At 41.9% G+C, this 72,089-nt stretch overlaps 1 non-coding gene and 1 pseudogene across 1 annotated transcript; one reads left to right on the top strand and one right to left on the bottom strand.

Moving 5' to 3' along the window:
* Positions 1 to 28,579: 28,579 nt before the first annotated feature.
* Positions 28,580 to 30,596, bottom strand: LOC131897965 (uncharacterized; annotated as a pseudogene).
* Positions 30,597 to 46,025: 15,429 nt separating this feature from the next.
* Positions 46,026 to 46,097, top strand: Trnah-gug (transfer RNA histidin (anticodon GUG)). Its single transcript has one exon. It is a non-coding gene; the product is annotated as a tRNA-His (tRNA).
* The last annotated feature ends 25,992 nt before the right edge of the window (positions 46,098 to 72,089 follow it).

Below are 72,089 nucleotides of genomic sequence, written 5' to 3' on the forward strand. Positions count from 1 at the left end.
ACCTTCTAATCAGATTCCATGGTTTGTTTGCATTCTGTCTTATGGGCATTTGATTAGGTTTTCCAAATGGTCTTATGTTTGAAAACCGTGGTGTAACTTTCTTCTTGTTCTGTTTCTTATTAACATTAAATGATACTACCTTGTCTATGTCCATTTCCCTGTAAGATTTAAAGAATTCCATGGCATCTGAGATGGTTTGACATGCTTGCAGGGGTCCAGCTAGGCTCATTTTAAGGTGTGCTGGAGCTCCTTTAATAATGATCTTTTTAAATTGTGGTGTAAAAGGTGCGGCTTGAGGTGTGGGTACCTGGTTGTATATGAAATATAATATACCTAATTTTCTACATTGTTTTATGGCTTGTGCGTATGTTGTCCACTATGCTGCTGATTCAAATTGAGTGAGGTCTAGTGTTAGAAATGCAAATCTCCAAGCTGCAGTAATCCAATCTAATAGTGGATGTGTATCACCTTTTGATGTCTCAATTACATGCTCTAGAGCTTCCGATACTGAGGGGTTCTCTACTATGTTTCTGATCTTTCTCATTTCTAGATCAGTTAACATGACTGTGTCAGCTCCTTTTTCCCACAGTCGGCACATATATTCTGCATCTTTCTGTCCATTTTGGGCATAATCTTTCCGTAATTCTGAGATCTCCTGAGGAGTATATGGCCTGATTTCCTCAAACTTCGTTCCCATTTCAAATTTGGGATAATTACTACCTCCTCCAGTGCTGAAGGGGTTCAGAGCTGATATAGTACTTCTAATAGGAGTTCTCTTACTTTGGGCAGAGACAGGAAATGATGGTACGGTGTTACGTCCGTTCCATCCAGGAGTAGCGCTACACTCCTGTTCCTTCCTCACTATGTTTAAGGCTAGCCTTTTGTCCATTAATCTGTCCTTATCAATATCCTGCACCGTTTTCATAAGCAGTGCGGTAGTTTGTGCCTTGCTACATCCCTCTAATTCTTGTTCTACCACATCCGGATTTGTTAATGTGTTAGTCACATTTACTGATTTCATGCCGGCCTTATTTTTAACCTTGGAGGCTACTTTCCCCCACTGTTCTTCAACCTCATCTTGATATTCTCTACCTGTCACCGGGGAGATGTTAGTCTTCTTAAATTTCTTAATTAATCTATTCATTGTAAGTGGTATACCAAGCCGTACAAAAATTTAATTAATTTTTTCCTACGGTACCACTCCCAGTCACTAATTCGTTTAGACTGATTTAAGGAATCAGTTATCAATTTTTCAAATTTTAAATCCGCAATCCTTTCTATCCTTTTGGCCAGCCAGTGCCTCATTTAGCTCTTTCCCAGCACCTTCCGCTCTTCCCCAGGGGTCTGGGTTGGCATCAAGGTGTCCAGTATTCTTTTGGTACTCCGCACCCTTAGGGAGGGTGGTGTTTCCCGTCTGCTTCTGATACTCTCTCTCCTACAAGTTCTTCCTCCTTGGACCTTCAGATTAGGTCTTCAGAGTTGACTTCGAGGAGTTGATTTCTCAGAGCGGCTTTGAGGTCGCTTGCTAGTTTATTTGGTTTCCTGTAATTTGTTACTCCACCAGAGTAATAGCCAATTCTTTTGTATTACTTATTTTACATTCCTCAGTGCTCAGTGGTCAAGGAGGCCTTAAGCCCAAAATCCTGCCGACTACGCCAACTGTAGCGAGCACATACCCCAGTTACGGGGGAGGAATAATCACTCTTGATTCAGACTTGGTATAACACTCATTTATTCACACAGTAAGATTACAAGCAATATTCATCCTGTCTTCCAAATGGAAGCAGGAGTACCTCTCCGGGTATACAGGTCTGGACTCGCCACGTCTGTTCCTCTGGATCTTGGGTCAGCCTTCCTCAGGTCAGCCACGTCTGCACTGGGGACAGGATCTCATGTCTCTGGCAGAGGAGAGTCGTCTCGCGCGAGGGCCTGATGAGCTCTGTTGGTCGGGTCTGAGGCTTCATCTTTTATATTCTTTCCTGGCTAGGTTTCTAGTCTTATCCCTACATCCACACATAGTCTATAGCTTATCACTACTCCATTTGTGGTTTACTTACATCATTCTATTGCTTATCACTCCTGACCAGGGTTGTTCACCCTAGGCCTTACATGTGTTCCTTACAGTTTCTCTGTGTAGCTTTGCGCCTTTCCTGGGACTCACTTGGTAGCCCAGGCTGGCCTCGAACTCACAGAGATCCGCCTGTCTCTGCCTCCCGAGTGCTGGGATTAAAGGCATGTGCCACCACCGCCCGGCCCAAAGTTAACTTTTAATAGTTGTTTCTACGTGACTTCTAGCATGCATCCCATGCTGGATGTTTGTATGGGACTCCTAGCATGCACCCCCTACCTGACACTATAAAAGAGGGCCAGTACCCAGCTCCATGGCCAAAGCACCAGAATTCCAACATTGGCTGTGGTCTCAGCTAGCTGATAAGATTTTGTACTCAATGGTGCTTTTTTTTTTTAATAATTTTTAATTTTTATTTTTCTGGAATAAAGTTTGCTTCTGGTTTAACAGACTTTGGTGGTCTGTTCCCCATTATTGTGAGACCCCACACCCAACATTGGTGCCAAAACCTGTAATCTCTCGAAATACTGGTTCTGGAGGGGCACCCCAAGTCTCTGGCAAACATATTCTACTGGTTTTGGCTGATCAGTAAGTTGCTGGTTCTGGTATCTGGTGTCTGGACAGACTGGAGGAGCTCAATAAGAGTAGGTGGATGCACCAATGACCTCTGAGCTGGAGGAGGTGGAGGATACTCAACCCCTCTTTTGACCTTTGGGTTGCTTATCTGCTGCCCTTTGGGGCTGTTTTGGGACTGGTTGGGATGCCGAGGTCCCTGTGTGCAGCACTCTTCTCTCCGAATGTGTGTCTATTCTGTTTGTTGTGTTACTTGTCAGTCTCTTTGTGATGACTGTCAGTAAACTAATGTTTACCCTGGGCCAAGGTCCTCCAGCCTCAGGCCCCTTTCAGGTTTTGTTTTCTCATTTCCAGGATTTCAGGAATGTAAAGTTAGTTTTTTGGAACCTTTGCTGCCCTTTGCCACTTCAGGAGTCCTGGCTTCCCAAGGCAGTGGAGCTCTCCAGTCTCTGGAGCAGCCTGCAGTGAAGGAGAGGACTGCCCCTCCCCCTGCAGATACTGGAGCCTCTGGCCAGAGCCCAGCACTGAACCCCAGGCAAGTGGCTCGGGAAATGTGGCCTACAGAAGACCCACTCCCCGACCCTGCTCGTGGGGGCCCACGTCCTTCTGACCGAGGCCCAGCCTGTGGACGATGTGAGGCCAGTAGAGGCGCCTGGTATGCTGGCCTGGGTCTTCCTGGAGTTAGGTTGCTTGGGAATGCAAATACCGGGATATGGTCACAAGTACCATAAGGGAAAGTTAGGAAGAACTTCAGAGAGAGTTCAAGAGAGTGTAAAATTGTTAGGAGGTAAACAGGTGGGGTTGGTGGGGGACGGGGAGGGTGGTCCCCTGCCGCACTGTGACAGAGCACTGCAACTGGCTTCTAGAGGGCAGATCTACCCACTGAGCTGTACCATCCCTCCCCAAGTGTTACAACCACCACCACCACCACCACCACCACCACCACCGCACCAGGGGTGGCCAAATCCTAGGTCCTCAGGAACTGCTCCATCAGGAAAGCAGGAACGGCCTTCCACTCCTCCCCCACCTAAAAATTCAGCTGCGGAAAGTAAGAAAGTTTTGTCTGGTTTGAATGCATGAAGGTGGCAACTAAATGCTTATTTCTGAATGTACAAGTCGAGTATGTTCAATATGTACTGGCTGCAGCCCTTATTTACTGCCCAAACTTAAAATTTACTTCTGGATGCTCTGGTCATTGTGCCTGAGATAATAAAGGTCAATAATAATATTAATAATGATATTTTAAATTTATACTATAAGCTCATATCTCAAGATTTATAAGTTGCTTATGAGATATGGTTTAAATCTGTATAATTTATAACAAAATTTGTCTTTCAGTTTATGTCAAAGAGCTTATAATTAAAGTTCCATACATGGGTGTGTATATAGATATGTATATGTACCATATACCATATATATGGTACATCTCCTGTTTAAGATCTATATATATCTATATATTTATATATGGCTTATGAGCTGTATTTAATTATGTGTGTATATGCTTATAATTTAGATCCAATTATTATTATTTAAAAAAAACTACTGCTAGTTTCAGATGCTTCACCTTGGTACAATGTTAATACAAATTTAGAATTAATGTTAATTCTTTTTTTTTTTTTTTGGTTTTTCGAGACAGGGTTTCTCTGGGTAGTTTTACCACTTGTCCTAGATGGATCTCGCTCTGTAGACAGGCTGGTCTTGAACTCACAGATATCAGCCTGGCTCTGCTTCCTGAGTGCTGGGATTAAAGGTATGTGCTACCACCACCTGGCTAGAGTTATTCTTGTTGTGGTATACTCATGTATTTTTATTCTTGTTTAAGATATTGTAACCATACAATATATTCTAGACTACTGAGGGAAACCACAAGAAAGATTTTGGTAAAAATTTCTATATTGTCTGGGAACAAAAAAAATAAAACATAAAAAAAAGAAGCCAGAGGGGATATAAACTGTGTTGGTTATGGTTTCTCATACCTACAAATACTGAATTTAAAATTTGAATGTATTATGTTAATTCTGGTTGATTTTCTTCATTTTAAAAATAGCTAATAATTCTTCACTGCAAAGTGTTTATGTTAAACATGGAGATATATACATATATATGTATATGGACACATATATGATTTGGATTTAACCCTATATGTATGAGTATAACTTGGATCCAACTGTGCATATATGTACAAGTAATTGTTGTGTAGAAGAACATGTTTTAAACAGAAGCTATCTTTCACTAAGGTTAATCTATTCAGATTAACAAAAGGTAATTTAGGGATTTACACCTGAGTACTTGTGTCTTTGCCAAGTGTTCAACAGAAAGCTTCTAGAGAATGTAAATAGAGGGCTATATGTGTTTAATAAATAAGATATTTGATAAATATTAAAGCTACACCTCAATGCTTTTATACACAAGAATGTACCTTGCTCTGGCAGCTAAACTTTGTAATTTAAGAGTCATCCAGATGATAAGATGATAATGGTTTTAAAAACATAAAGGATCGCCAGGCGGTGGTGGCTCACGCCTTTAATCCCAGCACTCGGGACGCAGAGGCAGGCGGTACTCTGTGAGTTCAAGGCCAGCCTGGGCTACAGAGTGAGTTCCAGGACAGGTTCCAAAGCTACACAAAGAAACTCTGTCTCGAAAAAAACAAAAAAACAAAAAAAAACAAAACAAGAAAAAAGGATCATAAAAAACAACTGAAGATTACAAATGTATGAAAGGGCTAGAGTTCCAAAGAGTCCAGTTGCAATGATGCATCTTAACAGTTTTAGAAATGGTAGGCCCAAAGAAATGATCTAAGCTCTAAATAAAAGAAAGTACTTTATTTTTTGATATTACAAAAAGACCTTTGAGAGATCTTAAGCCTTTTATGAACAGTTTTCAAAATATTTAAATTTATAAGACTATGGGACATTTTCAGCTTATAAAATGCTCTATATTGGGGCTGGAGAAATGGCTCAGAGGTTATGAGCACAGCTTGCTCTTCCAAAGGTCCTGAGTTCAATTCCCAGCAACTACATGGAGGCTCACAACCATCTGCAATGAGATCTGGTGCCCTCTTCTGGCCTGCAGGGATACATGCAGGCAGAATACTGTATACATAATAAATAAATAAATTTTTTAAAAAAAATTTTAAATGCTCTATATTGTTAATATTTGAACTTAAAATAAAAGGCTAAAAATTAGGGTTTCAACCATGAGCACTAAATACTAACCAGAAACTGGGATGTTCATTTCTTGTGATGCAGCAAAACAATGATCTAGGCAAAGGGCTTGGAACAGCTTCTGACTCCATCAGTCTTGACCCTTTGGTGGTTGAAAAAAACCTTTTTACAGGGGTAGCCTAGGACCACCTGTATGTCAGATGTTTACACTGAGATTCAACAATGAGAAAACTACAGTTTTAAAATAACATTGAGAAAGTTCAGAACTAGTGACTTGGAGAATGTTTCTTCTTAGTCAAGATCTATTCAGACTTAGAATGTTGTCTAGCCTCCTTTTCTTTGCTAAATACGTTAAGCTTAAGCTATTTATATAAACTGAGTCATAAATGTTTTATATAGATATTTTGGTTTTGTTTCTTTACTAAATCCATATTTGATACTAGAAGAGATTCAATTCAAAATCATTGTTTTTAAGGCTACTTACTGTAGACTGTTAGAGAACATAAATAAATAGTCAATCATAATCAATTTTGTTAATTGTAGTCATACTAAGTACTGATGAATGTAATTAATTACAAGGATAAGCTTTACTTATTCCCTTGCATATATTTTCAGGATAGAAACAAAGTTTATCTATTCAGATATACCTGGACAGCCCTTATACTTCAGAGATCTGCAGAATATGGCATTTAAAATGTTGATCTAAAGCTTATTATATCAGACAGACTCCCAGATCCTAGCAGTGACCCAAGGTCTCCAAAGAAGATTACATATGGGACACCATAACGTCTCTGCCTGGATTATGGCAATGCTGACCACAGGGCAAGATGCCCCCAATGCATTGCCTGATGCCAGGACCTGGCCCAAACTGTGGACAAGCAACAGGACACTGGAATTGATTGCACCTCTTTTGCCTTGACAAAGTAAGAACAGTCTTCCCCTGTCTGTCTTCCATAGGAAGAAAAATCTCTGCTTTATGGGCCTGATTGCCAAAGAAGATGATGCTGTCTGATACTTGTGCCTCCAATGTGTCGGCAGCAGTAAGTTTGCTGCCTTAATTTTAAATGCCCTTTTTTGTCCTGTCCCAGTTAAGTTGTTTGTGTGAAAATTGTGCAGTTGGGTTCCGGAGGGTGCTGGGGATCAGTTCCCCTGTGGTGGATACAGAGTAACCATTCCTTGACTTTTGCTGTTAGAGGGGTATATAAACCCATGTTGGTATGAATAAAGAGAGCTGTTTCCCTGACGAACTGAAACTGGGTATATAGAGTGCTGTTTAACCTCGGCGTCCCTTGCCAGATTTCGTGCTCCAGCTGCGCGGGCCGCAGCAGCTATGGAGAACTGGGTATTGGATTGGTCTCTGTGGTGATATATTGTGTTCCCCAATATATTGTGCATCCTAGTAAACTTATCTGGGGTCAGAGAACAGAATAGCCACTTGATATAGAGGCCAGAAAATGGTGGCACACACATCTTTAATCCTATCACTTGTGAGGCACAGATCCATCAGGATCTCTGTGAGTTTAAAGCCACACTGGAAATAGCCAAGCATGGTGACTCATGCCTTTAATCCCAGGAAGTGATGACAGAAAGCAGAAAGATATATAAGGCGTGAGGACCAGGAACTAGAACTGGTTAAACTTTTAGGCTTTTGAGCAGCACAGTTCAGCTGAGAGGCATCTAGTCTGAGGAAACAGGATCAGCTGAGGAATTAGCAAGGTGAGGTGGGTGTGGCTTGTTCTGCTTCTCTGATCTTCCACCATTCACCCCAATAACTGGCCCTGGGTTTGCTTTTATTAATAAGATTCCTTAAGATTCATGTTACAAGTCTCTGTCATTTTTTTATAGATTCAAAAAGTGATTGGTCTGCATTCAGGTATAATTTATCCTTCTCAGATCTCTGACAGTAATTGATGGCTAGGCTAACTATAACTTTGTTGGCTTAGTAGCATCAGACAACCAGATTTCTTCCACAAGGCTATAGCCAGCTTGTTAACTCATTTTATATATACATAATCAAGCCTTGCTTTTTCCAAAACTACTAGGTCTCATTATTACAACAAAGAAACAGGTTTGCCTTACTCACAGACTTCATATCAAGGGACAAACATGTTTCAAATATGATTTGAAATGACTGCTCTCAATAATAACTGCTTATATCCCTGATAAACAATTAAAAATAAACCTAAAAATGCTTCACATCAGACCAAAGAAATCTCTGTCCAATTTATACCTGGCTCTCTGGACAGTCATAAAACTTGGATCCACTTTATAGAGGTCAAAAGGACTCCAGATTAGTACAGTGGTATTTTTCTCTCTCCTGGTCTGGGACTCCTGCCCTTCCCAATTACTAAGACTATGGGCCTAAAAGTTGACTCTTTTTTTCCATCTAAAGGTCACAGTCTGACTCAGCCCACCAAAACCTAGACTTGAGCAGAGTTTTGCCATCATATGCTGCACTTGAGTTTCTGGAAGGACCTGTATTTTGTTAGCTGAAACTGGAGCCATGGTGATGCTAGTGCTGCCCCGTACCTCATACAGGGGAAAAATTCAAAGCAGCAGATTTCCATATAGCAGGGAAGGGCTCCTGTTTGAGTTGATGTTGATAATTTTATGTAAGATAATACATGCTTTCAAAAGAGTAACAAAAAATTGGAGTGAAAACAAGCAAAGTCTACCAGGAGCTTTGAACAGAGGTTATCAGTGCCCTATGGGAACAAACTGCTTAGTTAGATGTCAGCTTGATTTTTGTCAGCACAACTTCTACTGGTGAGCTGAATGCAAGTGTAGTGCTTCACATTTTACATGAAACCACAAGGTGGAAAAGAAGGCAGGAGCTTCTAGGACACCTTAGAGATGTCTGGCAGAACCATAATTGCTTCATTGGTAGGTGACCATTGACTTTTATATAAATGGGAAAGATCAAAGCAATAAAATAACTGGACCGCCCTTAAATTCACTTCTAAGTACTGAAAAGTTTTACACAGTCTCAGGATTGTAAGATTTTTTTTCTTCAATATAAAAAAAAATGTCTAGGCACGCACACTCCAAATACATGTTCACAGATTTGAATATATTTCAAGGCTATACAAATAATACTCCCAAACAGGGAAGAAGAGAAAATGGCCAACAGTAAACACTTTCACTATGCAGGTAGAGGCATGAAGGAAGCATTACTCACCTATTCCCATTGCTTTGGGCTGAGTGAGCAATTACAGCTTTAAAGCCACAGGAAGTCCGTTTCTATGTTCTATTAATATATTACTCAACACCATATACTTTATGTTTGCCCTATCCCACGGTCAGCACATCTCACAATAATTATGCCAAAAGCCCTATCACAGAGCTTCAGGTCTTTTTTCAAGGGTGATCATTTTCTAACAAATATTCATTTGTAACTTAGACACCCAGAATGCTGAGACTTGGAGCATCAATAATCAGCATCCATGGGCAATGAATGTCTCTGATCATTGAGCTATGGAAAGAGGGCAAAGAATGCTTCAGGAGTATAAAAGTGCCATAGTGGATCAGAGCCAAGAAATACTTAACCTAAACCACCTATATCTGACCAACATGTTGGTATTTGGAGAAGTCATAGTTAGCTTCAGTTGTTAACTTGTGTTGTGTGGCAAAATTTTTCCTGGGAAGATGCAACACACATGTCTATTCACTCCACACAGGGAACTCACAACAGACCAAAGTATAGATAGATAACACTAATTTGGTGAACCAATGGGGTTTATTGGGGTTATTTACAGGAATATGGTCCAGGTGTAACTTTTAGGAGTAGAAATGACTCAAAGACAACTGATAGCTCACCAAAGCTGGGAACTTGGCACACAGTGCACAGGCTGCAGGTAGCTTAACAGTTTGGAGAGTGTCCTTTCTACGTGACTCTGGGACCTTGTAGTGGTTTGAATGTATTTGGCCCCCATAAGTTCATAGAGAGTGGCACTATTAGGAGGCGTGGCCTTGTTGGAGGAACTGTGGTCTTGTTGGAGCAGGCTGGATGACACATGCCTTTAATCCAAACCTTGAGGTTGGAGGACACACCTTTAATCTGTGCCACACCTCCTGTTGGAAATGTTTCACTGTAGGGGCAGGCTTTGAGGTCTTTTTCTCAGGCTTCCCTCAGTGAGACAGTCAGGACTTCCTATTGCCTCTGAATCAAGATGTAGGACTCTCAGTTCCAGCACCATGTCTGCCTGTATGCTGCCATGCTCCCCATCATGATGGACTGAACCTCTGAACTGTAAGTAAGCCCCCTCAATTAAATGTTTTCTTTACAGGAGTTGCTGTGGTCATGGTGTCTACTCACAGCAAAAGTAAACACTAAGACAGACCTCTTCTGTAGGAGCTTTCTCTTGAACTAGTGGGCCAAGTCTTAGTCAATTAAGACCAGATAGTCTAGACTATCATCCTTTTTACCTCTAGTGTTTGCATGGAATCATTAATATTAGTAAAAGAGCTCTTTTGGATTTGGAAAAGTGGTAGTTTGAGGTTGTCTTGTGAAAGTTGATCTGCAAGGTGTGTGTGTGTGTGAGTGTGTGTGAATACACAGGTATCTATGTTAAGTGTAAGTAGGTATGGCAAGAAACCAAAGAACACAGCCACTCTCTATGGAAAGAAAGAACAGTTTTAAGAAAAACAAACAAGCAAAAACCTGCTAGGCCACCTCTAAGTAAAGAGCAGCATCCAACTTCAAGAGGTTGTTGGATTACATAGGGCTGAACACTCCTGAACACAACAGTCAAAACTTGAACACTTACAACTTCAATTATAGTATCTCCTCAGACTGAAAGAGTCTCTACAATTATCACCTGACTGTTCCAGCATCTGAGGTTGTTGTCAAGTCCAGGGCCAGGTTCAGGTCAGGGTCAGGGGTGGGGGTGTGGTTAGGGGTCAAGATTCAGGTTAGGCATCTTATGGTTACTATTACTGTGATGAAACACCATGACCAAAGCAACTTGGGGAGGACAGGGTTTACTTGGCTTATACTTCCATACCACTGTTTACCATCTAAGGAAGTCAGGACATGAAGTCAAATAGGGCAGGAACCTGGAGGCAGGAGCTGATGCAGAGCCCATGGAGAGGTGCTGCTTACTGGCTTGCTCCTCATGACTTACTCAGTCTGCTTTCTTATAGAACCCAGAACTACTAGCCTAGGAATTGTACTACTACAATGAACTGTGCCCTCCTGCATCAATCACTAATTAAGAAAATTCCTTATAGCAGAATCTTAGGGAAGCATTTTTTCAACTGAGTTTCTCTCCTTTCATATAATTTTAGCTTGTGTCAAGTTGACATAAAAGTAGCTATCACAGTGTTTTATGGTTAGTGTTAGTCAAGCCTACATTTTCAAACTTTCTTACGTCATTGTTTTAAAGATTTACTTTCCTTGTAACATCCTACCTCAAAATTTCAACTTTCAAGCTTATATTAAAAATTATTTTAAATTTTGCTTTTTTTTTGGGGGGGTGGTATTTGTTGTTGTTATTGTTTAGTTTTATTATAAACAAAAACAATGTTCCTGATTTGTCAGCAGGACTGCTACACGGTTAAGAGAATGCAGCGTCCAAAATCTCCTCATTCCCTCATTTTGACCAACCAATGCATGGTCTGCACTGAATGTAGCATGCACTATAAAACCTAGTAAAGCTCATCTCAGGTTCATACAGGGCCCAGCCTTGCAACTCCAGTCTCCTCAACACCCACTAAGCTTTAATGGTCTCAAATCATTTTCAGCTTCACAACCAGAATTAAAACTAACTTCCAATGACTTCAGTTCAAGAAAAACTTAAAAGTTAAACTAAGAAAGAACAATCCTACACAAAAGGGTTATACTTAATTCTTATGAGAACTCTTTATATATGTTAAAGTAGTAAGACCCAGGCTCAAGAGATATGTAGATAGACAAACAAATAAATATCCACCTGGTCTAGTGGGAAAAGCCTATAATTCCTGTGGGAGCCCGTTCTCGGGTTCCTTGTGGCTTTACCCAGCAGGTCTGCATAGAGGATGATTAGGACCACGGGCCTCAGTGCAGGTGTCTGAGATGGTCTGCACTTGGCTGTGCTGGGGGAGGAGGCCTTTTGCTCCACCCCTTGGCATCTCTCTAAAAACCCTGGGGCAGAGACAGTCAGGGCCCGTTGGAATAGGTTCCAGGCCCTCTCGAGGCTATCCTTTGTTTTCTATCTGTTTATCTCCGAAAGATTCTCCTCAATAAATCCTTCTATCTAATATTTCCTGCTGCTCGCACTCAAGAAAACTCTGGGGAACTGTGGGGGTGATGGGTAAGCGCCCCACAAATTCCCACTTCTTGGGAGACTGAGAGAGGAAGGTCATAAGTGGGAGGCTTGTTTAGACTACAGTGAGTTGAACAGTCTAGTCAATTTGTTCACACCCTGTCTCAAAATAATACACATAAAGAGGATTAAGGATGTAGCTCAATGGTGGAGTGCTTGCCTAGCATGTGCAAGAGTCTGACTTCTATTCCTAGTATCACTTCTCTTACATTATCTTATTAATGTCACAGGGCCCATTCCCAGGGGATGATACTACCAGAATGTAGTCTTTATGAACAGATAATGTGAACTGAGGCTCCCATGCAGGGTCTAGTGTAGTTTGGAGCCATTCAGAGTAGTCAGTGTAAGAATTTGGTTCGTATTTATGTCCTTAATTACGTCATCAGCCTTCGCTGGCTTCCTAGCCTAAAAAGTGGGTGGGCCCTCTGTGGGCTTTCTGTCCCCTCTCCTTTCCGCTCCTTCCCCCCATTAGTCCCCCCTCTCCCTCTCTCCCCCATCTCTCTCTGTGTCTCTCTGTGTCTCTCTGTCTCTCTGTCTCTCTGTCTTTTTCTGTCTCTCCCCCCCCCCCAATAAAGCTCTAAAAAGGTAACCGTGGCTATGATTCTTTTAATCAGCATGCTCCTCTGCTGGCATGGCCACTGCGGGTGGCGACCAGCCAGGAGGGGCAGCACCACGGCATAACCAACATAACATTGGTGCCGTTCAGACTCGGATACACCACTGAGCACTGAGGACCTGCTGACTGCTGCTGCTTGCCGCCTCTTCCCCTGTCCAGCGAGACCGTGAGACCGCGAGCGCGCGTGCCTCGCTGCCGCCGCTGAACCCCCACACTGCTACCGCCATGATTCTTCACCACAGTAAGTCCGCTGTTCTTGTGGCTGTAGTCTGAGCTATAAACTTTGCGATGGACATCCCGGAGTTGTCCTCGAGCTGTACTAGCAACGGCACGTTTTCATTTCTAATGAGAAAGTAAATGCTGTCTTGGTCTACCGGGTGGACTAACTGCAGTGCAGCTGCAGCCCTTCGCATTCCTTGACGAAGAGGATGGCGAAGTTGAGCTGATTCATGGATCTCTCTCCACTCTTTGGGGACGCCCAAGATTGTAGTCTGATCCCAGTTTGTTATTTTAATTTTTTAATTTTTTTCTCTCGGCTATAGTCATGGGACAAAGGGGCGGATACATTGGCAGATAGGGGCAGGCACCGGTAAACCTGGCCACATAACAGAGTCATGGGAATTTCTGCCAGAGAACAGGCAAATAAGAGTTACTTTACCTCCAAGCTTTCTGCTAAATTTCTAAACCCTTCTCCTTCCCCACTTCTGCGTCTCCACGTGCAACCTTTTATGTCTGACTTCCGCAGGCGGTGGGCGGGCTCAAGTGGGCAGGCTTAGGTGGCTTCTACGACTCGCCCTAACTCATCTTAACTCCACCCACTCATTCTCAAACTGCCTTGAGAAGCACAGATGGGTCTGGAAGCGGCTAAGATTCATACATATAAGTTTACAGTAGTCAGGATGGCTCTTAAGCCAAAAAAAAATCAGCTTATAGCCTCAGACAAGTCTTCCGGAAAGTATTGGTTTATAGTCTGCCTACTGGCAGATCTTCCAAAAGCTGTCCTTAAGCCATCGATCAGCAGAAAAAAAAAAAATTTTCAGGACATAGAGTAAAATCCGTCTTTTGTTCCCCAGACCTCCCTGACTAAAACTTAAGCATCTGGAGAGCAAGGCTCCTGACCCCACAGGCAAAAGAGTCATCTGTGACATTTAAGGTGTGCCAGGGAAGAGATAAAAATCGGAAAACAAAATTGCCAAGTGCTGGCACTCGCTGACTCCCAAAAGCTGTTGGGTCCCTGTTTTAAGTGAGGAAAAGGCCACGGGCTAGCGAATGCCCTGCCAGGCTATCGACAGCCTTGTTAAAAGTGCCGCCTAGAAAGACAAAGAGTCAGCTGACTGCCCCCATGCACCAAGATGCATGGGTACATCAAGCTAAGACCTCCAGCAGACCTAGGCTTGGCTACAGACATGGCAGTGAACCCAGAACGCAGCAGGGAAGCGATCCGTTTCTTTCCTTGTGGACACCAGAGCCACTGACTCAGTCCTGGGAGTTTTGGGATGCCACCTCTCCTTTATTGTTGGGTACAGAAGACAGCCTTACCACCTCACCAGATTTAATTGCACTTTCAGAGTTACTTACTGAAAAAAGATTTCCACCTAAAATAAGAGCTCATTGCTTCACTCCAGATCCACTGCCTGTGTTTCTCATGTGCATACAGACAGGGCCCTGATCTTTGCCTTGTCCTTAATTCCAAAATATATATATATATATTTCTCATGTACCACAAGCTTTTCTCTTCCCAGTTTCCTGTTCTAACTCACTGTTCAGCTAATGGTACAGGACCACCACAGAACTGGAGTCCAGAGATCATCAAATAAGAAACTGTAACAGCTAAAAGGTATTTACATCCCCAGACCCAAAAGCGTCTGGGCACTACAAAGACTTTAATGTAAACATCTATTGCTATGAGATGCTTTTAACAATTGATCACCTGTCTCCTAGATGCTGAACCAGTAAAGGAAACAGGTGCTTTAAAATAATCTGTCTCTGGCCGGGCAGTGGTGGCGCAAGCCTTTAATCCCAGCACTCAGGAGGCAGAGTCAGGCAGATCTTTGTGAGTTCAAGGCCAGCCTGGGCTACCAAGTGAGTTCCAGGAAAGGCGCAAAGCTACATAGAGAAACCCTGTCTCAAAAAACCAAAAAAAAAAAAAAATCTGTCTCTGATAAAGCTTAACATGTTTCAAATTCCATAGAGACAGGCTGGATCTACCTCAGATAAATGTCAACATAAAATAATAATGATTCTTTTATCTCTCTAAGTTTTTTTTTCTGTGTTACCAGCATCTTGTCAAACAAAGTTCCCAGCCACAGCCAAGAGGGATACATGTCTCCAGAGCAAACGGATGACAGACAGTATCCCACGACGCCTGTCTACCTCGGAAAACTCCCCTTCTCCATTTCCCTAAGAGACAACCAATGTCCAAAAGTCAGCTGGAAGCAGTTTTTGAGAGGAACAACGCCCTAGTCCCATCTACCTGCTTTTTTTATAATAAGGGAAAGTCTGGGATGTAAGGATTTGGTCCTTATTTACGTCCTTAATTACATCATCATCCTTTGCCGGCTTCCCAGCCTAAAAAGCGGGTGGGCCCTCTGTGGGCTCTCTGTCCCCTCTCCTTTCTGCTCCTTCCCCCGTTAGTCCCCCTCTCTCCCTCACTCTCCCTCTCTCTCTCTCTCTCTCTCTCTCTCTCTCTCTCTCTCTCTGTCTTTTTCTGTCTCTCTCCCCCCCACCAATAAAGCTCTAAAAAGGTAACCATGGCTATGATTCTTTTAATCAGCATGCTCCTCCACCGGCATGGCGGCGACCAGCCAAGAGGGGCAGCGCCGCGGCATAACCAACAGTCAGAGCAATGGATGTTGCAAAGGACAGCTCCAGTCTGGCCCTGATAAGCAACAGGAAGGAGAACAGGCCCAACCCCAGGGCTTCTACAGTTCTTCCCTCAGTTTCTGTTCCCTGCAGGCCTGAGTAGTATCTACTTTATGCTCCTAAGAAAGCTGGAGAACCATGTGAGTCCAATAGCAGATACACTGTTGAACAGCAGGGCTGGAGTTTGCATCCACATTCTTCTTCCCATGCCAGGCCCCTTTCTGCAACCTCAGCAATGTGCCAAGACTGTGATGCACTGGGGAGCAAACCCAGGACCTGTGCATACTAGGCAAATATTCTATTGCTGAGCCATGTCTACAGCCCCAAACTTTGCTTATGATTGATGTGTTGTGTGTGTTATGTCTCATAGGCATCCATATGTAACTATGTATAGACATGCAGAGGCCAGAGCAGGATTTTTTTTTTGTGTGTGTGTGTGTGTGTATGTGACAAGCATCCACATGCAGAGGCCAGAGCAGGACATCAGGTGTCTTCCTTTGTCAACATTTTGGTTTTTTCCTTGAGACTGAATGACTGGATGTGAATCTTGCTATTATTTAAATAGACTGGCTGAACTGTGAACTCTCAGGGTCCACCTGGCTCCCTCTGCCAGTTTTGGGGTTATAAGCACTGGCAGCCATGTCAGCTTTCACATGAATGCTGGGAATCCAGCTCAGGCCCTGTTACTTGCAGGACAAGCAGTCTTAACCACTGAGCTATCACTCCAGCCCTTATTCTTTTGTTTCAGGGGCTTGTTCTCTAGCCCACACTATTATCAAACTTAGCACCTTCCTTCCTCTGCCTGCCAAGGATTGGAGGTGTAAGCTGCCATACCTGCCAGTAAGCTTTTGTTCTAGGGTTTTTTGTAAGAATTTAGTGGATTCAGGTCTTGCATGTGTTCTTTAGTCCACTTTGAACTGATATTTGGAAAAAATATAAGGGTCTAACTTTATTCCTCTGCACATGGACTTTTCAGTCTCCCAGGATCATTTACCAAAAGGACTTTCCCCTGGTGGTGAGATGGCAATGCTTTTAAAAATATTTATTTTCTTTTTAATTACTTATTTGTGGTTATGTGCATATATATTACAGGTGTCCACAGAGACCAGAGGAGGGCACCAGATCCTCTAGATCAGGAGCTACCTGTCGTGAGCTGCCAGGTGTAGGAGATGGGAACAAACTCTGGTCCTCTGCAAGCACAGTAAGCACTCTTAACCACTGAGCCCTGGAGGATGCTTTTAAAAGATAAGAGTTATCAAGGTGTTGTGTGCTGATGTGATGTAGGAGAGTAAAGGGAGCTGGCAATGCAGGAATGAGGAAAGGGCTTCAGGGGAGAAAGCCTTTAAGGTAGCTGGATGGGCTTGGTGCAGAAGCCTGGGGTAGGTTTTGAGAGCAGGCTACTGCACCCAGTGGAGGGGAAGGAGAGAGTGGGAGAATGAGGTTCCTATGATTGCTGTCTGGAGAAACTGTGCCCCCCCCCCATGCCATTAAGTGGAAGGGATGGAGGAGGTGCCAGCCAACCAGAGAACTAGAGGACTCTTCTTGTGTGCTCAGGCCTAGACAATAGCCCCTGCCTACTGATTTCCAAAACCAGTGCTAATGCCCCAGCCTGTGCTGCCACTACCAGTACCATCCCTTTTCTCTTTGTAAGGCACTGACAACATGCTGAAGCTGTCACATCACTTCTGCAGCAGATTGTGGAGCAGCTCCCCTCTAATCAGCTTCAACCCACCCCTGGACCAGGACAAATAACTGAGCTGCCCATGCTTCCCTGAGAGGATTACTTTGTTTCTTGGTCACTGTTGTTGAGGGAAGGGGTCCTTAAGGACCCGTTTTCCCAAGCACTCCACTTCCAAAGTCAAAGGTGTCAGGAGCTTGGTGGCAGGTTTGCACCTTTTCCTACTGGAATGCTGATGGAGTGACACAGTCTTCACTGAAGACAAAGCCTCAGCAGCTGGTGAGGAGATGGGCTGGTGTCTGCACTTCTCTTGAGATGTGGGAAAGGCCCTGGCTTCACTTATTTCCCCAGAGGCTGACTGTCCAGGGTCCCTGTGGTCAGAAGGGACAGGAGTCAGTTTTTCTTCATTGCCCTTCTTGGGATGGTGAATGCTCTGGACTAAACCAAGGCCATGTGCACTTTACCACAGATGTACCCAGAGGTAGAGGGAAATGAGAGGTCCTCCACCCACCTCCAGGGAGCTCTTGTTCCTCAGGGGCTCATCAGCACATTTTTTTTTGTAAGTTTGTAACATTAAGGTGATTTAAAAGATGAAGTGGCTCTGCCACTAGTATCTACTGATGCAACTTTGTGGATAATTTGCCTTATCCTAAGCTCAACTTCCTGCCCACTCCGCCACAACTGACACTGACTCTTCACCCCTCCCCCTGCCTCTTCCTCTACTTCCTTCCTCTGCCTTTTCTCTGCTTTCCTCCTAGTCTTTTCTTGGTTCTTCCACTCCCACTGGCCTCTTGCCCTCTGCCTGTCTTCTTCCCTCCTCTGCCCTCCCATTCCCAGCCCTATGCTCAGCTGCGTTTGATCTCAGAGCGTGGAGCACAGAGCTGCACATGTGCTCTCTTCCCCAGATATGTGCGTGCTGTTGCAACAGCAGCGACTGCACCACTTCCAAAGGGGATCCTGCTGCCGCCTGTGCATTTCACTTTAGTTCAGTTTCATTATTTCATTTTATTTGTTTTTCATAGAACACTTGCCAAGGCAATGAAGAAGGGAAATATCTAACTTGTGTGTAATTGGAAGACCAGACCAGGAGCACATGGATGCCAGACAAGCACAGTGCCCCAATCCATTCATCTGCAGAGACCTCTTCAAAGATCGCAGCCTTGAAGGGTTAAGGTTAGTGTGACTGACATATCTGTTACAGGAGTATATGGGGCCAAGGGCTGGCATAATTAGGGGATGGTGAGGGAGGGAAGCAGTGATGGCAGTTCTATGCCATTTAGATGTCCTTTTAAAAACATTTCACTGCTTGCTCGGGATTTTGTTTTTGTTGTGTTTGTTGCTGCCACTGCTGCCCACCTCCACCCCCACCCCCAATTCTCAGACTAAATACTGAGTTAAAGCATATTAAAACAGCAGTGGCCGGGCGGTGGTGGCGCATGCCTTTAATCCCAGCACTTGGGAGGCAGAGCCAGGCGGATCTCTGTGAGTTCAAGGCCAGCCTGGGCTACCAAGTGAGTTCTGGGAAAGGCGCAAAGCTACACAGAGAAACCCTGTCTCGAAAAACCAAAAAAAAAAAAAAAAAAAAAAAAGCAGTGGAATAGTTAAAATTCCCACTTGTATTTTATTTCCAGAAATAATACATTGTTTTAGTGATTTGTTTTAAATGTTTTCTCTTGAGTCAGAAAATAGTATCATTCTGTTTATTTATTTTAGAGGATCTATTTTCAACCAGAATGGCTCCTAGTTGCTATGTTGCTGGAGATGGTCTTCTGATCCTTCTATTTCTAGCTCCTGAGTGCTGGGATTATAGACACTCAAGTTTATGCAGTACTCAGAGGACAGAGCTCAGGGCTTTTGAAGCACCCTAGGACATGGTTTTCCCTTCCCCTCATAAGCCAGATAGATACCCAGCACTGCTTTCTCTTGTTCTGTGTTTGTTTATTCAATTGATTGTGTTTATTTGTTCTGTCTCTGTCTGTCTGTGTCTATCTACCTACCTACCTACCTACCTACCTACCTACCTACCTATCTACTTTAAACACAGAATCTTTCACATAACCCAGGCTGCCCTTGACCTGGCTTCTGCTTTTCCTTGTTCTCTGTTCAAAGTTGACTGTATTTATTTGTTCTGTCTGTCTATCATCTATCTATCTATCTACCCATCCATCTATCTATTTTAAAGACAGGATCTTTCACATAATTCAAGCTGTCCTTGAGCTAGCTGCATAGAAGAGGCCAGCTTCAATCCCTCAGAATTGTTCCAGGACAGCTCAGGATAGCTCAGCTGTGAAGAGCACCACCTCTCCTGAGGGATGTGTTCAAATCCAGCACCGACATGACAGCTGACAAATACCTATCACTCTAGTTAGAGGGGATCCAAACCCCTCTTCTGCCTTCTGTGGGCACCAGGCAGACATGCACATGGTTCACTTCACTGATAGACAAGCAGGCAGGCAAGCAAGCAGGCACACACAAAACAAGTCATAAAATCAAGATTGAACAAAATAAATGAAGCACCAAGTTTGAGAGAGGGGAGATGGTTAGATCAGACAGAGTGACTGTTGCACATTCTTGAGAACAGGGGTTCAGATCTGAGCAACTATTTTGCATTTGTCTCCCTACCAGAGGACAGAGGTTTCAGCAAGGCAAGGACACACCTAGAGTCTGAGAGCATGCTAGAGCACCTAAAAGACCCATGAGCATAGAGTTCCCTCAAAAAGTTGAAAAGGGCCAACTCTGGAAAGCAGCATGGAAGCAGCCCCTCCCCAGGCTATCTGCTTATTTCCAGTGCTTGAGTGCTAGGGTTGCAGATGGGTCCAGTATGATGAGTTTCTGCAGTTCAGAGGATGGAGCCCAAGACTTTGGGCACTTAGGCCAGGGCTCCCTCCTCCTGATGAGCCAGGCCCCCAGCACTGCCTTCCTTTGTTTGTTTCTTTGTTTTTTGATTCCAAGTTTTATATATTTTCTATTCATTGAATTAGTTGGGACAGGGGCCTCTCTACATAGCCTGGGAAATCACTACCTAGATCAGATCTGCCTCTAGTTCATAGAGGTCCATCTGCCTCTATCTCCTGAATGATGGTATTAAAGGTTTTCACTACCATACCAGGCTTCCTTTTATTTCTGCAATTCTGGGAAGGTTTTTCTCTTTGTCTGTTTTTAATTTCTTGTTCTGTTACTTTATTGTATGTTTAGTTTATTTTCAAATTTTATTTTGTTGTACCCAGAGTCCCCCAAAGACCACCAAGAGACTGAATCTGATGCAAAAGCAGAGTCTTTTTACTATTATGAGTTAACTTGGGACACAGCAACAGAGCAGGAGAGACCCTGAGTGGTGATGGGGCAGGGTTTTTAAGGCAAGGGGGCTTGGGGTTTACGGACTACATAGGAACAGACTAGGATTGGTTTATGTGAGTGGCAATCATGTTAGTAACTTTTAATTGGCTAGGGTTAGTTGGAGGTTACAGTTACCATTTTTGGGCAGGCCTGGACAAATCCCAGGCTTTGTCCTTGAGCTGCCATGAAGACTGACTGGCCTAGCATGTACTGACTGTGGGGACTGACTTATTGGCCCAGGCTCTGTCCTTGGCTTGTGCATGTAGCTCTAAGTTGGTGAGGGGTCCCAGACAGTAAACAGTTGACTGAACCTTGAGTAGTCAGTGTATGTGCAGAAAGGGAGCTACTCAAAGGACTTTGTCTTTTGTTCATGGCCCTCCCAGAAACTGCCTGCTCAAGTCTCAGGAAACTGAAATTGAGGCCTAATCTCTGAGAGAAGACTGAGCAGCCTGTTATGGCATCTCCTTGGTTCTTTGAATTTACATGTCTCTGGGTGTGCCTGTGTATGTGTGTGGTAGTGGGGTCACAGTTCAAAACTTTCCAGTAACTACACTTAGCCTACAGCATGGCTGTTTACCTCACCAAGAAGGAAACATTCAAAAGGATGGCAGCCATCTTGGCTGATGACTTCAACAAGATGGAGGCAACCATGTGACATATTTTTCAAGATCCTTTTTGTTCCCTGTGTTTCCTAGCCTCTAGAGGGCCAGAACTAAAAACCAATTTGCATATGCAGAATTGTGAGGAGGCTCTCCTGACTGACACAGTATACTCCACATGAAAAGGAAAACACCATAAAAATTTCGCTTCCTGTCTGGGGTGAGGGGGAAAAAGAAAAGAAATATGAATTTACAGATAGGAAACAACAACAACAACAATAACCAAAAAAAAAAAATCCCCAGAAAAACAAAAGGTCTCAGAGTTCCTAAGGCAGAGCAACTGATTCCCAAGTTTGTTTCTACTACTATTAGATATGAGTCCCATGTACCAAAGACTAAACAAACAGCAAAAAAATCCCAACTTTTAGCCACAAGTGATCACTCAGACCTGTGTTCTCAGCATTCTGGAGGCTGAGGCTGAGAGTTGGAGGCCCACTTGGGCTACAGAGTGAGTTCTACAACAGACAGGGCTATACAAAGAAACCCTGGGAAAAAAAAGAAGAAAGATAGACAGACTTCCAGTCAGTACCCAGGCTTCTTCTTATCCTCCAACAACTGTCAGAAATGGGTTTGTTTTGTCTGTGTGCTGTGACAAGACAGCCTAGACCAACTCAATTCCTAACCCAGCACCACTGGAAGCCTCATAACATCCCCAGCCCTGTTTTCCTTTGCTTTTATTTTCTTTTTTTTAAATGCCATGTTAGCTGATTGTTTTCATTTTTATTATTTTTAACTGTGTAAATGTATATGTTTGTGGCTTTGCTCACATAAGTATTGGTGCCTAGAGAGGTCAGATGTATTGGGTTTACTGGAGTAAGCATGCATAATAGAGAAAGAAAGAAAAAAAAGGAAGGAAGAATTTTAAAAAATAATTATAATTAACTTTGAATAAAACAAAAGCAAGGGACAGCAGCACTGGGGATCTGACTTATGAGTGGAGGGGAAAGCCCTGGGTTCCATCCTCTCAGTACTGCATGAGCCGGGTGTGCTGTCCCACCCCTGTAATCCCAGCACTCAGCAGCTGGAAAGAGGGGAGTCAGGCCCCACTCCCATGCCAGTCAATGAGAGGTTCTTGCAAATTTTGGTTAAATATGATTCTCTGCTCATTAGATGTGCCTTGAGTGCCCTGCCTGTCTTTCATGATCACTGAACTCAACTTAGGAACTCATACACCTGTACCCAGCCACACACACACACACACACACACACACACACACACACACACGAAAAGTAAAATTAGCTGAGCTGTGGTGATGTATGATTTTAATCCTAGCACTTGGGAGGCAGAGGCAGTCTGATATCTGAGTTGGAGGCCAGCCTGGTCTACAAAGCTAGTTCCAGGACAGCCAGGATGACATAGATAGACTCTGTCTTATTGGTGAAATTATTAAGGCCACTCCACGTCGTTAAAAGGAAGATTTATTTAGTGGATAACTTACAAATGAAGGGATAGGTAGGTCGCAGGGTCTGGGGAAGGTGTATCGCAGTCCAGTGGTGTTCTCTGGAGCTCTGCTCGGTCCCAGAACAGAGAGAGAGCACTGGCCCATTCCAATCTCGGGTCTCCAGGGTCCTCCCTTGGCCCTGCCTTGTAGGCGTGACAGTTACCGAAGCCTCAATGGGGGTTGGAACTTCCAGAACAAAGCTGGAATGGCTACCCACTACATCTCCCCCTTTTTGCCTAAATAAGAAGGTTCTAACCTAATACAAGACTATATACAAAGAAACGGTTATCAAATATTGTCCAGGAATAATGAGGGATAATGACCTACATAAGATGGAACTACAACCAATGCGAACAATATCAAGCAACAAACACATACAAAATCCAGAGAAGTATAGAGCATAGGTAAATGGCATGTTACAAAGATCATTCCAAAAGGTGTCCTATCATAAAGAACCTGAATCTAATACTTAATATGTTCTAAGATATTATATATATATATATACACACACACATACACACACACACACACACACAGTAAGTTGTAACTATAACTGCTAGTCTTCAATCCCATCAAAGACATGAGAAGGAATATAATGGTACCTGAGAAATGGTAGATGGATGCAAGCAATGTTCAGGAATCTTGCAAGAGTAGACCGAGACAGCTGGCAGCCTGGACAGTCACCTAATGTTTCTTAGCATTGTTGGTGCATTCAAATTGGCTACCGGCCTAGAATATCTGACAGACTATTTTCAGAAGCAGGAATTCTGAAAGACCATCTTACCCTGTCTTGGCAGAGTACAGTGGTCACTTTCTGTAGATGTAACCAAAAGTCTTATTAAATAAGAAACACAGAGGCAATACAGAGATGAAAGCCAAGAGGTCAGAGCAATAGCTAAGAGCTAAAATCCTTACCCTTCACTGTGGTGGTATTGTGTTTCCCAAAATATTGTGTACCTTAAAAACTTATCTGGGGTCAGAGAACAGAAAAGCCACTAGTTAGGCAGTGATAGCATACGCCTTTAATCCTAGCATTCCAGAGGCAGAAATCCATGGGTTCAAGGATACAGACAGGCATGGTGACTCATCACGCCTTTAATCCCAGAAAGCAAGCCTTTAATCCCAGGGAGTGGTAGAAAGCAGAAAGCTGTATAAGGCATGAGGATGAGAAACTAGAAGCATTTGGCTGCTTATGCTTTCAGGCTTTGGAGCAACACAGTTCAGCTGAGATTTATTCTGGATGAGGACTCAGGCCTCCAGTCTGAGGAGATAAGACCAGCTGAGGATCCAGCAAGGTGAGGTAGCTGTGGCTTGTTCTGTCTCTCTGATCTACCAGCATTGACCCCAATAACTGGCCTCGGGTTTGATTTTATTAATAAGACTCTTTAAGATTCATGCTACACTTCACTGTTGCTGTACCTCTCCAAAAGAGAGCTACTTCCTGTGTCTGTCTTTTTTTATAGTTTCTGTTCTGCCTTCTCATTGGTTGTAAACCCAACCACATGATCTCCTAGTCACTGCCTGTCTGTATAGACCTCCAGGTCTTCTATGGTTGATATTGAGATTAAAGGCATGTGTCTCCAATGCTGGCTGTATCCTTGAACACACAGAGATCTACCTAGCTCTGCCTACCAAGTGCTGGGATTAAAGGTGTGCACCACGACCGCCCAGCTTTCGCTATGGCTTGCTAATAGCTCTGACCCCCAGCAACTTTATTAACATACAAGTCACATTTCAGTACAAATAAAATATCACCATAGCTTTCCTTATGTCCCGCTTGTCCAGAAAGGACAGCATTGCGTTCGTACTGTCAGCAGTTGAGACAAGGGCAGTTTTTTGCCCAGTAGGCCATTTTGTGTCAAGAAGACAAACTTCCAAATGGAGATGTCTTAGAAGCCCAACATTCTCTCGGGATCAAATTGGTGCTGCCAGGAGCAATTGTGTCTCACGTCAACAGAATTCTAAGTTATTTAAATGTCATATTCTCTAGGTCTATGAAGTGTTTGAAGATTACCTGTCCATCTGATCTATGTATCTGTAAATCTGGATAACCTAACTAATGTAACTATAGAGATGACAAGCATAGGTGACTATAAATCTATAAGTCTTATCTACCGAAATAACCTAAGGACTTCACGTAAACAAGGTAAACAGTCTATAAGCAAATGTATGGTAAAGAACGATGACCACAAAATTGTGACAATACACAAGATATTTATAACAGAGGTAGGAATATATAGTGCGATATGCAATATGACAATAATCTTAAATATATATCAATATACCAAATATCCCAAACAGAAGTAGAACATACAGAAAGTATGACAGATATAAATTTACATTTGTATCAATATACAAATATTTCAAATAAGAGTAGAAATATATGTACATTATAACAAATATAGTTCTGTATTTGTATCAATATACAAATTATCTTAAACAGGAATATAAAAATAGTTTACATTTGTATCAACATATAAGAATCCGTAACAGTGCAAATTATCTAAGGCTGCTATTTTACTAAATTTATTTACTAGTATATACAATAATCTACCATAATATCTTACACCTATCCATTCCATTTCTTCTTTTCCTTTTTTTTTTTTTTAGAATACTGAGTCTAATATTTTCTTCCACCCCCAACCCTATAACCATCATCCATAACCCTGAGAATTATGAAACCTAAGGGAGAAGGGGCGTCGTTTTCTTAGAATTGCTTCCTGCTGTTTAGGGAGTGATGTTATCTCTGTTGGGTATTGTGAGAAAGCTCAGATAGTTAAATCTCAGTTAGACTAACTGTAGGTTCTGCAGCAAGTCTTAGAGTAATGGGTAAGATTGTCTGAAAATCTGGCAAGAAGTGTAGTATGATGATGATTACCATGCATCATTCTGGACTGGGTAGAGTTGTTGTTGTTGGGGCCCCATCTTCCATCTGGAGACTTCAGAGATTGCTATTGGAAAAACTTATTTGTTATCAAAATGGAAAGTTTGGATTTAAAGAGGACATAGCATGTAAGAAAGGATTCTGAGAAATCAAGAGTAAGCATGGAGAGAATTAGAATCTTGAAGACAATGGTCCCTTTTATTGGTTTCCTTCTGTCCCACACCAGAGGGCTCTTCTGATATGGGACTGAAGAATCTCTCAACCTTTTCTTTTAGCAGTATTCTTGGGTTTAGAGATACCAGACCTCTGATACTCTTAGACCAGACAGTGCAGCCTGTGGAGGTACCTCCAGGCAGATAGAAGATCATATCCATGGTGTTGCTGCTGCCAAAAGCCACCTGATCCTGCTGGCTAGGCTCAGGCCCTGGGACTTTTGTGAATGAAATAGAAATCTGTGGAACAAGTTCTCCGAAGCAGAAAACTGAAGGCCCTAAACTTTACTTTGCAAACATACTAGCAAAGACTGTGACAGGCAAGTGAGTGGTGTACTCCTGGGGCCTAGGTTCCTGCCAGACCATGTTCAAACCAGGGGTGGGCAAACTATTTCAATAAGAGCTCAGGGGTGTCAGTATCTCAGCTTTTTCAATGGTCTTTGCTAAGGCATCTGTCCTGTAGAAGGAAAGCTGTCTCATAAACAAAATAAAAATAATGAAAAGAGGAAATAATACACAAAGTCATTCATGAATGTGGGTGGGCGGATTTTGCTTGCATGGAGCACAGGAATTTCTGTTCACAGTAGCTGCACACCTCTACTAGCAGCTGAAGGGGTCCTTGGACTGGGACCCCTTGGACTGGGACTTGCAGCTTATATGCCCACTCTACACAATAGCTAGTTCGAAAAATAGGACAGACAAACATTAAGGACACCAGTCTAGGTAATACACAGATCGGATTATTACAAAGTGGCTGAGGACCTAGGACACCCATTTCTCAAGTGAGAAGCATGTTTTGATTTGGGGATACCAGAGTGGGGAAGTGCTGTGCGATGTCTTTCTGTATACTGTGAATATATGCTGTTCCCATTGGTTAGTAAATAAAGTTGTTTTTGCCTATGGCAAGAAAGCTTTCAGCCAGGAGGGAAATCCAAGTAGAGATACAGAGAGAAGGGCAGAGTCAGGGGAGACACCAGCCTGCCACCCAAGAAGCAGCAAGAAGCTAGCAGAAACACACTTTGGCCCTAGAACCAGAGGCAGTGAAAGAAATACACCCCAGCCCTGAAACTAGAGCCAAAAGGCTGAAAAGAGCCAGTGAAAGAAACACTTTGGCCCTTAAACCAGAGCCAACTCTGCCCCTGACCAACTAAACCAACTAATCCCTGAGCAAGAAAACTAACCAGAAAATCTCCCTGGAAAAAAACTCCAACCCTAAGAAGCACTATATAAGCCCCTCTGCCTGTTTAGGTTATCAGCTGTCCTTTCCCACCTTGGCCAAGGCAGCCACTCTCCTTGACTCCTCCTTCCCAAATAAATCTCTCCCTTAAAAGAGTTTTGGGTGAAGATACTCTGTTGCCAGCATGGAGCCGAAGAACCTTTGCTGAGATGTTCCATTAGGGGGATTGAGCAGAAAAAAGTAACAACTTGTTGCCAGAGCCAGAGCATTTCTGCAGGGGTTTCCCCTTTAGCAGAGTGAAGCAGAAATACCATCTTGGGCCAGAACAGAAGAAACCAATAGCTCTGCTAGGATGTTCCCACAGGAGATTGGAGCTTTGATGATGGTGTTTCCCTTTTAAGCATCACTTTACTTAACATTTGAACTTTAATAGGTTTAAAGAACGAATGCCTACAAGGTTAAATTAATAAGTAGCTACCCACCAAGTAGCAAGTACCTATCAACTTGATCAAAACAATAACCAAATCTTGCTATGTGTCTAATGTTTCATACTGTTTTTTTAAATTTTTTATCAGAAATAACACCCAACCCTATGCTTCACTGTTTCCCATATTCTTTAGCTTTATACAATAGGAAAGGTTATTTTCTGTAGATGTATGCAATGTGGTATGGAGGTATTTGATAAAAGTGTTTCAGATGTGTAGTTGGAGTATAAATCAAAAATTAAGACCTAAAAATATAGAAATTTAATTGACTGGAAATCCCAGTGTATTAGTCAGGGTTCTCTAGAGTCACAAAACTTATGGAATAAATCTCTCTCTCTCTCTCTCTCTCTCTCTCTCTCTCTCTCTCTCTCTCTCTCTGTGTGTGTGTGTGTGAATATATTGGAATGACTTACAGACTGCAATCCAAAAATGGCTAGCTGTGAATGAAAAGTCCAAGAATTTAGTAGTTGCTCAGTCCCATGAGGCTGGGTGTCTCAGCTGGTCTTTTTGTATATGCTGGAATCCCAAAGAAGTAGGCTTCAATGCCAGTTCAGGAATGAATGTGCTGACAAGGTGAGGGAAAGCAGCCTTTTTTCATTGTCCTGCTAGCAGAAGGTGTGACCCAAATTAAGGGTGTGGCTTCTAGCCTGAAAGTCTGGATTAAAGGTGCATGTCATTCAGCCTCAGGATCTGGATCAAAGGCATGTTGTCTTCTTGCCTTAAAATCCAGGTGGCAACTGTGTCCTCCATTTCTGAATTATAGTACATTCTAGATATAGTCAAGTTGACAACCAAGAATAGCCATCACGATCCACCCCTTGTCAACTTGGCACAGAATTATATCACCTTATGTCATGATTAATTTCCAAATGAAAAATAATAACCATGTCATAATTATTCCTAAACACAATGTAACTATCCTACAATTGCAAATGCATTATATATTTAGAATAGTGGTAATGTTTCTTGGGGGATATCTTTCTGGTATTTCAAACTTACATCTGATAACCACTGATATTCTCTTAATTGTTATTATAACATATGATAAGAAAATGGAAAGAACATACAAATATCTGTACAAATACATTATTAAGAAAATACAATAGAAGCACTCATGTCAGTTATAATCCTCATTTCTGTAACTGGTGACGTGGCCTTAGATGATATTTAGAACTGCATTTCTCTACTATGCATTCTGTATATCTTCCACCTTCTGCAAACACTTCAGAAGTCTTGGGTCTTTTCCTGGAGAAGTGACCCATACCTTCATTCCTGATGCATCTGTGCCCTTTGTCATCCTTCCTGGATTAGATTGTTGTAGTTTCCCATTAACTTTAATCACAGGGCACAATAGCACCAAGAGATGCCCTAAAGGATCTCCTGCACTCCAGATATCATCTTGTTTACCTCCATTGTAGAGAGGCAATCCAATTTCCCCGTGGTAATCTGAATATATCATCCTTTCTAATGGTGTTATTCCTTTCTTAGTCTGTTGGTTTAAGGGCATTTGAAGCCCAAAATGACCAGGGGGAAGTCTGACTTTCCAGTTCAATGGAATGTTTGTTGTGGCTGGGCTCCTGGCAGAAGCACTCTCTACTCTGGAACCAAAATTTCTAGGCCAGCAGAACTTAGAGTTGTGAATACAAGAAGCAAAAACTTTCCTAGTCGGTTACTAGGGTGATAGTGACTGGAACTATTTTCTTTACCATCCCTTGATTCCTGGACCCATGGTGATCCTGGCTATAGGAGAAAGCATACCATATATCAGATGGTGATCCAGGGCATATACTGCCTTCTGGAGAACCTTGCCCCAGCCCTAAAGATGTTGCCACCTAATTCGTACTGTAACTGTGTCTTCAAAAGACCAAAGTCCATTACATCTCTCTATCAGGCCAGCTTCTTCAAGATGCTGGGGAACATGGAAAGACCAGTAGCTTCCATGATTGTGGGCCACTGTTGTACTTCTCTGGCTGTGAATTGAGTTCTCTGGTCAGAAACAATACTGTGTGGAATATCACATTGGTGGATAATACATTCTATAAGTCCATTGATAATGGTTTTGGAAGAAGCATTATATGTATGAAAGGCAAATCCATAATCAGAATAAGTATCTACTCTAGTAAGGAAAAAGAGTTGTCCTTTCCATGAAGGAAATGGTCCATTGTAGTCAACCTGCCACTAGATTGCTGACTTGTCACCCTGGATAATGGTGTCATATCTAGGGCTAAGTGTTGATCTCTGCTGTTGGCTAATCTGGCACTCAGCAGCAGCAGTAGCCAGGTCAGCTATGGTGAGTGGAAATTCATGTTGTTGAGCCCATGCATAGACCCCATCTCTGCCATCATGGTCATATTGCTCATGGGCCCATTGGGCAATGACATAAATGGCTGGGAAAGGAGACTGACTGTCTACAGAGTCAGCCTATCTGCTTGATTACTGAACTCCTTAGCTGAAGTCACATTTTGGTTAGCATTTCCATGGGATACAAATATCTTCATACCTTTAGCCCATTTGGAGAAAACTATCCACATACTTCTCTTCCCCAGATGTCTTTTCTCACCAATTTTCCATTCATGCTCTTTCCAAGTCCCTGACCATCCAGCCAATCCATTTGCAGCAGCCCATCAATCAGTGAATAGTTGCACAGTAAGCCATTTCTCCTTCCAAACAAGCTGTATGACTATGTGTATTGCCTGAACTTCTTCAGTATCTCTCCCTTCACTTCCATTCACCAGCATCTTTCAGGGTTGTCCCAGAATGGGGTTGTAATGCTGCAGGTGTCTACTTCTGGGTGGTGCCTGCATGATGTACAGAACCATTAGTAAACCAGGCCTTAGTCTTTATCTTCCTCAGTCAACCAATCATAGGGAACACCCCATGAGGCTACAGGTGTATGCTTGGCAGCAGAAAGCATTGTAACAGAAGTAGAAACCATAGACATTTGGACATCTTCATGTATCTTGCTTGTGCCTTCAGGACCTGCTTGGGCCTGATCTCTTATATACCACTTCCATTTGATAATAGATTGCTGCTGTGCATGTCCTACTTTATGACTTGGTGGATCTGATAACACACAGCTCATGATGGGCAGTTCAGGTTGTATGGTAAAATGGTGGCCCACTGTCAAATGTTCAGTTTCTCCCAGTGGCTGGAATTAATGGCATGTGCTCACATGCTTGGCCATGTTTATTTTTGAAAATGATTCTAATGGACACCAGTGGCAGACACTTGAAATGACTTTAAGAGGTATTATATTGTCCCAATTCTCCAATGCTCCTTTTTTTGTATGTTTTAAGTTATCTTCTTTTCTAGGGGTGTGTGTGTGTGTGTGTGTACTGTGTAGCAGAGGGTTTAAAACTTACAATTCTGCCTCTGTGTTCAGATTGCTTGTGCTAAAAGGATGCACTACCACACACAGCTTGAAAAATAAATTTTATTGTTCAAATCTCCTCTTATTGTGGCCAGGAAGGCCAGGATATGGTGTTAGAACCCCTGATACTGGAGTTATAGATAGTAGTGAGCTTCTATATGTATTGGGAATAGAAGCTGGATAATTTGAAAGAATTTTCAGTGTTCTTAACTGCTAAGGTATTTTCCACCCTAAGTTTTCTATTCTTGATTATGTTTCCTGTCCATGGCATCCTAGTCAGGGTCACACAGCTGATGCTCATTAAAAAGTGGAATTTGCCTCCATTTGAGAGAGTTAGCCTCAAGCAGGGATGAGCTCCCTAGTTGTTTATCCAATACAATGTGGTCAGCCCATTATCCATATATATACAACCAACCAAAATGGGTGCAGAAGGTTGTATTCATGTATTTCAGTGTTCTTATTCACCCATATTTAAAAAGGAAGAGGTTGGAAGGGATTTGGGAAGGGATGGAATGAAGAGATAAAAGTGGAAAGTGATGTAATGTCTTTTAATTAACAATTTATGGAAATAAATTTTAAATAAAAAAGGACTAGATAGATGACTTAGCAATTAAGAGCACTGGGTGATTTTACAGAAGACCCAGGTTCCATTCCCAGAACCTGCATGGTAGCTAACCATTTGATATAACTCCAGTCTCAGGCATCTCCCATATTCTGGCCTCTGTAGGTACTGTGCAGAGACACATACAAGCAAAACATCATATAACTGAAGTTATTTTTTAAAAGTTAGAAAAATGAAAGAACGAAATTCTCTACAATGATGTCATAGCCCTGAGACAGACAGCAAGCCAGGGCCAGTTAAAATGAGTTCCTCTGGTCTTGCATTAAAGCAGCTGTGGCCTTCTGCTGAACCAGTCTGCTCAGAGGCAAAAGCACCTTTGTTCTGAGATTAATAGAGATTATTATAACCATTAATCTAGGAGTAGAGTGTACAGTGCTTTAGGTGACTTTTTCTTGAAGTTTTCTGTATTTGTGTTCTCTATATTTTATATCTATGAGAATTGTGGCATTGGTACAGTTATCTTTTAGATTAAACATCACGATTGACAGGTCACATAGGCTCCAAAGCAATTTACTTTTACTGTGTCATTTACTTGGTTTTCCTCTAAGACCTTGTGGTGCAAGATAAATACACCAGAGGCATTTTTTCCATCATTTTTATAATTTATATATGTTCTTGCATGACTTTGAGGTAAGAAAGTCCCTAAATGTCTCTACTTTTACATTGTAATCATGTTCAGAAGTGTATTTGTTAACTGAGCATGCTTGGGAATAGGCAGAACTCTATGTAAACGTGTCTAAACTCCCTAAGTAAAATCCATATGCTTCCTTTGTTTAGGAAAAGCATTGTTTTGGAAATAATTCTCATGCTCTCCTTGCCTCCTGCAGGTAAGAAATCTTTTTCATTTCTTCCATCTTGGCTGTTGTGATGGCTATTCTTGGTAATCAAACTGACTACATCTGGACTTAACTAAAACCCAAAGAGTTAGATACACCTGTGAATGATCTTTCTTAAAGGTTTTGAAGTTAAAGACCAATCTTTAATCTGGATCATTTTAGGTGACATGATCCAACTTTAGCTGCTTGGTGGCAGTGCACACCGTTAATCCCAGTTTTTAGGAAGCAGAGGCAGTCATATTTTCTGAGTTTGAGGCCAATCTGGTCTTCAAAATGAGTTCCAGGGCTACACAGATAAACCCTGTCTCCAAAACACCAAAATAAACAAACAAACAATCAAAGAATAAGATCCACCTTTAATCTGGATTGTACCTTCTGGTAGCAGCTGACATATATAAAGGATATTGAAGAAGGAAGTTCTCTCTTTTTGCCTGCTTGTCCTAACTCTGACTATCAAGTTCATTCCTTTGCTAGCATTAGAACCCACTTCTTTGGAATTCTGGTGTATCCTGAAGACCAACTGAGATATCCAGTCTCATGGAATGAACAACTATTGGATTCTTCACATTCCATTGGTAGGCAGCCATTGTTGGATTACCTGTATCACAGTTTGTGAGACATTCTAATAAATCTACTTTCTACATACATGGAGATATTTATTCTACCAGTCCTATTCATGTAGAGAACCTTAAATAATGCAGCTATTTTATTTTTTATTCATTTATTTTTCTCCACCTGCCCACCAAGGAAGATGTGCTGGCTAACAGTATTGCTCATAAAGATATTTTCCTAGCTTCATTGTTCTCTAAGTATTTAACTTTCTGTGAAGCCTACTTTTTTTGTTATTATTCATTTGCCAAGAATTTGCTCTGAATTTCAGGAATAAAACTCCTAAAGCAATGGAGCCATCATCTAGCCTTCTGATTGGAGAAAGACCTATTATCTTGTTTGAGATCTGGTTCCTGCTTTTCTTTCCTGGTTGTCTGAAGTCCCTCCAGTTCATCTGATCTCAGTATGAAACCACAGAACAAAGATCTCCTTTTGTGTCCTTAAATCTCCTTTTAATTGTTAGTATTCTGGGTACCCTTTCACCTATGTGACAGGGTATCATAGTACAGTATAGTGGGCTGTGCAAGCTAACTAGCCACATTGTATCCTGGAGGAAAAAGGGGAAGTGTCTATGGAGTGCAGGAAGATAGCAGGGTCTGCTGTTGGAGGCAGGGACAAGTGCTATTGAAATGCATATCTCTGCTGATCTAGAAAATGTCTCTATGGTGGAAGGCAGGGTCAAGAACCATTGTGCTGTGGCTTTAAGCACACTGTAACCCAATGGGAGGTGCTCTTGTCACTCAGGCCTCACTAGCCAATCAGGCCCTCTAGGCGACCTGCCAGTCTGAAGTGGTGCAGGGCTCTTCCGGGCGCCTGAATTCAGGTTTGGCTTTGAAGAGGAGCTGGCACCAGTGGTTTTGTGTGCCGTTCGTTCTGCCATTGCTGCTGCAAGGAGCTTGGATGAGCTGGGAAACCACAACATGGTAAGTGAGGGACTGCTGTCCCCAGATGGGTAGGAGTAGATGGTGAGGTGCAGCAGCCAGTGTGGTGGGTCCTCCCCAGATCTGGGTGGGAACTTGCAGCCAGATTCCCTGTCCTGTGAGGTCCCATGTGGTCTTTGCAACTCCCTGGACCCAGGGGCAGGCCTCTGAGTAATTTTCCTGTGTGGGCTGAATCTGCTCAAAGCATTGGGAGCAGGGAGCTCTGTGTAGAAACGTTTTTGTAGTCAACTTAAACATGCTTTTGGTGCATCCATGGAAAGCAGGTTGTGAAACTTGGAGAGGCCTAGTTTCTCCAGTGTCTTCTAGATGTTCAGCACTTTGCATTTAATCTCTATGTGTAAGATCCATTTATAGTTAACTTTGTGGAGGTTGTAAAGGGCATCTCAAGTGTGGTGTAGCATTCCACTAATATGCCACCATGTAGAAGAGTAGAATTGTTGATTTAAAAAATTTAACAATGCTTAGGAGATTGTAAGTCTCACAAAGTAGAATTCAGCTGAGGGAAGACTACATCTAAAACACCCAAAAGATAAGTATATGCTAACCAGCCCTGTTAGAGATTAGAATGCTAGGATACACATTTGTTCACCAGGATTGTCCAAACATTTGGCTCCAAACCATTACAAAGAAGCCGCCCCTGATTTACAACTAGCCACTAGACCCATCCCCATATCAAAGAACAAGCTGCTAAAGGTGGCATTCAAAGTCACAACCAACCTTAAGGCCTGCTGTGCCATAAAGTTCCAGTTTTCTTGAGAAAAGCATAGTTCTGTCAGATGGGCAATATGAAACCAGGTGACAACTATTTGATAAGTAAAAGACTGTTGTGTTAAGTGTGGGCCCTGGTCCCCCACTGTGAGTGGCTGCCGCCTTGCTTGCCGACCTTGACCAGATGTCCTCCCTATTCAGATTCCCTGCTGGTTTCCTTCTCACCTAACTGATCAATCGGAGGTTCTTTGTTCCTGCATCCTGCATTTTGTGTAAACAGCGTAGATGCAAAAATGTAGCGAACTTCTGCCCTCCTGCCCTCCTGCCCTCCGGGGATCCGCCATTGTGCTGTAACCCTGTATTTAAGGTTACCTCCCTCTTTCAATAAACGGCATTCAGCTGGCATTCAGTATTCAGCTGTGGGGAATGACTTGCTGTCTCTTGTCCCTTATTTTTTAATCCACAGCCCCTCGTTCGGACATGGTGAACATGTATCAGTAATGCGGGTGTTGCCGTTACAAATGGAGGTCCTACTGAGATTCTACCAAGACACTACCAAGATCCAAGAAAGAAGGAACAAGCTGACAGACACTCTTAGAAGGCTGGCCAGCATTTTAAAGAAAAAAGAAAAGGTGAGAGTGAATTGTCATGGGTGCAAATAGGGCACCACTGAAGTTAAGAAAGGGCAAGACAGCTAAAGATTTTAAATAAAAAAGGAAATCTTCCCAAAAGAGAAGAGGGAAGGAAAGAAAATTTCCCGTTAGAAAAGGGAGAAAAAAATTTTAATCAAGAAAATAGGATTTTCCCAGTAAAAAGGGGAAAAATTTTGAAACTAGGCCTAAAGATTGGGGCCCTGTAGAGAAAGGATGAACAAAAGAGAGAAGCCTCTCCCTAGTGGTAATGGAGGAAGAAAAGACTTTTTCCAATTGTAGAATTTTCAGGATAGCTGAAACTCTGAGCTCTTTCTGCGGTGCAGCATCTAAATTACAAAGAACCGGCAGGTAGGCCTCATTGTTGCTGGCTGAACAGCAAGCGAGCCCAGAGGTTAGAAGTTTTGCTGTCTGTTTGCTTATTTTGGTTCAAATGTTTTTTATTTTTCCCTCGGAGTGGGAATAATTCAATATTTAGGATCCCTTCATGGCAAATGTTTTTCTGTTTTTCCCTCATGGTGGGAATAACTCATTAGGTAGTCCCTTCATGGGAGTAGGAAGTTTAAATGTGAGTTTGTGTGTGCGGGGTGCGCTCCCAGCGGCGACAGCGGCCGACAAAGGCATATATTTGATAGCCCATAGTGGCAGGTAGACAGGTATGCACCGGTGGGAGGCGGAGCTGCGATGGGGAGGGCACCAGCACTAGAGCCTGTGCACTGGGCGGAGCCAAAGCTACGCCACAGCCTCAGCTCGCTCCAAGTGAACAGAGGCCTTATCGTTAAAAGTTTAAACAGGAATGCGTGTGAGTGGGGCGCATGTCCAGGATGGCTGTGGTCAAAGAGATAGCCCGGAGCAGCGGGTGGGCAGGTACGCACAGGCAGGAGGTGGAGCTGCAAGGCCAACGGAAAGGACCAAGGGAGCTGAGTCTGGGAGAGGGACTAACCCTTCTGGTGTAAAATGGTTTCGGTCAGGACACAGAATGCTAAGTCAATGCTGTGTGAATAAAGGATGTTTTGTTCTTTTGATTGTCTTAATAAATGTTTGGATGAATATTTGATTCTCATGGTAGATTAACTAAAGGAACAGGATTCATAATTTTGAACTATATATTAGGTGTGCTCTTGTTTGTTGATCATTACTGAAAATTTGGCTCTGCAATTTAAGTTGCTTTCTAGAAATTCTTGGTTTAATTCTATAGAAATATAACACCTGAAATAGATTGGGTTGTTAGCTTATTAAATAATGTTGCTAAGATAAACCCATAAATAATAATCTCTTACTGATAAAGAGGTTACAAAATTATTTTTCCAGTAAATAAAATACAGGTTAATTGTGTGGTCCACATTGTTAATAATTGGCTATTTGCATTAATGTGTCACTTGAAATTTATAAAAATACTCCAGAGTATTACCTAAAGTTATCTCTTCAAATCCTATAGAGATTGTATTTAATACTTTTATAATTGGCATATGTAAAAAGGACCATGGAAACAGAAGCTGGTGATAGAATTGCTCAACTATTATTGCTTTCATATTTTAAATGCAAAATGGCGCCTGTATGTAAAACTAGAGGCTTTAAAAGTACAGGAAAAAAGGTGTTTTGACAAACAGTTATCAATAATAAGCAGCCTAAATTAAAAACAAAATTATATGGGATTGAGATCGGAAGATTATTGGATTCTTGTGCTGGATATATCTATAATTTCACAAAAAATCCTGAGATCCCAATTGGCCCCTTAAAATTTCCACCTCTAACCTACAAGGTATTGGCACAGCTCAGATGCCATTACAGAGCAGGCTACTTTTAAATTGGAAGGATGAAGAAGGTCATGCAGGAACTTTTCAAACCTTTGTGCTACCTGACATTCCAGTGAACTTGTGGGGACGGGATGTGTTAGATGGTATGGGAGCTGTGCTTACTACACATCCTGTACATCAGATGCTGAAAAGTCAGGGCTACTGCCCGGGCAGAGGCTTAGGGAAAATGTTTCAAGGAGACCCACTCCCCGTGGCAGACAAAAACTGTGTCACCAGAGGTCCTGGGGATACTAGAGGACTAGGGTCTTTTCCATAGGGGTCACTACACAGCAGCCTTTGATTATACAACTAATAAAAATCACTTGGAAAAGTGATGACCCTGTATGAGTGGAGCAGTGGCCCCTTAATAAAGAAAAATTGGAGTCTGTGAACACATTAGTTAAGGAACAGTTAGATGCTGGACATATCATTCCTTCCACTTCACCTTGGAACTCACCTATATTTGTTATTAAAAAGTCAGGAAAATGGAGGCTATTATAGGATCTTAGAGCTGTAAATAAAACCATGCTTCTCATGGGAGCAATACAACCTGGCTGGCCTGCCCCTGTGGCAATTCCTAAACATTGGCATTTAATTGTGGTTGACTTGAGGGATTGTTTCTTCACCATTCCTTTGCATTCTGAGGACAGTCCTCACTTTGCTTTTAGTGTTCCTTCAGAAAATCTTAGAGAACCTTATCAGAGATATCAGTGGGTGGCATTGCCTCAAGGAATGGCCAATAGCCCTACTATATGTCAAATTTATGTGTCTTTGGCCTTAGCTCCAGTTCAAAAAGCTTTTCCAGATGTTTATATAATTCACTACATGGATGATATGTTATTGGCTGCTAAAGATAAAATACTTGTTTTTGATGCCTTTTCTAAATTACAAGAGGTTCTTAGCCTGGCTAATTTACAAATATCCCCAGAAAAGGTACAGGTATCTTTTCCCTATCATTATTTAGGTCATGAATTGTTACGCACGGGCATATGTCCACAAAAGATTACTCTGTGTATGGATCAGCTACTCACACTTAATGATTTCCAAACCTTTCTGGGGGATATTCAGTGGCTTCGGTCCACTTTAAAAATTCCAACAGGTCGCCGGGTGGTGGTGGCGCACGCCTTTAATCCCAGCACTCGGGAGGCAGAGCCAGGCAGATCTCTGTGAGTTCGAGGCCAGCCTGGACTACCAAGTGAGTCCCAGGAAAGGCGCAAAGCTACACAGAGAAACCCTGTCTCGAAAAACCAAAAAAAAAAAAAAAAAAAAAAAATTCCAACAGGTCAGCTTCGCCCTTTGTATGATGTCTTAAAGGGCAACCCTGACCCTTTATCTCCCCATAAATTAACAGCTAAAGGATGTATAGCCCTACAACGAATGCAAGAGGCCCTGGAACAGGCTCACATGCAGTATATAGATCTTTCTTCTCCCTTATTGTATTTGATATTTTGTTTTACTCATTCACCTACTGGAGTGTTTTGGCAAACAGGTCCTATTCTATGGGTACATTCCCCAGCTTCTCCAGCAAAAACCATTACTCCTTATCCACAGGCTGTTGCTCAGATTATATTTAAGGGAATCAAGATCAGTGTTCAATCTTTTGGTAAGGAGCCAGATATTGTGGTGATCCCATACACCCAGTCTCAAATAGCATGGTTGCAAGCTAATGATAATGATTGGACCATATTGACATGCTCCATTCATGGTCGGTTTTATACTCATTACCCCTCCAATGATGTGTGTCAATTTTTTAAATTGCATCCTGTTATATTTCTCAAGATAGTACAGATGACTCCTATTCCTTAGGCCTGTATGGTATTTACTGATGGCACTTCACGTGGTTTTGCTGTGGTGGTTTCTGGTAACATAGTAAAGAAAATAAAAGTCCAGGGCACTTCTGCCCAGATGGCAGAGGTACAGGCGCTGTTGCTTGCTTTACAGATCTTTTCTGATGAGAATGTAAATATTTATACTCGTAGTCAATATGCCATTATGCCTTTGGAGACAACAGCCTACATACCATCCATTTCTCCCATTTATGAATATTTATTGCAAGTGCAAGGACTTATACGGTCCCACTCACATAACCTTTATGTGGGCCATATGAGAGCTCACACTCAATTGCCTGGACCTCTAAGTGAAGGTAATCAGAGGGCTGATGCCATTACTCATATGGCTGTCACATTAGTTTGTTCTGCCTTTGATAAGGCTACTCAGTTGCATCAACATTATCATCTTAATGCTGGATCTCTTCGTCATCATACAGGCATAACCTGGGAACAAGCCATCCAGATAGTTAAATCATGTCCTATTTATGTCGAATTTTTACCTGTTCCTCATTTGGGAGTTAATCCCCGAGGACTTTTTGTTAGTTTTTTAGCTGCGTTGTGTTCTTACCCAGCAAGGAAATGCCACGAAACACGACAGAATCCGCTAACAAAGAGTTTTATTAAAGGTAAAGGGACAGAGAGTGAACAGGCCTGCGGGAAACACGTGTGTGGAGAAGGAAGAACCAGGAGCATGGCGCCTGATTTTAAAGGCTGGGCGTGGACAGATCAGCGTCACTACTACACGCAAGCGCGCAGATCACATGGCCATGTTGCGCGCTTACGTGGCCAGTGAAACGTCACGCATCTCGGTCCCGCGAGATGCCCTGACCCGGAAATGGCTATCCTGACCTGGGCCTGGCTAGGCGGAAGTGTCCGCCAGGCATATGCGAACATGCCTGACCGTGGGGGCGTGTTGTAAATCTTTCATTTCTGACTCTTTCTTTTTTAAAAAAGAAAAAAAAAATTGTGGTTGATTGGGTATGGGGGCGACGTTTCTCTCAAAGACTGCTTCCAGCTGAATAGTGGGCGTTGGTTGGCTCTTGGGGGCAGGGGGATGAGAGAGTATCTTGTGAAGTCCTGGAATGATGGTGGGCAGGTCCTGGAATGAAGTTCTGCCGTCCCCTCATTCTGCAGCTGTCCATCCGTGCTGTGGCTGAGAACCTTCCGTGCTGTGGCTAGGAACCTTTTGTTTGACAAGATACTGTTGACATAGAAAAGACTTAGAGAGAAAGAATCATTATTATTTTATTTTGGAGTTTGCATTTGTCTGAGGTAGATCTGGCTTGTCCAGATAGAGACATGTGATATTTACCTGAGGTAGATCTGGCCTTAGTGCTCTGCTTAATTTTATCTGCGACAAGCCTTATTAGAGGTAGTTTATTTAAGGCACCTGTTTCCCTTATTAGGTTAGCATTTAGGAAACGCAGGTGATCAGTTGCTGAGTATTGAAGAATGATAGATTATTGTATTACATTATTCCTTACCGCCTGGATATTGATGGTCCTTTTTGCCTCCGGCTCTGTGTGGCCCTGGTTGGGAAATGAAGGGGGTGATACCTTATTCCTCTGGAATTGGTGACAAGGCAGTGGATCCTGGTGTCCTCTGGAGCTTGAGAGTGAGAGGCCCTGTTTGTTTCACTGTATATGAAGAGAGATTTTTCTGGGATGGAGGTGAGATAAAAGGTTTTAGATGAGACAGGTGGACCCAGTGAGGAAAGCCCTCGAGTTTAGCAGCTGTAGGAGTCACAAGAATTACCTTGAAGGGTCCCTGCCACTTGGGGGAAAGGGGTGAAGGGCGCTGGCCTGGAGGAAAGAGAAGAACCTGATCCCCAATATGTATTGGAGGTGGACAATTATTGTCACACGGCTGAGGTAATGAACAGTCTGCATAGCTCCATAGGATAGACCTTAGGTGGCATAAAAGAGGAGTTAACAGGCTATCTGGAATAGTTGGAGGTTTGGATAAAAGACCTGGTGTTAGAACTGGCCTTCCATACATTAGTTCAAATGGAGAGATTGAAAGAGGCTTTTTAGGAAGAGCCCTGAGCCTGAGGAGAGCTAGAGGCAATAATCTTACCCAGTCGAGATGAAGTTCCTGTGACATCTTAGTAAGAATAGTTTTTAAAGACCGGTTGGTACGCTCCACCTTTCCTGAGGATTGAGGACGGTATGGGACATGAAAATTCCAGGGAATATTTAACGCCTTAGCTAGTGTCTGAGAGACCTGAGAAGTGAATTCTGGGCCATTGTCAGACTGGAGAGAAGCAGGGACTCCGAACCGAGGAATAATTTCTCGGAGAAGGAGGTCTGCAACTGTCTGAGCCCGCTTATTAGAAACCGGATATGCCTCCACCCAATTTGAAAATGAGTCCACCATCACAAGGAGATACTTAACTTTCCTGACGGTGGGCATATGAGTAAAATCGAGCTGCCAGTCAGTCCCTGGAAGGGAACCTCTAGCCTGGTGGGTGGGAAAAGGCTGACTCCTGTACTTGGTATTGGGATCTGTTTTTTGGCAGATCTCACAAGAGGCAGTAATAGTTCTTAAGAACTGTAAATCCTCCGAGGTGGGCTGCAGGTGAGCTTTTACGAATTGAGACAGAGCAAGATTATTAGGATGAAAGAGCTGGTGTAGATAGGAAAGAATTTGTCTAGTGTCTGGAGTTCCCTGTGAGGGTGTAGGCTGTACTGTATGGATTCCCTGTGGTGGGTGAGGTGAGACTTGGCCCTGGAGGGCCACTGTCCTGGCTGCCTGGTCAGCCCGGTTGTTTCCCCTAGAGATGATGGAGCTATCGGTCTGATGAGACCGGCAGTGGACAATTCCTATAGCCCTGGGGAGGTGGGAAGCCTCCAGCATGGCCATTATTTGGCCTGAGTTAGATATGGATCCCCCTTTTGTTGTGAGAAGGCCACGCTCCCTCCAAATAGCAGCATGGGACAGGAGAATATGAAAAGCATATTTGGAGTCTGTGTAAACATTTAGGGATTGTCCCTGTGCCAATTGGAAGGCACGGGTGAGAGCTATCAGCTCAGCCTGCTGGTTAGTGGTGTGTGTGGGTAATGCCTGTGCCTCCACTGTCTCAGTATCTGACACTATGGCATAACCTGCTTTATGGGTCCCTTCATATAAGAAGGAGCTGCCATCTGTGTACCAGGTATAAGTAGCCTGAGGCAATGTGCCCTCCTGTATGTGTGAAGGGTGAGGTAACAGCTCTTCTAAGGTTTCAGTGCAGGAATGAGAAGGAGAATAGTCAGCGTTAGGTTGAGGAAGGAGGCTTGAAATATTGAGAGGTGGACAGGTCCGGAAAGTAAGCGTCGCATCCTCTAGTAATGCCACCTGGAGAGAAAGAACTCGGGAAGGAGGTAAAGTTTGTAAGCCTTTATAAGTTAAAAGATGGGACAGGTTATGGTGAGAGAAAACAGTAATGGATGACCCAAAACTTAGCTTCTTTGATTCCTGAATAAGGAGCTCTGCAGCTGCTAAGGCACGGATGCAAGGTGCCCAGCCCTGACTGGTAAGGTCTAGCTTCTTTGACAGATAGGCTACAGGTGCAAAGGAGGGTCCCAGCTGATGCCCTAGAGTTCCCAGGGCAAATCCCTCCTTCTCTGCTACATAGAGGGAGAAGGGACGGGTTAAGTCTGGGAGATGGAGTGCTGGAGCCTGAAGAAGAGCCTGCTGGAGCCTTTGGAAAGGTTTAGTGACAGGATGAAGGAGGGGCTCGTGCGGTGAGCCCTGAGCTGCCTCGTATAAGGGGCGAGCAAGGAGAGAAAAAGATGGAATCCAGGACCGTACAAAGCCAGCTATTCCTAGGAAAGACAGAATCTCCTGTTTAGTAGAAGGGACTGTGAGGGACTGGATTAGATGCTTCCTGTCTACAGTAATAGCCTTGTGAGTTGGAGTAATGGATAGACCCAAATAGGTGACCTGGGGAGTTGACAACTGAACTTTAGAAGGAGATACCCTGTAACCCCGGCTGGATAAGAAATTTAGGAGAGCAGAGGTGTTAGTTTGGCTAACCTGTAAGGATGGGCTACAGAGTAAAATGTCATCTACATACTGTATTAGTTTAGAGCCAGGGAGAGACAGAGAAAGCAGGTCAGAGGCCAGAGCCTGACCAAATAGGTGTGGACTGTCTCTGAATCCCTGTGGCAGAACAGTCCAGGTCAGCTGTGTGGACCGGTGAGTGTCAGGGTCAGTCCAGGTAAAAGCAAAGATATTTTGAGACTGAGGACTGAGAGGAATAGAAAAGAAGGCGTCTTTGAGATCTAGAACTGAGAAGTGAGAGGTTCCTGAAGGGATAGTGGACAGGAGAGTATAAGGGTTAGGCACTACAGGATGGAGAGGGACCACTGCAGAGTTAATGAGCCGGAGGTCTTGAACCAGGCGGTAGGTTCCATTAGACTTTTTAACTGCAAGAATGGGAGTGTTAAAAGGTGAAGAGGTTAGGCGAAGCAGCTTTTTTCTGAGAAGGTCAGAAATGATAGGCTTAAGTCCTCTCAGGCTCTGGAGTGAGAGAGGATACTGAGCTTGGGTGATATACCTGGCAGGATCTTGTAGCTGGATAATAACAGGCTGATGGTGCCTAGCAATAGAAGGGTTCTGGGTATCCCAGACTTTTGGGTCTACCTGAGAAGTTGGTAGGGGAAAAGAATTGTTAGAGTCAGAAGAGTGAGTGGCTAGGAGGAGGAGTAGAGGAGCTGCTGGCGCATCTGGGATGAGGCGAATATGTGGAGCGAAAGAAATGGATGCTCCTACCTTAGCTAGAAGATCCCTCCCCATTAAAGGTACAGGGCAGCTTGGCACCACTAAGAATGTGTGTGTGAGAGGGATGCCCCTGAAAATGCAATTAAGTGGTGGTGTCTGGTGAGGTAGATAAGGCTGTCTCCCAACCCCGACAATAGGGAGACGAGCAGGAGAGGTGGGCCCCCAAAACTCTCTCAGGACAGAGTAGGTAGCTCCGGTGTCCAAAAGGAATGAGATGGGGCGCCCATTGACTTTTATAATTACCCTAGGTTCCCTGTGTGAGATGGGAGTGGCCGGGGCGGAAACCGGGCAGCGTCAGTCCTCGCTGTAAGCCAAGCCTACAAAGTCAGCTGGGGGTTGGTCTTCATCTGGCGTTCCTATGTCGCTTGGGACATTAGGACAGTCAGCTGACCAGTGACCCTTTTGGTAACAGTTTTGACAAGGCTTTGTCGGTGCCCTTCGTGGGCCGGCGGTACAAGCCCGGGCCCAATGGCCTTCTCTCCCACACTTGAAACAGGGACCAGACGGCTTTCGGGGAGCCAGTCGGGCAGTGCTTGCCAGCATCTGGCAGCTCCTTCTATGGGCTTTTTCATCTCTACCATGGTACACCTTAAATGCTATCGCCAGCATATCTGCCTGTGGAGTTAGAGGGCCATTCTCCAAACGTTTAAGTTTATCCCTAATGTCAGGGAAGCTCTGTGAGACAAAGTGGGTCATTAGCAGCTGCCTGCCCTCAGGGCTCTCTGGGTCTAAGCTAGTGAACTGAAGTAGAGCCTTGGTGAGCCGCTCTAGGAAATGAGACGGATTTTCGTCCTTATCTTGAATAACCATTTTTAGTTTTTCATAGTTTACTGGTTTTAGGGCAGCCTTACGGAGACCTGTCAGGAGACAGGTAATAAACCTATCTCTGGCTAGACAGCCACCCTGGGTGTTATAATCCCAGTGTGGCTCCCGGTCAGGAACCGCCTCAGCTCCTGGAGGGTGTGAAAGGTTAGTTTGGTGGATTTCGTCTGCGTGAATCCTAGCCTGCTCCCAAACCCGCCGGCGCTCCTCAGGAAGTAAGTTATTAGAAAGTATCATGAATATATCATGAAAGGTGAGACTATAAGATTGAGTTATATATTGAAACTGTTTAATAAATGCAGCAGAATTAGAAGTATAAGAACCCAGCTTACTTTCTATCTGAGAGAGTTCTGCTAGAGAGAATGGAACATGAACTTTAATCAGTCCATCCACACCAGCCACCTCTCGCAAAGGGAGAACAGTGGAAGGTTTTGGATGGCTGGAATCCGGCAATTTAGCAGCCTGAAAGCGGGTAGTAGGAGGAGTGAAGTTTGGAGCTAGGGCAGGGCCTTTGGAACTGGCCGCTGCCGAGGAAGGAACAGCTTTAGAAGAAGAATCCGGAAGAGGAGCAGTAGGAACGTTTGTTCTAGGAGCCGGAGCTGGAGGCCGAATAGGTGGAGGTTTGTTAGCAGGATCTAGAGTCAGAGATTCCGGAGTTAGAGAATCCTCCGGTTCAGGCATAGCTAAGAGCATATGAGCAGGAGAGAAGGAATCCAGAAGAGACGGTTTAGCACTGAGAAAGAAAAACGCAATTATGTAGGGAAACTCTTTCCATCTGCCTGAGCGCTGACAGTAATTAGATAACTCCCGTAAAATATCGGGATCTAAGAGCCGCTCGGCGGCCATTTTTTGTTGTTTTCTAAAGCATACTTTGGCCATTTTTTAGAACATAGACGAATTAGCTTAGGAATCTTTATGTGAGGCATTAAACTGAGAGGTTTTAAAGCTTCAACAAGACAGCCTAACGGAGAGGAAGGAGTAACAGGGTTGGAAGCCTTGTTTCCCATGTCTGCAGCAGAGAGGCAGAAAAAAAAATAAAAAAGAAAAAAAACAAACGTGATCCGGAGCCAAGGCCCCAGGCGTCCCCAAGGCCAAGGACGGATACCAGGCACAAGCTGCTCCTTGGCTCGTCAGCCACAGAAGCAGGGGCCTCCTGCCACGTGAGGAAAAGGATTCCCCGGGAATCCAGACAGCGTCTGCCGCTTCGTCAAGTCGGATGAACGCGTCGGCCCCACGTGGCCCCCAGGACGCACCCAACGGCGGTGGTCCCAACGCGAGATATATCTCAGGCTGCAGACGTGGGAGAGGGCTAGAAATCTCAGGCCTGCGATAGGGGCCGACCGTAGCCAATGAAGACTGTGGCCGGGGGTTCCCCCGGTCTCAAGAATAATTGTGAGGCGCCGGACGATCAACGGTCGTTCTCACAAATTCAGGAAACCATTTACGCTGGCCAAAAATGGGGGGACTCACCAATCGGAGAAAGCGGTGTTGCATGTAATTTTTGCGGTCAGGCGAAATGGAGAGCGGTCTGTCGTGTACGGAGCAGAGTGTTGCAGTCCCCGGTTTACGGGTTTCCAGGCGCAGGGCCTGGAAGCGCCCGCTCGGTTTCGGCACCAATCCGCCGTGATCGTATAGTGGTTAGTACTCTGCGTTGTGGCCGCAGCAACCTCGGTTCGAATCCGAGTCACGGCACCAATGTTAGTTTTTTAGCTGCGTTGTGTTCTTACCCAGCAAGGAAATGCCACGAAACACGACAGAATCCGCTAACAAAGAGTTTTATTAAAGGTAAAGGGACAGAGAGTGAACAGGCCTGCGGGAAACACGTGTGTGGAGAAGGAAGAACCAGGAGCATGGCGCCTGATTTTAAAGGCTGGGCGTGGACAGATCAGCGTCACTACTACACGCAAGCGCGCAGATCACATGGCCACGTTGCGCGCTTACGTGGCCAGTGAAACGTCACGCATCTCGGTCCCGCGAGATGCCCTGACCCGGAAACGGCTATCCTGACCTGGGCCTGGCTAGGTGGAAGTGTCCGCCAGGCATATGCGAACACGCCTGACCGTGGGGGCGTGTTGTAAATCTTTCACTTTTACCTAATCATGTGTGGCAGATGGACGTCACACATGTGCCTTCCTTTGGAAAATTACAATATGTCCATGTGTCTATTGATACATATTCTTCTCTAATTTTTGCTTCTGCCCATTCAGGGGAAAAGGTTAAGGATGTAAAGAATCATTGTCTTCATGCTTTTGCTTACATGGGAGTGCCAAAATGCATAAAAACTGATAATGGTCCCGCCTACAGCAGTACAGGATTTTCAAAATTCTGCCAAGACTTTTCTATTGTTAATAAGACTGGTATTCCTTATAATCCTCAAGGACAGGCTATAGTAGAATGCTGCCATCGTACCTTAAAAACATATTTCTAAAGTAAAAAGGGAGGAGCTAGGGGCTCATCTCTCCTCTCCATATTCTATTCCTTCCCTTGTTTTATATATTTAAAATTTTTTTATCGGTGGATTCTGCTGGAGTATCTGCTGCAGATAAACACTGGAGGGCTTCTGTTGCAAGTAATCCTCTGGTGCGATGGAAGGATCTTTCTACTGGCACTTGGAGGGGACCCGATCCGGTGTTGGTGTGGGCCCGGAGATCTGTTTGTGTCTTTCCGCAGGACAATGAAGTTCCTCTTTGGGTTCCTGAACACTGTGTGTGCCCTGTGGCTGCTGCTGAATCCCAACATAGCAGAGACCTATTGGGCCTTCGTAAAAAACTCTCTCCTTCTAGGCCGGGCGGTGGTGGCGCACGCCTTTAATCCCAGCACTCGGGAGGCAGAGGCAGGCGGATCTCTGTGAGTTCGAGGCCAGCCTGGGCTACCAAGTGAGTTCCAGGAAAGGCGCAAAGCTACACAGAGAAACCCTGCCTCGAAAAACCAAAAAAAAAAAAAAAAAAAAACAAAAAAACAAAAAAAAAAAACCCAAAAAACAAACAAACAAAAAAAACCTCTCTCCTTCTGATGCCAATGGGGATTGAGAGCCCAATACGGCCAGCCTTGGCAAACATTATTGTAAGCCTAGGAACTGTAGCCATGTGGTTGGATTCTTCAGAAGGTAATGTATGGTAACCTTTTTTCAAAAATGTTGAGAATGTGTCACACCTTGGAGATTAAGGATAACTCTGAAGGTCAATGACCTTCATTTGTTAACAGTAGCATGCCAGCTAAGCCTTTTCACATTTTGCAACCCTCTTCAAGCTGGTGTAGTACCTACTTTTCAGGAATGGCTCTGTGCAACATCTATTGGCCTCCTGAAATTCATCTAGCCTCTTTTGTAGACACCTTAAAATTTGTGAGCCTGAATGTAGCCATTTATGAGACCATTAGTTCTGCTCCTTGTTTGCTGTTTTTGTTTTTGTTTTCTTTATGGTTCTTAGTTGTTCTTTTGCAGACCTGCCAGCCTAAGTAGTGCTGGGATGAAGAAAAATGGGCCTTGGTGGTTCGTGTTCCTGGAGCTGCGTCCATGCCAGTGGACCGTGACAGTTAGACACAGATGATGCTCACATGCTCCAGAAGACTCTGACATCGCTGTTGCCATTGTTGCTGTTATAGCGGTGGTGGCCACTGCTGCTACTATTTCTGGGATGGCTATTTCATAATTGGGTTCTACAGCTAGCACAATGGAGATCCTGGCAGCAAAAGTAGCTACCACAGTTAGTTAATCTTTTATTGGGCATGATAAATTTAATTCAACAGTTATATACATTTAAATTGGCTTTGAAAGTTGCAAAAGTTATTTAAACTCAAGTTCCATTTGCATATGGGATACCACCTTACAAGGACTCCAATTTGCAGTAAGGCTCGTTTAAGAAGGGAATGGCTCAATCGCCTTTAGCCTCCTGGCTATGGGTGGGTTAGGACTACTGTTGGTCTTTTCTGGGTCGCACAGATTGCAAGCCCAGCGCCACTTTGAGATCTTTGGCAACAGTTTACTCTACAGCTCACGTGGTTGAGCCTGTATGATAATGAGTATTCAGAGACGGGTAATGCTTGGGGGGCGCTCACCAACCTAAGACAGAGCACTTGCGGGGCCTGGGCAGGTGTCTCCATGACGGGTAAGGTGACCTGCTGACGTGGTTGGATTCTTCAGAAGGTAATGTATGGTAACCTTTTTTCAAAAATGTTGAGAATGTGTCACACCTTGGAGATTAAGGATAACTCTGAAGGTCAATGACCTTCATTTGTTAACAGTAACATGCCAGCTAAGCCTTTTCACATTTTGCAACCCTCTTCAAGCTGGTGTAGTATCTACTTTTCAGGAATGGCCCTTTACAACATTTATTGGCTTCCTGAAATTCATCTAGCCTTCTTGAAGATACCTTAAAATTTGTGAGCCTGAATGTAACCATTAATGAGACCATTAGTTCTGCTCCTTGTTTGCTGTTTTTGTTTTCTTTATGGTTCTTAGTTGTTCTCTTGCAGACCTGCCAGCCTAAGTAGTGCTGGGATCAAGAATAATGGGCCTTGGTGGTTCGTGTTCCTGGAGCTGCATCCATGCCAGTGGACCATGACAGTTAGACACAGATGATGCTCACATGCTCCAGAAGAGACTGACATCATTGTTGCTGTTATAGCAGTGGTGGCCACTGCTGCTACTATTTCTGGGATGGCTATTTCATAATTGGGTTCTACAGCTAGCACAATGGAGACCCTGGCAGCCAAAGTAGCTACCACAGTTATTTAATCTTTTATTTTATTGGGCATGATAAATTTAATTCTACATTTATACATTTAAATTGGCTTTGAAAGTTGTAAAAATTATTTAAACTCAAGTTCCACTTGCTTATGGGATACCACCTTACAAGGACTCCAATTTGCAGTAAAGCTCATTTAAGAAGGGAATGGCTCAATTGCCTTTAGCCTCCTGGCTATGGGTGGGTTAGGACTTCTGTTTGTCTTTTCTGTGTCGCACAGATTGCAAGCCCAGCGCCACTTTGAGATCTTTGGCAGCAGTCACTCTACAGCTCACGTGGTTGAGTCTGTATGATAATGAGTATTCAGAGTCCGGTAATGCTTGGGAGGCAGTCATCAACCTAAGACAGAGCACTTGTGTGGCCTGGGCAGGTGTCTCTATGACAGGTAAGGTGACCTGCTGACGTCCCACACAACCTAAGTCAGAAGCTCATTTTTTAGTAAAAAGGGGGGACCTGTGTGCTCTGGTCCCCCACTGTGAGTGGCTGCCGCCTTGCTTGCCGACCTTGACCAGATGTCCTCCCTATTCAGATTCCCTGCCAGTTTCCTTCTCACCTAACTGATCAATCTGAGGTTCTTTGTTCCTGTATCCTGCATTTGGTGCAAACAGCTTAGATGCAAAAATGTAGCGAACTTCTGCCCTCCTGCCCTCCGGCCCTCCGGGGATCTGCCATTGTGCTGTAACCCTGTATTTAAGGTTTCCTCCCTCTTTCAATAAACGGCATTTGCCTGGCATTCGGCATTTAGCTGTGGCGACTGACTTGCTGTCTCTTTTCCCTTAGCCCCTCACTCGGACATGGTGAACGTGTATCGGTAATGCGGGTGTTGTTGTTACAGTTAAGGACTTGCCTGATCAAGCAAAGCTTTCAGTGTGTTTGCAGGATTTCCCAGCGATGAGGCAATGGGTTGGTTGTACTGGACATTGAGTGTGTAATGAAATGTGCATACAAAGGAACCTGTGCTTTGAATGAGGAACAGGATGTGCTCTAAGAGAGTGGAAGAATGCCTACTAAAATACAAATAAATGTTCCAGCCTAGGGCCCTTTCTGCTGGGTTGGAAGGGCAGAGCTTGAAGGACTGTGCTGTCTAAGTCATTTGATCTCTGGTCATCCAGTAGGGGAGCTGCTAATATTCTGAGGTCCAGCTGGATGGCCCTAGCCAATGAGGAATTCTGGGGAGGCTTAGCAATCAGGAGAAATAGTGGCAGGTAGCTTGTGGGTTCTTTCCAGGATTCTCCTCTGCTTCTGCTGTAGGGAGTTGTAAAAAAGACCACAAGCCATACCATGGTGTGTGTAAGGTGTTCAGAGCAGGTCTGCTGAGCTGTCATTTCTGTTGAGATTTGGATGGACCATGAGGCAGACTGTGGTTCTGTTGGTCCATGTGTTGACCTGGACAGTGGCCCTTGTCCTCTGAGCCTCCCTGTGTATGGATTTCCTGGGGAAGGGGAGACTCTGCAGCCCTGACATGAGAGGATATGATGCTTGTAGTGTCACAGGCACTGCTTTTGGTGTGCAGTGGGAAGACAGATTGAAAAACTGAAGGTCTGGTTTCTAGAAGTTCTGAATATTGCATTCCAATTTCAGGTTTATTTTATAAATGTTACAAATAGTTTAGAAACTGGTAGAAAGATGGTGATGTGGATCACCTGTCAGCAATACATGATTAGAATGCTTTTAAATTTCTGCTACTACCAGCCACAGTGGTGTGATTCGGTAAAGTTTAGTTCCAGGGGACAAAAGGAGTGATCTGCAAAGATTTCTCAGATGTGCATGGTGTTGGGCAGGTAGATATGGCAGAATTCACATCTTGTGCCATAATCCATGTGGCAGAAAGCAGATTTTAAATTATTCTTCTCTGTTGCTTTGGGATTGGGCATCAGTGGGGCTGGGTTTACCTGAAACCACAAAGAGGCATAAGGGGCTGCAGAACCATAGTAAGAGATCACTTCCATTTGCAAAGAGAGCTCTAGATCATGGGGCTTCTGTCTTTGAAAGAAATATCAGTAGCTGGAGGGTCAGAAACAACAGTTTAAGGGTCACTTAAAGTTAATTTTGTGAAAGTTGTGAAGTCTGTGTTTAATTTCTATTCACATAGAATTATAGGTAGCTGGGTGACATTGGTCAAGATCACACTTTTCTTGGTGAAGTTTCCTTTGGTCTTTTGATTAAAAGTTGACTATATTTTCCTGCCTTCATTCCTGGCTTTTTCTCTCTTTCCCCTTTATTCTTTCACAGATATTTTACACATTCTTGATTGTTGTATCTTTATGATAAGTATAGAAGTCATGTCAATCTGTGTACCATTTTTTTTTATAATCCCATTGAAAATTCTGATTGTTTGTACTGTGAATGTAGCTTTGTAATCAGCTTTCCTGTTATAAATTGTTGAGCACTGTTATTGGATGGTATTTATTTTATGGTGCAAGTTTATCATATAGAACATCTTAATTTTGATGCTTCATGTTCCCAAGGATCATTTCTTTACTTTATTTAGATTTTGTTGTTATTGTTTTTGTTAATCTGTGAAAGACTTTTGTTTTATTAGATAAAAGGTATTATGGGTCTTGGCATGTGGCTTAGCACATATTCTTTTTGGTGATGGCCTGAGTTAAGATACCTACAGTTGGGAGGCTCATAACTCTCTGCTATTCCAGATCCAGGGGCTCTGACACCCTCTTTTGTATGTCACCTGTACACATGTGGAAGACATTCTCTTGCACAAACTTATTCAAAAAAGTAGCAGCAAACTTGTTTTCAAAAGTGCTTTTGATTTATAAAACAATTAGAGTAAAACAAGTTTCTTTAAGTGTTCCTTAAAAATCTGTTTTCTTGAATTTTGTTTTAAAACGTTTTTATTTCCTCACTCTGATGCAGACTTACAGGAAATTATCAAACATAGGAAACAAAGTGGTGTCTAAGTGATCCTAACAGACATCTTTTTCTTTATCATAAGAGAATGAGATCCTTTTAGTAGTCAAAACTATTTTCTACAAAGTTAAAACATCAGAAAGCTTCAAGTGAATCTCTTCAATTTTGGTGGAACAGTCCTCCTCTCCCAACCCATTTTCTGTTATTGGAAAAGGAGAGAACCGGAGTGTGCAGGATGAGTTTTGGTCAGTGATTTCTTGGTGTTTGATTTTGATTAGAATCTTGTCATTCTTGTTTAAGGGACCACAATATATATTTATAGGTCTGTCTTTGGGTCTTTTTTTGTTAGTGGTATCAACTATATTGTTAATTTTATCAATTATCTAGTTATATTGCTCATTTTCTGGAAAATGATGAACCTTCACCAATTTTGTATTCAGAAAATTCCTTGTTATGAGATCCTTGTGTTTTTGTTGGTTTGGGAAGTTTCTGTGGAGAGACAGTTTTAGTTTTCTCTTCTTGATGTTAGACGCTTGCCTATTCCCATTTTCTGGCACATCTGTGTTTTCCAGTTGTTGCTATCTTCATGTTTGTGTTTTTGCTGCATAAGTGATTGATAGGATTAATACATTGGCTTTGGATCTTTAAAACCTTCTTGTATATTATTGTTTTTCCTAATTAGCTTCAGCTGTCAACATGACAGCCTATAGTCATCTGAGGGAACATCAATTGAGAGTATGCCTAGATCAAAATATCTGGTTACTGTGTCAAAGAGAGATTGTGCTTTTTTTTTTTTTGGTTTTTCGAGACAGGGTTTTTCTGTGTAGCTTTGCACCTTTCCTGGAACTCACTTGGTAGCCCAGGCTAGCCTTGAACTCACAGAGATCCGCCTGGCTCTGCCTCCCGAGTGCTGGGATTAAAGGCGTGCGCCACCAACACCCTGCGAGATTGTGCTGATTTTGTTTGATGTGGGAAGGCTCTTCCACTGAGTTGGCAGTATCTCTGAGGAAGTGGGCCTGGGCTGGATAAGAGAGCTAGCTAAGCATAAGGCAGTGATAAAGCAAGAGACAAAGCCAGGAAACAATGTTTCCACATGTTCTGCCTTCAGTTATTAGATTGAGTTTCTATCCTAAGCTCCCACAAGGAAGGACTGTGACCTAAGGGTATCAACCAAATGAATCTGTTTGGTACCTGAGTTGCTTTTGGTTAGATAATTTAGTCACAGCAACAGAGAAGAAAGTTGTAACTCAGAAGTGATTTTGTTGCTGCAAAGGATCTGGAAATGTTGATTTTTGGAAAAATGTTGAAGATATCAGGTCTTAATGTGGTGGTGTTGTGTTCCCCAAAATATTGTGCATGCTAATAAACTTATCTTGGGTCAGAAAAGAGAACAGCCACATTATTAAATGTAGAGGATAGGCTGTGGTAGCACACGCCTTTAATCCTAGCATTCCAGATGCAGAAATCCCTCTGGATCTCTGTGAGTTCAAGGCCACATTGGAAACAGCCAGGAATGGTGACTCACGCTTTTAATCCCAGAAAGTGAGCCTTTAATCCCAGGGAGTGGTGGTAGAAAGCAGAATAGGTATATAAGGTGTGAGGACCAGAAACTAGAAGCATTTGGCTGGTTAAGCTTTTAGGCTTTTGAGCAGCCATTCAGCAGACATTGATTCTGGATAAGGACTCAGAGGCTTCCAGTCTGAGGAAACAGGATCAGCTGAGGAATTGGCAAGGTGAGGTGGCTGTGGCTTGTTCTGCTTCTCTGATCTTCCAGTGTTCACCCCAATACCTAGCCTCAAGTTTGATTTTATTAATAAGAACATTTAAGATTCATGCTACATCTTAAGATGTCAAAAGCCTTAGACAGCTAGACACAGAGATAATTGGCTGTTCTTGTAGTTCCTGGAAGATGGGAATGCTGAAAGTAATGACAGACAGTGGAGGTCAAGGTCATAAGATTTTATTGGGCAATAAGCTCTTCAGGAAACCATGGAGTTAGCCTGGCCTACCTTCCTTGAGAGATGTGTCATATGTTTTTCAGGTTAAAGTCCATGGCTCCTGGGGCACAATGTGCCTTCCAGTTCTGACAGACTGATGCACTCCTTCAGGCAGTGAAGCATTCAAGCTGATTTTTGGCTTTCTGTATGATCTTTTTTTTTTTTTTTTGGTTTTTTGAGACAGGGTTTCTCTGTGTAGCTTTGCGCCTTTCCTGGAACTCACTTGGTAGTCCAGGCTGGCCTCGAACTCACAGAGATCCACCTGGCTCTGCCTCCCGAGTGCTGGGATTAAAGGCGTGCGCCACCACCGCCCGGCTCTGTATGATCTCTTAGTAGTCAAAAAGCATGGAAAATTAACAGGACAATTGGTCTTTGTGGTGATATATTGTGTACCCCAGTAAAACTTGCCTGAGGATCAGAGGACAGAGCCAGCCACTAGATTAGATATAGAGGTCAGGCAGCGGTGGCACACACTTTTAATCCTATCACTAGGAGGCAGAGATCCATCTAGATCTCTGTGAGTTCAAATCCACACTGGGCTACAGGAGATTGATCCAGTATAGGAGAGAAACAGAGCCAGGCAGTGGTGGCACATATCTTTAATTCCAGCACTTGAGATCTCATACCTTTGCTTGGGAAGCACACAGGCCATGAAGTAAAATGGCAGGGCAGAGAAAGTTATATCAGATGTGAAGAGATCAGAACTAAAAGCATTTCAGCTGAGACCCTTTTGGGTGAGGACTTAGAGGATTTCAGTCAGAGGATTCGTGGAATTGGTGAGGTGAGACATGGCAGTGCTCTGATCTTTCAGCTTTCATCCCAATATCTGCCTCAGAGTTTTTTTATTATAAAAACATTTAACATTCGAACAACAGGTCTTAGACATTAATCTTGTGTACCCTGTATATAGCTTGACAATTAATTGTATCTTGGAAATTGCCATTGTGTTCTGTTTCTGATAAAGATATAAAAAGTTTGATTGCTTTCAATAAAACAGTCATAGCCTCCTCTTGCTGTGGCCCCTCCAGCCCAAGCCTGGCTTCATTCCTTGTGGCCATATCAGGTGAACTTGGCCTGGTAAGTATGGGCAGGTGCTTAGAAGACTTAATGAAAAAATTAGCTAGAGTTCATTTGTTTGATAGTTTGACCCAAATCTTTCTTATTCTCTCCAAGTCCAGAGAAAGTGGGCAGAATTAAAAAGTAATGGGCTAATTTCTTAGACAAAATATTGTTTTTGTTGGATGGTTATTACTGTTGACTCATTCAGGTCTACAGTGAAAAAGAAACACGTAGAAAGAAATGAAAAGCTCTATTTTGTTGAGAAAAACAGCACTAGGTAATCTCAGATGGCAGTCCAGTGGTGAAAAAGAAGTAAGGATTTTCAGAGATTTTAGAACCATTAAAGGTAAGACCCTTGCCTTTTTTAATTAAAAATGGATTTTCATACATGTTTTGATTATGATTTCCCCATCCCCAATTCCTCCGACATGCTCCCCTCACATCCAAATCTATACTCCTTCTCTCTCTCATTAGAAAAGAAACGGGCATCTAAAAATTCTGTTTGCTTTCTTATACACTGCAGTACCACCTGCATAAGAATAGTACAGCTCCATAGTGGGTTGGGCCCTCCCTCATAAATCATTAATCAAGAAAACACCCTATAATTGAAGGTCATCTTCCCCAATAGTTCTAGCTTATGTCTTCTTGAGGAAAAGCCAACCAGGACAAGGACCATGAGTTAAGTGCCAGCCTGAGCTATGTAGTGAAACCCTATCTGAAAATAAAATCAAATAAAGTAACAAGCTAACTAAATAAACCCTTACAATTCATTTATCTTTTATCATTACTCTTTTCAAATAATTTGGTCCTCATCCCAAGATGTTGGAATGTTTCGTTATGAAAGCATCTATTATTTTTGTTTTTTCTTAAGTTTGGCTTTTAAACAAGTCTGATGATTTTGTTCAGAGGTATAAAGCAGAGAAGGATGCTTTGGATATGGGTAGGATCTGCTCCAGGTGTCATACACTTTGATCTTTGTTCCTAAATCAAATGTCAGGATAATACTGAGGAATGACACCCAAAGTTGTCCTCTTGCCCTCTCAGGAACATTGTACCCCATACACACATGTGCACCTTCATTTGAATACATATGCAAAATAAAAAGAAAAATTAAAGTTTAGGAATAATAAGTGAAAATGTCTAGGAGTTCATTAATATGACTGGTTTTTGTTTCTAGAGCACAAGTTGAATTTTGGAACTTAAGTGGGCTGATTGAAGTCTTAGGGAGGGAATAAGATTCAGAAGAGTCATTTAAGTCAAGAGGGTTAGTAGGAATGATTAAGTGTAAATTAGGAGATAGGAGTGATGTCAATAGGGTACCAGAAAGTGTTTTATCATTAGGGAAATGAAAGAAGAAAAGCATACTACTTGTCTTGTTTTTTTTTGTTTTTTTTTGTTTTTTTTTGTTTTTTGTTTTTTTTTTTTTTGGTTTTTCGAGACAGGGTTTCTCTGTGTAGCTTTGCGCCTTTTCCTGGAACTCACTTGGTAGCCCAGGCTCGCCTCGAACTCACAGAGATCCGCCTGGCTCTGCCTCCCAAGTGCTGGGATTAAAGGCGTGCGCCACCAACTCCCGGCTACTTGTCTTGTTAATGAAAACACATGTGTTCAATATTCTACTGTTTGCACACACACAGATTCCACAGTGCTTTTGTGGAGGGCAGAGGACAACTATGGGGGTTTTGTTTCCTTCTAACATATGTGTCTTGTGGATCAAACTAGTCTTTAGCCTTGATTGCAATGTCCTTTATTGTCTGAGGCAACTCTCAGCTCTTGTATTTTATTACTTTTATTTGTTTGTCAGGGCTAATTTGCATGTGTGTCTAAGGATCTGACTCAGATGGTCCTGCTTGTCTATCTTTAAATATTAATCATACATAGGTTTGCCTGCCATCCTAGGACTTAATGCAGTCCAGCATAACTTTCATTCAGTTCTACAATATATAACCATGTAGATTGCATTTAGGTTTTATTATTTGTGTACTCATGTACAGGTGTCTTGGTGATCATGTGTACTTACAAATATCTTTAATGTTAGGAGAATCAAGATGTTTTGAAATTATTACTTATAATTTTGCTATTGTCCTGTTATCACATTGTTCTATAGGTCATTGTGTAGATACTTAAGCATTTTTCAAGAGAAAGAGTTCAATTTCTGTGTGTTAATTAAAAGCAGCAATGTTTGTTTCTGGTGTGCAGTAACAGTAATTGTACCACATTGGCGTCCTACTTTGTTCATAAAATCTAAGATCTCGTATTGGATAATGTGCATTTTAATGTACATTAATTAGAGTACAAGTACATATATATAAATAGCATTTTTTTTAATTTTTAACTTGTAAGGCTCTTGAGCTTTTTTCAGAGGTACATTCTGTTGCTACTCTGTATTTTATGATAAAATGTAACCAAAATATAAAAAGTAGTGATAATGCAATGATATTTATATCAAAGTATATACCTTTACACTTATTTACATATTTGTAGCAGAGTATATGCCTAGACCATCATTGTGGAAACACACTCCCAGAATGAAGAATATAATACAATTCAAGATTTTAGTCTGCCTTTGAGAGGATATAGAGGAATTGAAAGGGTGGCAGCATATTTTGATACTAAAATGAGTACACAAGCATGCTTCATAATTCCATTTGATTGAAATATATTTTTTCCTCCCCTTTCCAGGAGGTAATGTTTATTTTTGATATTGAGGTGTGTTTCTTGTATGTAGCAGAAGCATGGACCCTGTTTTCATATCCATTCTGTTAGTTTGTATTTTCTTATTGGATAATTGAGACCATTTATATTGAGAGATATCAATGACCAATGATTGTTGATTTGTTCTTATTGTTCCTCTCTCTCTCTCTCTCTCTCTCTCTCTCTCTCTCTCTCTCTCTCTCTGTGTGTGTTTGTGTGTGTGTGTGTGTGTGTGTGTGTGTGTGTGAGAGAGAGAGAGAGAGAGACAGACAGACAGACAGACAGACAGAGTATTGGTTTCCCAGTTTCCCTTCTTTTGGCTTTGCTGGTATGAGATTATTTCCTGTGTTTCCATGGTTGTAGTTACCCTCCATGGAATAGAGTTTTTCTTCTGTAGAGCTGGATTCGTAGATAGATATTGTTTAAATTTGATTTATTATGGAATATCTTATTTTCTCCATCTGTGGTAATTGAACGTTTTGCTGGGTATACTAGTCTGGGTTGGCATCTGTGGTCTCTTATAGTCTGCAGCACATGTGTCCAGGTCCTTGGCTTTTATAACCTTCATTGAGAAATCAAGTGTAATTCTAATAGATTTATGTGTTACTTGGTGTTTTTTTCTTCAGCTTTTTGTAGCATGAATATTAAAAAGTCCTATTAATTAAAAAAAAACCCCATAGACACATATAGGAGTGAAAGCTGAAAGATCAGAGAAACAGAACAAACCAGCCATGTTTTTACCACTACAAAATCCTCAGCCTCAAGAGCATGAGTTCCTATTTCCTCATGCCTTATATACCTTTCTCTGCCCAGACATCACTTCCTGGGATTAAAGGCATGTGTGCTTCCCAGTACTGGGATTAAAGGTGTGTGCCATCACTACCAGGCTCTGTTTCCAGTGTGGCCTTGAACTCACAGAAATCCAGACAAATCTCTGCCTCCCAAGTTATAGGATTAAGGATGTGTGCCACCACTGTCTGGCCTCTATGTCTAATCTAGTCGCTGGCTCTGTTCTCAGATCCCCAAGCAAGTTTATTAGGGTACACAATATATCACCATAGCTTTTAATATTCTTTCTTCAATATGTTTAATGTTTAGATTATTATGTGGTGAGGGGACATTTTTGGTTCAATCTCTTTGGTGTTCTGTATGCTTCTTTTACTGTGATAGGCCTTTCCTCCTTAGGTTAGAGACATTTTCTTCTATTATTTGGTGAACATATTCTCTGTGCCTTTGACCTGAGTTTCTTCTTTTTCCTGTATTCTTTATTATTCTTGTAGATTTCCTGTATTTTTTTAGGAATTTTTAAAAAAATTTTCTTTGACCAATTTATCCATGTCTTCTATCTTAACTTTAATGCTTGAGATTCTTCCATCTCTTCTATTCTGTTGGTGAAATTGCCTCTATAGTTCCTGTTTGTATTCCTAAACTTTTCCTTTCCAAAATTCCCTTAGTTTGTATTTTCTTTATTGCTTCCATTTCCATTTTCAGGTTTTGGACAGGTTTTATTAATTTCCTTCAACCTTTTTTCCCCCCCTTTTCTTGGTTTATTTAAAGGATTTATTCATTTCCTCCAATTCTTGTGTTTTCTTCACTTTCTTTAAGAGATTTATTTATTTCATCTTTAAGGATCTCTATCATCTTCATATAGTTGGGGTTAAGGTCTTTTTCTTGTGCTTCAGCCTATGTTGGAATATTCAGGGCCTGCTGTGCTAGGATAGCTGGGTTCTGGTGGAAACATATTGCCCTGGCTGTTGTTGACTATGTTCTTATGCTATCATCTAGGCATCTGGGTTTGGGATGATTATAGGTCTAGGTCTTGATTTTCTGCATTTTGCTAAGTTGTGTGGGTGTTATGTTCTTTGGTTTTTATTTCCTTTTTGTATTTTTCTGTCTCTTTTTCTCTCCTCTTCTTTGGTAACAAGATCATAGGTCAGTTCCTGAGGAGGCTTGGGTGGGATTCTGATTTAATAAGATAAAAGCATGGGTCATAGGAGGTCTACACTGTATCTTACTCTACATGAGGTTCATAATTCTACCCTGGCAATCTTCAGAAGAGTACTTCTTACATCTGGGAAAGGAGTAAGTCCACACTCAAGAGGTTTTATATACTTTGGCCTCAAACATAGCTCATTGGTGTTTGAGATATCACAAAAAAAAGAAAGATTTTCTCTGTCTATAACATTTTGTTATTTTGTGTTATGGTTAATATTCATTTTGACTTTGTAAGATCTGGAATCAGTCAAAAGACACTTCTCCAGGCACACCTGTGAGGGCTTATCTAGATCATGTTATTCTCTGGGGTGTGCTTAGATATGTTAGCTTATATATTAAGTTCATTGAGATGAGAAGACTTGTCTCCCTTCCAGAAGTGATATCACCATTCCATTCCATGGTCTTGGTACTGAATTATGCAATAAGGACCAACATTTATCACACTCTGCCTCCTGATTGTGGATACAGTGTGATCAGATTAATAGTAAATCAATATAGAGTAGGTTGAAGGAATAGAAACTACCCTTGCTTGCTATCTGGCTAGAGTCTAGACTGTTTGAGAGTTTACTGAGATTCTTCTGTCTGTGTCTTGACTGTCAATCCAAGATTGAAGGTCTCATGGAGAGCTGATGATCCTGTTACAGATTTGAAACACCTGCAGAAAGGACTTGAAAGGACACTGCTTACAGTGGGCACCTGAAGGTGTGGTAGAGTCTAGAACCATAGGCTAACCAAAGACAGCTTCAGGCATGGAATAGAAATGACATGATAGGAAAGCTGTGTGTGCTAGGGTTGGCAAAGCCTGAAACATGGAACTTCCCCAGTCCATGAGAGCCCAAATCAGAATATCATTAAGAGTCTCAGAATTTGCAAAATGTGATACAGGAAGCTCAAAAAGGGAAGAACAGGAGCATAGCTTTCTGTTTTGGTTTCCTTAAATGTGATCATTTGCTGTGCTCCTGTTCTTCCAGTTTTGAAAACAGTGGGCTGTTATTCATTTTTTTCAGAGTATACATTTAGGAGACTGTAGACTTTTTAAATGTTGGAATTTTTAAAGACTATGGGATTTAAGAAGTTAATTTTGTAGCTAGAGTTTTCTCCAGTCCTGCCTGGCCCACGGCCTGGACAAATCTCTCTCACGCACCAGTCCCACAGCCACTTAGACCCAAGCAAGTGAACACACAGAGACATATTGCTTACAAACTGTATGGCCACAGTAGGCTTCTTGTTATCTAGTTCTTATATCTTAAATTAACCCATTTCTATTAGTCTATAAGTTGCCACGTGGCTCATGGCTTACCAGTACTTTACATCTCACTTTTCATGGTGGTGGCTGGGTGGCTGGCATCTCTCTGCCTCGGCCTTCCACTTCCCAGAATTCTCTTCTCTGCTTGTCCCGCCTATACTTCCTGCCTGGCTACTGGCCAATCAGCATTTTATTTATACAGAATGATGTCCACAGCACTTATGTTATGATTAACATGAGACTTTGGGGACCATGGATGAAAACATCTGTTTTGATAGGGATGTACCATAAAATTATGAGTCAAATGAATATTTTATCCCCAAAGTTACTTTGACTCAGATTATTTTATCTATTTAATAGAAATGAAACTACTTCACTACCCTTTTTTCTGCTCAAAATAAAAAGAACCCAGATATTAATTCATTGACATCTATAAGACTTTCTACTGAAACACACTTTTAATAGTGATCTTCAACATACAAGTTTGAGTCCTTTTCTGTGTCACTAATGTATAATTCTTTATTTCTCTCTATTACATCATCAGCCCTGCAATCATATACATAAAACCAAGAAAAACAGACTCAGCAGGTTGTCTTCATATATTTTAGCATACTTATTCATTCATACTTTACAAGGAAGAAGTTGGAAGCAAACTATTTGAGAAGGGATGGAGTGAATAGAAAAAATTCGGAAAGTGGTGTTATATTTTTTAAATAAACTGTATAGAAATAAATTTTAAATAGAAAGAGGGGCTAGAGAGATGGCTCAGCAATTAATAACTCTGAGTGTTTTTACAGAGGATCCAGGTTCCATTCCCAGAACCCACATGGTAGCTAACCATTTGCTGTAACTCCAGTCCCAGGCATCTCCTACCTTCTTCTGGACTCTGTAGGTCCTGTGAACATACACATTCAGGCAAATTACCCACATAACTAAAATTTAAAACCAATTTAAAAAAGAAAAGAAAAAAGGAAAGAATGGAATTTTCTTCATTGATGTCACAGGCCTGAGACAGACAGCATCCAGGGGTAATTAAAATGAACTCCTTGTCCTGCATAGAAGAAGCTGTGATCTTCTTCTGAGCCATCTGCACATTGGTAAAAGCAACCTTGTTCTGAGCTGAAAATAGCTCAGCAGAGCTATCAAACTAAGAGCAGTAACCATAGTGCTGATAGGTAACTTTTCCTTGATGTTTTCTGTGTTTGCATTCTCTGTCCTTTGTTTTGTGAGAATTGATACATGTATCTATTAGATGAAACATCACGATTGACAGGCGGCATAGGCTCCAAAGCAATCTAATTTCATAGTGCCATTTCCTTGATTTTCAGCTTAGACCTTGTGGTACAAGATGAACATGCCAGAGAGATTTCTTTCCATCATTTGTATAACTTATATATGTTCCTGCATGACTTTGAGGCGAGAATGTCCCTAAATGTCACTCCTTTTAGATTGTAATCATGTTCAGAAGTGGATTTGTTATGCTACATGAACATGTCCAGACTCCCTAAGTAAAATCCCCATGCTTCCTCTGTTTTGGAAAAATATTGGTTTGGAAATAACTCCTATGCTGTCCTTGCCTCCTGCAGGCAGGAAATTTTTCTCATTTCTTCCATCTTGACTATTGTGATGGCTATTCTTGGTAGTCAAACTAACTACCTCTGAAATTAACCAATATACAAAGAAATGGGTATACCTGGGAAGCATTTTACTTAAACGTTTTGAAATGTGAAAATCCTTCATTAATCTTGATCTTTTGAGGTAATAAAATCTACCTGTAATCTTGTCAGACCTTCTGGTGGCAGACTACATATATAAAAGAAATTGAAGACGGAAGCCCTTTCTCTTTGAATGATTGCCCTGGCTGTGGCTGGGAAGGTTATTTCTTTATTATCTTTAGAGGGTAGATCTTAGGAATTCTGTTGTATACTGAAGACCATCTGAGACATCCAGCCTCATGGATTAAAGAACTATTGAATTCTTCAATTTTTCATTGTTAAATAACCAATGCTGGACTAGCTGGACTACAGTCTGTGAGATATTCTAATAAATCCACTTACTAAATACATACAGAGATTTATTTTATCAGTTCTATTCAAGCAGAGAACCTTGATTAATACTGCTGTTTTTTCAGCTGCCCATTGAGTAACACATGCTAGCTAACTATAGTGCCCATAAAAGCATTTTTCCTTGCTCAGTTTCTCTCTAAGTATTCAACTTATTGTGAAGACTGCACTTTTTATTATTATTAAAATTTCAAATGATTGAAATGCATTTCAGAAGAAAACTCCTAAAGCAATGGAGCCATCATCCAGCCTTCTTATGGGAGAAAGACCTATCATCTTGTTTGTGATCTAGTTCCTGCTTTTCTCTTCTGGTTGTTTGAAGTCCCTGGGACAACCAGATAAAAAGTACCTTGAATTCACCTGACCTCAGCATGGAGCCACAGAGCAAACATCTCCTTTTTGGTCCTAAAATCTCTCTTAATTGCTAATATTTTGGGCACCCTTCTGTTGTTCAAATGTTAAATGTTCTTACAATAAAAATCCCTGAGCCAGATATTGGGGTGAAAGCTGAAAGATCAGAGAAGCAGAGCAAGCCACTGCCATGTCTTTCTTGAGTCCTCACTCAAAAGGGTCTCAGTTGAACTGGCCCCAGCAAGAGCCCTGCACCACTTCTGACTGACAGACTGGAGGCCCTGATTGGCTCCTGAAGACTGAGTGACAAGAGAAAGTCCCTTAGGGTTACCCTGTGCTTAAAGACATAGCACAGTGATTCCTTGGCCCTGCCTCCCACTCCAGACCCAGACTTTTCCAAATTTACACAGGTAAGCATTTCAATAGTACTTGCCTTGGCTCCATGGAAGATAACTGACCCTGCTATCTTCCTGCACTCCATAGGAACTTTCCATTCTTCCTCCTGCACACAATGTGGCTAGCTTGCACAGCCCATTACACAATGTGGAAAAGAATGATTCCCCTCTCCCCCAGGTGGAAGCCTATAATGATAATAGTGTGTACCCTAATAAAGCTTGCCTGAGTATCAGAGGACAGAGCAAGCCACTAGATCAGACACAGATTAGAGGTCAGGCAATGGTGGTACACACTTTTAATTCTAAAACTCAAGAGGCAGAGATCCATCTGGATAGCTGTGAGTTTCAGGTGGCAGTCAATTGCTGAAACAGGGATTTTCAAGGAATTTATCATTATAAAGAAGGCCCTTGCTATAGAATGGAAGCATACCAAGGTGCCCTAAGGGTAAGACTCCATCCAGCTAAAGCTTCAATTTATGAAAGGAGTAAGCAAAGTGATTTTAAGTCCCAGGAAGCAACTTCATACAAAATCTGCTGCTCCTGTGGTCCAAGTATGTTAATGTCCATCCCAATTAAGAAATCAAACTTTGCAGGATCACCTTTCATGGGCTAGTCCTGGAAACAAGAAAATCAAATTTTAAGGTCAAGATTCTTACTTTGTGTTTACAGTTCAGGATTGTTGCAAGCATCTGTGTTTGGCAGAGTCAGAAACCCAGTGAGAAGACTGTAAGAGTTCATTGCATGATGCTTGGTGTTATTGGTTGTTGTTTTTTTTTAACTCTACTCTTTTGGTGTCCTACCAATCAGCTCTCAACACTCACACACACACAGGCTTATTCTTTCTTACAAATGCCCAGCCTTAGTTTGGGTTGTTTCTAGCCAGATTTTCTTAAATTATCCCATCTACTTTATGCCTGTGGGCTTTTATCTTTCTCTATTCTATATGCCTCTGGTCTTTTATCTTTCTCTATTCTGATTATACCTTTCTTTACTTCTTACTCCATGGCTTGCTGTGTAGCTAGATGGTTAGCACCTGGTGTCCTCTCATTTTCTTGCTCCTCCTTCCTATTTTTCTTTCCAGATTTCTCCTCACATTTGTTCCATCTGCCAGCCCTGCCTTTCCTTTCCTGCCAAGCTGTTGCCCATTCAGCTCTTTATTAGATCAATCAGATATTTTAGACAGGCAAAGTATCAGTCTCACAGAGTTAAACAAATGCAACACAACAGAATGCAACAGATCTTTGCATCGTTAAAAGAAATGTTCAATATAAACAGATATAACACATTTTTAAATAATATTCCACAACAGCCTGGGTAGCATTTTGAGACCACAAGATGTTGAGATATCTAAGCTATGAGAAATTTTACATGGAGACTGAGCTGCATATAGGGAGTGAAAGTAACCAAAAAGAGAGATGTATGAGAAGTTGCAGGAATAGGGCCATCTAAGCCCTTTGAAACTGAAGCCCTATGTGTCTGAGACAGAGGTAAAGAATTTGATGTTTGTCCGGCTGTGCTTCAGTCTTGCCTTGGTCCAATCTTCCCTCACTATGTCTCCATTTCTCTCATTTGGAATGGTAATGGTATTCCAACATCTATTGTGTATTGGAAAGATGTAACTTGATTTATGAGTTTACAAGATGGCACTGTCAAGAGATGGTCTTGAGTATCAGAAGAGACTTTGGACATTTGAACAGCTCGGGGGCTGTTGCAGACTATGAGGATCATTGAAGTGACTAAATGCATTTTCTTTGTGGATGACCATGAGCCTATAGTGACCTTTGTCAGAATGAATGAAAACCTCCCAGATAGGATGATATATTTGAACATGTGTATCTCCTTGGTGATTTCTTTAAATTGCTTGTGAAACCTGTAATAGGAGGGGCCTTTCTGGCCGAAATTCCTCATTGGGAATGGGATAGTCTCAACCCGTTTACTGTAGTTTGTATCTAGTGTGTTGTGGTTGAAACTAATCAGCCAGCTTTCTTCTTGTACTGTTATGCCTTTACTGCCATTATAGACTGTATCTCTAAATCACATAAAATACAGTAGAAGCAATTGCTATTGCAGGCTAAGGCAGTTTGGTAGCCAGCTGTTTTAGTTATGCTTGTTTGTTTGTTTGTTTTTGAAAACAAGGTTTGTCTTTATAGCCCTGGCTGTCATGAAAGTAGCTCTGTGCACCAGGCTGGGCTTAAACTCAGAGATCCCCCTGACTCTGGCTCCTAAATCCTGGGATTAAAGGTGGGCCAACATTCTTGGCTTTTTTTGTTTTTATATTATTGGGTGATGGGCCTGTGGTGTAGGTTTTTGTACACATCAAGCATATGCTGGTGAACTAAGCTTTACTCATACCTTGAATTTAAAAATTTGGCAGAGGTTATCATTCTGCTTCCCAGGATGGCATGTATTCATGACATTAATACTGCCTGAGCCTTCTGACTCATTGGATTGTAGGTGCATGACCACCTTCCTGCCTGTTGTGTTTGTTTTGAATTTTTTAAATGGATATCAGTATTTTACTTGTATGCATGGGTATGCACCATGTGGATACCTGGTGATCACCTCACAGTGTTCAAAAGATGGTCTCAGAAACTCTGAACTTGGAATAATGAGTAGTTCTGATGCCCATGTAAGTACTGGCAATTGAGCCTACCTATATGCAAGACCAGCAAGAGCTCTTTACTACTGAGCCATCTCTCCTGCCCTGTGTTGATTATATATGATCAACATTTATATCGTTTATGTTTTCATCTGTCCATTTGTAACTGTTTAAAAATGTAAAATCTTTTAGTAATAATATTTTAGTAAATAATCTTTTAGTAAAATCTTATTGATGTTACAGTATAAAGTAGGGCACTTCAGGTTTCTAGAGGGTGAATACAGAACTGGAATGAATGCATAACTCTTTGTAGGCACTTCAGTAAAAACCTCTGAGTTCTTTCTATCATTTTTGTTAGTTTGACTTTTTTTTTTGAGACAGGGTTTCTCTGTGTAGCTTTGCGCCTTTCCAGGAACTCACTTTGTAGACCAGGATGGCTTCAAACTCACAGAGATCTGCCTGCCTCTGCCTCCTGAGTGCTGGGATTAAAGGCATGCACCACCACCACCTGGCAAGATTGACTATTTCTTTTAAATGCGAGACAGGGTCTCAATATGTACTTCTGGCTGTCCTGGAGTTGATTGCATAGACTAGGTTGGCATTCCACTCAGAGACAGATATACTTGCCTCTTCCTTCTGAGTGCTGGGGTTAAAGGTGTGAGCCAGTTTATCTATATTATTTTTCTTCTCTGTAGTTAGTAACTGCTCATACAATTTCTCTCATGTGTACTCTGTACTGTTGATCTGTTTATTTCTCTCTCTGTGTTTGTTAATAGGCATTTCTATTGTAAGGTGATATTCCACTCAAACGGTACAGAAATGATAGAGATGAGCCTCCTATCAAGTTTTCTTCAAAATGACTTAGTGGTTACATTATAATGTATATGTCATGGAATAAATGTGGGGAGCACAAGAATTATATGACTATGCTATGTTGTCAGTATCATGCTTTCTGTTGTACACATGTATGGGATGTTTTAGAATGCAGTGACCTATGATGATGTGCATGTTGACTTCACTTGGGAAGAGTGGACTTTGCTGGATCCTTCCCAGAAGAATCTCTACAAAGATGTGATGTTGGAGACTTATAGGAACCTCACTACTATAGGTAAGACTGAATTTTTCTTCACATTTTAAAATAAGGGGGCAACTGTTCTTTGGTTATTGCTGCTCCTCTAATATGATTGAGAAAGAAGATGAATGAGGTGAATGAATCATAGTTCTAAGGTTCACTGACGATAGTAACTTAAATTTTGCACAATTTTCAATAATATAACATACATTTTCTGGTAGTATATTTTAGGATACAGTTTGAAAGACTGTAATATCAAAGAACATCATCACAGTTCTCGGAGATATGAAAGGTAATTTTCATGTGCTAGGTGATACAACTGTGCCTCTGAAGAAATTGTTATGTGCCCTGGAAGTTTTAAACAAAAGCAACAGTGTAAATAAGCACAGCTTATAGTGCGTTGATGATTATTAAATTCTCAGAAACCATATACCTCTATTTCAGGTAGGTGAATTGCATTTGCCATGCATTATTTTAAGAAAGAAAACAAGAAAACAATGCCTTAACAGATATTGCCATTTGAATCATAGCACCATGAGAGCTATGCTGTCTTACAAAAGGCATATTTGTTGTGACTGTGCTCAGTTGAGTGAGAGGGGAAATTAGAGTAAAAGTCAAGGGACATTTTTTGTGGAGAAACTTTAATCCTTATACCATAAGTCTATGAGGAATAGAAAGTCATACAGTGAATTTAATGTGGAAACCTTTTATTTGTTATTCTTTCTTTACTAGGTAGATCATATATTACTCTGGATACAAGCCATGTGAGCATAGTGATATGGAAAGACAAAACATACATCACTCTCAGAGCAATTAGAAGATATGTAGGAGTCCCCACATTAAGTATACTTGTTGAATTTGATTCAAGCATACAAGTAATTGGTTTTCCAGCTTTACTGTTAATACATCAACAAACTCACACTGCAGAAAAGCCCTATGAGTGTTAGGATATTGCTGCCTGGTGTGCAAACCTCCAGTCAGCACCAAGGTATGCAAAAGAAATCCACAAATGTGTCAAGGGCTAGACTTTTTCTATCTGGGGGGTGCAAGGAAGAAAGCACATATATGGTAACTTTCTGTATTACTGCATCTTGAAAAAAATCTGTCTCTACATAGCTATGTCTTTCTCCTACAGCTATATCTCTCTTCTACACAGCCACACATCTTTATACAGCTACATCTCTCTACTATACAGCCATATATCTCTATACACAGTTACATCTCTTTTCTATATATCTCTTCCTACATACATCTTTGCATAGCTACCTACTACATCTCTCTGCACAGCTCTCTCTTCTACATAGCTACTCATCTCTCTGCACAGCTCTTTCTGCACACATCTCCTTCAACAAGAAAACTCTGGACAATATAAAAGTTATATATTCATTGTCTGAGCCATTTTGATAACACATGAGAAAATGACACTTTCTGTCAGGCTAGGGTTTCATGCTGACTGGCCAGTGATTAAGCAAGCCTGCAGGTTTAAGTGATCAGCATTCCCCAACAGAGAGTGACATTGAAATTCAGGACCTAAACAATGAATAGGTAGTTGGCTGAACCTTGAGTCTTGTATCATAAAGTAAGATTAGGAGTATATGCAGAAAGTCAATTGCTAAGAGGATTTGTAGAGGGAATTCTGTTTTCATGTTATCTGCCAGGTTTTTGTAAGTGGAAAAACTGGCACAAAAGTTGTTTCATGCCTCACCTTGGTACAGCAATAGACACCTCGGAACTTGTCCTTGTGCAATTCATCTCCAGGGGCAACTAGTCCATTGTGGATTTGCTATGAGGTCTACAATTAGCTAAATGTATAAAAATATGTCTTTGTATGTAGCTGAGAATACTTTTATTTTCCTATGTCAGTCTGAGTTATGAAAAATATCCCAGTATTATTTTTATTCATCAAAACTGTACAGCTTAAGAAGAGATCATCTTCCTGATTATCCACAAATATATGTGTGCCTACTAGATGGAATATATACGTGAGATAAACACATAAGCAGTGGAGAAAATATCTATAGCTGTTTTAGGAAAGAAATGTAGTGACCCATGAGAAAAAATACAGAAGCAATCAGTCATTCACAGACTGTACCCCAATGTTTTTTTCTAAGTGGAACTCCCCATCAGATAATTATTCATCTGGTGGGTTGACCTTAATTATTAATTGCCATCTGTTTTATTTGTCATGGTTTGTGACTCTACAATTGTGTAAATACTTCTGTTTGTGCTAGTTAACTTAGAAAATGTGGTATGACTCACTGCTGGAGTCCAGCTCTGGATGTGGGCAGGGTATGAAGATCATAGGAATCAGACACAGGACACTTCTTAGTTTTGTTTTAGGACAGATGGACAGAGAAGGAGCATATCTCGACATGGCTTGTCCTACTCTGACAACCTCTATCTCTTACAGGCTTTATTTATACACAAAATCATTTTTACTTGAGCATCTTTTAATCATCATTGATAAACAAAGTTATCTTTTTCCAATCATTTCCCTCAAGTTCTGACATCATTGATAAACAGAGTTAATCATTTTTACTCATTAACCCCATAACCTAATTCTTAAGAATGTAAAGGTATATGACAGCCTGTTCTCAGGCTGGTGGCTCTAATGGCTTCTTCAAGGATGCTAGATGAAAACAAAATTTGTATGCCATCCCAGGCATATTGTCCTGTCCCAAGCATCTTATTATTAACCCTTAACAGTCAGTGTGAATGAGAAATACCTTCAGTCCAAACCTGCTGCAGTTATTATTCAAATTCTGGCATCATACAATGTTTATATTTTATATCTTTACAGAATTTGTCTACATGTCTAATCTGGTGTTCCTTGGTCATATGACACCACAATGGCTATACATGTGCTAACTGTTCTGAGAAAGGGAGGTCCTGGCATTTTATTATATTACCTCTCCATTCTGTTTTTGGTTCATCAATATAAGTCTTTGTTTAGGGCAGAGGTAACTTCAGCTAATATAACTTTGCTGCTGTATGTGCCCCATAATTGCCTGAGTGTATAGTGAGAAGAGTCTTGAAATTTCAACTGTGGCCAACTCCTTTAGCCCACCAAATCATGTTGACCTTTTTTAGTTTGTTTTGAATGTGGTGTTCCTGCAAAAGTAAAGGAACAGATGTTTCAGGAATGTCTCATCACCTCATAAAGAGACTTTTGGCTTTTTTATGTACATCACAATCTCCAAGGCATAAGAAAGACGTTCAATTAGCTAAGGATATCTCCACAGAAGCAGGGGGATGTAGTATGTTCAGGACTGTCATGAAGAAGCTTAGAAGTAGCATTCCTGGGAGAAGGCATAAATGATGCATATGAAATTTTCCATCAGTCCAGTATCTCCATTTTGTACAAATATTAAAAATCTCCCAAGTATGCAACAGGTGGAGATTAAAACCAAAGGTGACACAGAGGCCATCATGTGGCTCAGATTTGCTGTATCTTTGTCAAGCAGCTGTGCTGGCTTTATGACTTTTGCCATTCTCATCAGATATAGCCGTGGTAGCTCACAATATAGGAAAATTTGTGAATGCAGTAAGGGTGATAAAGTTCTGAGTTTTTCAAGTTCTCTTCAGATATGTGAAAAATCTCTTATAGAAAAAGATTCGGTAAATGTGAACCATGTAATAAAGGATCTAACCATCACAGGTCTCTTCAAAATAATGCAAAGCAATTCTTAATTAAGGAGAGCAATATGAGTGTAAACACAGTGACATTGAATGTGGTAAAGCTTTTACATGTGCCAATTATTTTTGCACATATGAAAGAAGTCAAAGTGGAGAGAACCCTTCTGAATATATTCAGTGTGTTAAAGCCTTTGCATATGGGAGTCAGCTTCAAAGGCATGAGAAAATTCATACTGGAGGGAAACCCTATGAATGGACTCAATGTGGTAAAGCCTTTGCCCATCACAATAATCTTCAAATGCATAAAAGAAAACATACTGGAGAGAGACCCTATGAATGTAATCAGTTTGAAAAAGCCTTTGTATGTCAAAGTCATCTTCAAATACATAAAAGAAAACATACTGGAGAGAGTCAAAGTCATCTTCCAATACATAAAAGAAAACATACTGGAGAGAAACCCTATGAATGTAATCAATGTGATAAAGTTTTTGCATGTAATAGTACTCTTCAAAGACATGAAAGAACACGTAGTGGAGAGAACCCCTATGAATGTAATCAATGTGGTAGAACCTTTTCTCATCACAGTAATCTTCAAATGCATAAAAGAACACATACTGCAGAGAAACACTATGAATGTAATCAGTGTGAAAAAGCCTTTGCATGTCAAAGTCAACTTCAAATGCATAAAAGGAAACATACTAGAGAGAAACTATATGAATGTAATCAGTGTGATAAAGTCCTTGCTTGTAATAATTCTCTTCAAAGGCATAAAAGAACATATACTGGAGAGAAATCGTATGAATGTACTTGATGTGGTAAAGCCTTTGCACAATACAGTGATCTTCAAAGACATAAAAGAACACATACTGGAGAGAAACCCTACAAATGTAATCAATGTAGTAAAGCCTTTGCACAGCACTGTACTCTTCAAATACATAAAAGAAGACGTACTCGAGAGAAACTCTATGAA

The sequence above is a fragment of the Peromyscus eremicus genome, chromosome 23 (assembly GCF_949786415.1).
Source record: "Peromyscus eremicus chromosome 23, PerEre_H2_v1, whole genome shotgun sequence".
Taxonomy (NCBI): Eukaryota; Metazoa; Chordata; class Mammalia; order Rodentia; family Cricetidae; genus Peromyscus; species Peromyscus eremicus.